Source organism: Magnolia sinica, chromosome 16 (assembly GCF_029962835.1).
Source record: "Magnolia sinica isolate HGM2019 chromosome 16, MsV1, whole genome shotgun sequence".
Taxonomy (NCBI): Eukaryota; Viridiplantae; Streptophyta; class Magnoliopsida; order Magnoliales; family Magnoliaceae; genus Magnolia; species Magnolia sinica.
The window spans coordinates 52694488-52766576 of NC_080588.1; the positions used below are offsets into that span (position 1 = coordinate 52694488).

The 72089-nt window shown below is 40.7% G+C and overlaps 1 protein-coding gene, 1 long non-coding RNA gene and 1 other non-coding gene across 8 annotated transcripts; all 3 read right to left on the reverse strand.

Annotated features, from left to right (window-relative positions):
* Nucleotides 1–27967: 27967 nt before the first annotated feature.
* LOC131229236 (uncharacterized) lies at nt 27968–29165 on the reverse strand. 6 transcript variants are annotated; one of them, XR_009163229.1, is made up of 3 exons: nt 28946–29165; nt 28465–28516; nt 27968–28313 (listed from the first exon to the last, which is right to left on the reverse strand). It is a non-coding gene; the product is annotated as an uncharacterized LOC131229236 (long non-coding RNA). The 6 variants fall into 6 exon arrangements; XR_009163230.1 differs by having other exon boundaries at nt 28459–28516; XR_009163226.1 differs by having other exon boundaries at nt 28447–28516.
* An 8150-nt stretch (nt 29166–37315) lies between these two features.
* On the reverse strand, nt 37316–37993 carry LOC131228843 (uncharacterized). Its single transcript, XM_058224694.1, has one exon. The coding sequence runs from the start codon at nt 37991–37993 to the stop codon at nt 37316–37318; it is 678 nt and encodes a 225-aa protein (XP_058080677.1).
* Nucleotides 37994–52416: 14423 nt separating this feature from the next.
* On the reverse strand, nt 52417–52523 carry LOC131230001 (small nucleolar RNA R71). The gene has a single exon (XR_009163732.1). It is a non-coding gene; the product is annotated as a small nucleolar RNA R71 (small nucleolar RNA).
* Between the last annotated feature and the right edge of the window lie 19566 nt (nt 52524–72089).

The following is a 72089-nucleotide window of genomic DNA, read 5'->3' on the forward strand; positions in this document are numbered from 1 at the left end:
CGCATCTTGGGACAAAACTCTTAGAATCTTCTTGGATTGTTGGTCAGAAGTATCCCTGACGAATTATCTTTTGTGTCAAGGCGTGGCCACTGGAGTGATTCCCGCAAATTCCTTCATGTATCTCTCGGATCACATATTCTGCTTCTTTGGGTTGGAGACATCTGAGGTACGGCTGGGAGTATCCTTTTTTGTACAAGGTGTAACACGGCATACTTTTAATACTCGGGAGTTATTGTTTAAATCATAGAAAGCATTTAGGCACGTGAGAAACACAGAATAAAATTATAAAACTATCAGCAAATAATTTATAAAGAAACCATCCTTGTAACCCATGAATCCTTCTAAAAGATCTTATTGGTCTACAACTCCCATTAAGTTAATTCTAAGGTCATTTAATGAGTCCATCGACATATAAGAAGGGTCCTACTCACCAATCACTGTATAAAATCGAAAATATAAGACAACCCAATAATCCCTTGTGTGCATCGGAAGGTATGTGAAGGCATTTTAGAAGGATCATCAGTTCGTGACATTTTAAAAGGATGTGTATACATGGATCAATGTATACACATATTAGATTGGTAAGTGAAGACATTTTATAAGGATCCAAACTGTCCATCTAGTGGACCATTAGGCCTTAAATCATCTTAAAGTTGGGACCAAATCATTATATCCACCGTTCTTTAAGCATAGATCCCTTAAGCTAACAATCCATAACTTGATTACTCACTCAAAATGGAGCCTAGGACATTTAGACAATTGATGTTCAAATTCGAAATGATCCAACCGCTAAATTGTCAATAGATGTTAACTAGATGCATTCCAATAGTCATAAGACTATGAAGTAGATATTTGAGTAGATCCCACCATCAGATTGTCAGTATCAATGACTGACTATCAAAAGTTACACTAGGTAGCCATTTCAAACATCCGATCCACAAATTATCGATTCATTACACTCAATTTAACGATCCACCACTCTATTATTGTGATTGGACCCTAAGATCATCAAACCTACTAAATATTTCCATATAAGCATGGCTCGAAGTACTAAGAATCATTAATGAACATATTAGGACATGATTCGCCGTTAGATCGTCAAGTATCACTAAAGGGAATGTAAAACCATTAGGTAAGGCCCACATGGGCTACGGATCTACCTCATGGTTAGATTAGTGGCCCATCTCAAGCTATTTGGGCTGATGGACCAGCTAGATTTCGTGCAAACAACTTGGTGGACCACTATCAATCCGTGTTGAGGCTATCCATCCATTAAAACTCACAATCGTATGTTCAATTTAGATATAGGATTAATGGATCATAGAAGTAAACGGATTTTTTCTCTAAAATGAACTACAAACCTTTGTAATCGCTGATGAACACATTTAAATGCAATCTAACCGTCAGATTGATGAAAACCTACCGTTAAGGACACCAAATCGTAAAGTATGACCCTAATTCGAGCCGAAAAAACAAATGAATAGAGTGGATTTGCCAGATTCATCACGGTGGACCCCACTTGAGACGATGCATGTGTACGAATCGTGCACAACCGAGGTGCACCGAAAGGGCCACACGGTCAAACTGCGTTTGACCCATCAGGAGAGGAATTTTCCTCTTTTTCTTTGTTTTCCCACTCGAGACAACTCAAATAGACAACGTCCGTTTGGCTTGGAGATGGCCCACCATCAGTGTCCCATTTGTAGATCCAAACCATTCATATCATGGAGGACCGTGAGCTGTGCAATCCACAAACACGGGCGTAAGTTGGTCATGTGCAACCACTTTCCAAAAATGGAAAGATCCATTCTTCTCTCCCTCCACACTGGCGAGCCGTGTGAGGAGAGAAATCCTCGAATCCTAGCCCTCCATTTGGACTCATCTCAACCACCCATTGCTGTTCACGTGAATTAGGGTTGTTAATGGAAAATCGACGTTGGTTTTGTTGCACCAACAGTTTCTCCCTACCACGGAATGAATCTGGGCCATTTAACTTTGCTCTAACGGATCTAGGAGAGTTATGGGAACACTTAAAATAGGAAGGATCGAGCAAAAAGTAGGTTTTACCCGTTGCTCATGACATTTTAATAGAAACTCCGTCGGTTCTTTCAGAGCTCGAACCCACTAGGAAAATCACCCCGAAGCTTGGAAACCTCCCTCCTGTAAGCTCCTTGGATTGATTCCTACCATCCCCATGCCTCAGATTGGAGAAAGCTCCATCAGATGACAATCCTCCATTGAAGCTCGAGCTTCTTCCCCAAAGCACTACTACATTTGTTGGATTCTAGGTAAGCTGAGACCGGGCCCTACCATTCCACTGTAAACTGCAGGCCATGTTGGTGGTATCAGACATGAAAAAATAAAGAAAGGAGAATGAAGCCGGAAGAATAGAGAGTAGGGTGGTGACGGGGTTGCATTGCTGCACTCGTCATGCCACCTAGTGGTGGAACTCGGTCTGTCCGAGCCTGAGTTTGTGTAGGCCGCCTTGAGCATCCATTCTTGCTACTGGAGCTTCAACAGTAGTAGAAAAAGAAGAAGAAGAAGAAGAAGAAGAAGAGAGAGAGAGAGAGAGAGAGAGAGAGAGAGAGAGAGAGAGCGGCTAACCATTGCACCACCTGACTCGAGTGAGTCGTGCTCGAGCCAGAATTCGTACAAGCATTATTGGATGTTCCAGCAATGAGAGAGAGAGAGAGAGAGAGGAGTTGAGTCAACTCGCTACTAAGTTGTGGTTGTCGAGTTGACTTGGTCCAGATTCTTGCTCGACATTCTAGCAATTAAAAAAAAGAAAAGAAAGAAACAGTAGAAGAAGAAGAGAGAAAGGAAGAAAGGAAAAGGGAGAAGAGAGAGATCAGGGTTGAGTTGGTTCAATGCGGGGTGGGCAAACTGAGTCGACTTAACTCAGTTTACTGAGGTATGCTTGATTCCTTCATTTTAGGGTTCTAATGATATTTTGAATTAAAATAATCTATTCTTAGATCTTCTTGTGGGATGTAGGGATTTTAGATTCTAAGCACTACTCTAGAATCTTATAATCGGGTCGAGTTGTGTTGGGGATCAACACGTTTGAGAGATTGGAACTTTCCTCTGAACATTTGGAATCTTGGAACCTCTACTCAGAGGTGAGGACTCACCCTTTGAGCTTCTCACTTAAATTTATTAATCTAATTATAGATGTTGCCTTAATCCCTTTCATTTAGTATCTCCTAAGTTACTCGATTGAGCTACTTAACTTATTATGTGAATATGTGAATATGTTAAAATGCTGCGCACTTGATTCCCATGTTAGATAATGAATACATCTCTTAAATTATAGCAAGCATAAATGATTGATGATAACATGCTATCTTTAGTTGTACATTGTTAATTAACTGTATGTTTGCCTTTTATGATTGAGTGATGTAATGAATGAAACTTGTTAAGAACTTACCATCTTGCGGTCCATATTTGACTTACACAACTTGGATCGCACATATGCCTTACATCGCTTGGACCGCATATTTGCCATACGTGGCTTGGATTATTAATTTGCCCTTCATGGCTTTGATGGAACATTGACACCATTATATGGCTTGTTGGTTATATTTGCATATTTTTTTGATTTTCGGGTCATTATGTGGAGTTCGTTATGATTTTCGGGTGGAGCTGAAGTTCGCTTGTCGATTTTCTAGTTATCTTGCGGAGTTCATACGATTTTCGAATAACACCGGAGTTCCTATGTTGATTCTCTCTTCATCTTACGATGTTTAGTCATATGATGATTTTTGGGTGGAGCTGAAGTTCGCTTATCTATTTTCTAGCCATCTTGCGATGTTCACATACGATATGATTTCCGGGTGAAGTAGATGTTTAAAGGTTGATTTTCTATCCACCTTATGGATTTTCAGTTGTACTATGATTTCTGGGTGGAGTTAAAGTTCACTTATTGATTTTCTATCCATCTTATAGAGTTTACGTATAATGTAATTTCAGGTGCAATAGAAAGTCGCATGATTGATTATTTGAATTATCTGGACATATTCCCTTATATTGCGATTGCTATTATATTTTGCTTATGATGAGATTCTATTGATTGACTTAATTTTTGAGTATATGAGTATGATTATGAAATGGTTTATTTAATATATCTAATTTCATGACTTGTGATCTATATTGGATTATGAATGATGAGTGAGCAATCTTAGAGGGTGCTCCTCACTGTGATAGCCATTGGCGCTATCACACCGTAACAGTTGATGCAGGGTAGAGCGAGTCGATGACGTTCATTGGGTCACTAGAGCAGATCGGGTAGCTGAGGAGCTAGTCGGGGTCCCTGCGGCCCATATTGAGCTCCACCACTAGTTGATAGATTCTTGTTTTTGCTTATATGAACTTTGCTATTTAAGGGTTGTATAAGTCCTGTATGGGCACTACATTTAAATTTTTATTATGGTTGGAATGTTTTTATATAATGCATGGTTTACTCTAGCTTCGTTGCTATTAACTCTGATTGATGATAAACGGTTCAAATTTGCATTGAATTTTATAGGCTAATACTTGGGTTTTTGGAGAATGAGTCATATACTCAGATTCCAAAAATTGCGGCGTTACACAAGGTGTCACCTATGATCGTGTACCGCGCTTCCTTGATTCTCAGATGCTGAGCTTCCAACTTATCATGGGGGACCTCGCCGCTCGTGAGGTATCTGACTATATGATCCATCAAGCTTGCAATTGTTCGCACCGGGTTAATGGTTTCTTGGTCAACTCGATCGATGCTCGTCGTATCTAGGAATTCCACAGGGACAATCCTCGGGATGCTCCCTTCAGTTGCCAAGGCCAGCTTTGCATGGGCATCGGTCCAGGAGTTTTCAGCTCTCGGTATTTGATTCACAATGCATTCCTTGAACTTCCCCATTATTTTTCGTGCCTTGCCTAAGTAGGCTATCATACTCACCTCCTTCACTTCGCACTCTATTGACACCTGGTTTACGAAGAGTTGGGAATTACACTGGACATCGATGAGCTGGACTCCTAGGTTGATAGCTAACTTGAGCCCAGCCAACAACGCTTCATATTCTGTCTCGTTGTTCGATGCCTTGAAACCGAAGCTGATCGCGTACTGAATGTTGATCACGTCGAGTGTGAGCAGGATGATCCCTGTTCCTCCTCATTTTAAGTTGGATTACCCGTCCACAAACAGGGTCCACTCATCAGACCTTACCTCTGCCCTGGTGTCCTTGGGGGGTGAAGGAATTGGGGGAACTACAGGGTTCATCACCGAGTTTGCTGGTACCTCTGAACCAATTCCTTCGAGCCTGCAGTTCGGAGTGGTAAATTCTGATATGAAGTCAGCAATTGCTTGGCCTTTGATTGCAGTCCTTGGTCAATACTGTATGTCAAACTCTCTGAGCTTAACAGCCCACTTGGTCAGGTGTCCGGATACTTCAGGTTTTTCGAGCACTTGTCGAAGTGATGAATTTGTATGATAATGATGGAATGTGCTTGGAAATATAGATGTAGCCTCCGTGCTGAGACAACCAGACTCAAGGCTAGCTTCTACGTACTCGGATACCTTGTCTATGTCGGAACCAGCTTCTTGCTGGTATAATAGACAGGGTGCTGCTTGCCCCCAGCTTCTCTGATAAGGGTCGAGCTAACGGCAGATGCAGAAACTACCAAGTAAAGGAGCAAGGGCTCTCCTTCCTCTAGTTTGGACAGTAATGGTGGTGACCCCAAGTATTGGTTCAGCTGCTGAAAGGCTTGTTCGCAATTCGGGGTCCACTTTACTTTCTTGTGATCTTTCAATTGTTGGAAGAAGGGGAGGCGCTTATCAGTGACTCTGGAGATGAAACGGTTGAGCGCAACAATCCTTCCAGTGAGGCACTAGATCTCCTTCATTGTCCGAAGCGAGCTCATGTTGAGGAGAGCTTTGATCTTATCAGGATTTGCTTTGATGCCTCTCTGACTGACTTAAAAGCCAAGAAATTTACCTAATCCCACACCAAAAGTGCACTTGGCCGGGTTTAGCTTCATACGATACCTCCACAGGATTGAGAAGGTCTCTCCAAGGTTTAATATATGGTCAGATGCTCTAATGCTCTTTACGAGCATGTCGTCGACATAGACCTCCATAGTTCGATCAATCTGTCATGCAAACATCTAATTTACTAGCCTTTGATATGTCGCACCAGCATTCTTCAGGCCAAAGGGCATGACCCGGTAATAGTAGAGCCCTTTGTCGATGATAAAGGTTGTCTTCTGTCTGTTCGGAGGGTGCATTTCTATTTGATTGTACCTAGAGTATGTGTCCATGAAAGTGAGGAGCTCATGTCCAGTCGTGCAATCGACCAATTGGTCGATCTGGGGGAGGGGGAAACTATCCTTGAGGCGCGCCTTGTTTAGATCCAAGTAATCTACGCAGACCCACCATTTCCCATTAGCCTTCTTCACGAGCACTATGTTTTCGATCAAATCTGGGTAATGAATTTCTTCGATGAAGCCAGCACCGAGGAGTTTAGAGACCTCGTCGACAATTTTAGCATACCTCTGGCTTATGCTCTAGTTCCACGTTTAGCTTGTGGACGATCACCTCAAGAGGGATACCTGACATATCGTGATGAGTCCAAGCGAAGACATCCCTATGCTCTTAAGAAAGTTAATCATCAGTGTTTGCTGGTTGTCAGATAGCAACAATCCAAGCTAAACTGTCATGGTTGGATCCGCGTCATCTAGAGGAAGGACCACAAGGTTCTCTATGGAAGAGCTCTCTGAAGCAACCTCTCTGGGGTCAAGCATGTCGACTGTAAGGGCTTGTTTTGCCACACCCTTCCTAACTGCCACAGACTAGCATCGCCGCGCCTCCCGTTGATTTCCTTGGAGGTATCCAATTCCCCCAACACAGGAAATTTCATCATTAAGTGGTATGTAGATACTACCGCCCTCATAGAGTTGGGGGAAGGTGGCTCAAGGATGAGATTGTACGCTGAGGGCGTGTTTACTACCAAGAAGTCGACCAACAGGGTGACCTGGTTCTAACCTTCTCCAGTTGTGGCTGGGAGATCGCTCCCTTTGAAATTAATTTATCAACCGTAAAGCTGTGAGATGGGGTCCGGATGGGTCGGAGGTGTGATTTGTTGATCCCCATCTTATCGAATACTTTGGAATACTAGATGTCGGCCGAGCTTCCAGTGTCGACCAGAATTTGATATACTTTTCAATTGGCTATGGTCATTGCGATTACTAACGCATCGTCATGGGGGTGTTGAATCCCTCACGTGTTGTCTTCCGTAAATGTCAAACTGCATGGCTTCATCTGAGGCTCCTTGCTCGACTTATCGATAAGATAAACGTAATGCTTGGGGTCAGTACTACGAGCGTGTGTCTTTCGAGCCTGGTTTAAATCCCGACCTCCTGATGGTCCCCCATATATCGTTCGGATCTTAACGGCATCGTCCGCTGCTCGGCTTAACGATTCATCCTTCCGAGGTTATTTCTCTTCTTTCACATACTACCGCAGATGCCCTTTACGAATAAGAGTTTCAATTTCTTCTTTCAAGTCAACACAATCGCTGGTGTTGTGCCCATAGTCGCGATGAAAGCGACAGTACCTACACTTGTCTCGTTGGCCTGCTTCTGTCTTTATATAGTTTGGCCAATGCAACAACCTCTTGTCCCGGATATCTAAAAAGATTTGCTCCGGATACATGTTGAGAGGGGTATACAAGTTGAATTTGCTTTATGGTCTTTTGCTTGGCCTCCGATCACGGGATGTATTGTCATCCGACCTGCTTTTGTTTGCTTGTGGTGGTGCTTCCTCCTTCCGTCTTTTTTCTTTGGATGAATGTTCTAAGCTTTAGTTGTTCTTCTAGGAGCTGAAGAACTCTTCAACGTTCGTATACTTTTGAGCCCGACTTATAAGCTCTCACTACTAGAAAACTGGGCAAAGGCTACGGATAAAAGCCGTAGCTAAAGACCTATGGCTACAGTTTTAGTTTGTAGCACGATCGTAGTCGTAGGTGCCGTAACAATAGGTCTAAAACCTATGGCTACAGATTAAATCCATAGCCATAGATTAAAATAGCTACAGATATAATCCGTAGCAACTATTTCTGTAGTGAAAAGTACATACAGCTACGAATAATATTGTAGCTAAAAGTAGTGCTGGATCCGTAGCAATATGCTAAATTTAATAACAACTACGGTTGTCAAATTACCAGCTACAGTCAATATCCGTAGCTATTTCCTACATTTCAAAAAAATATAATCTTTCATTCATTCAATTACTAGTAGCATAATCATCATTCATTCATTTAAATTACAATCATTTATTCATTCAATAATGAATCAATTACAATCATTCATTCATTCATTCATTCAATAATGAATCAATTACAATCCTTCATTCAATCGGCTTGCAACGTTGTGCATTGTGATGAGATAAATGCCTGCGACAGCTTCACTTTTTCTCATCAAACTTTACCAATTCATGGAACCTACAATGTAGTGAAATAACTACAATATCAACATCCTAGAAATAAATTAAATGGATTTAACTTTTGCAACATAAGTAAGTAAATCAAGCCACGAGTCAAACTGAAAAGAGTGCTCAACTAAGTTACAATTTGGGTGTGGCTGTAAGGATTTTTTTTTCTATTTCTTTTTATGTTTTATTTTTTATGGCATTGCTATGAGGGATTTACAAACTATTGCAGCAAATAAATGGAGATATGCTGTCTGTGACTCTACATGCACATTAACATTAGAATAACATATGAACAACATTTACAAGACAATTCATGAAGGTCTTGCAGGATACACTATTATAATATTATTACCAACTCAATGATATCAACATGCATGAAAAATAACATAAACTATCTCAACCAGAAACAAAATCACAATGCAATAACTTGCCAATCCATATATAAAGCATTGTTACGTGATTAATCCCGAGAACAGTAAGGAAGAAATTGTGAGGGACTAGCTGAATAAGGGCATTGTACCTGATGACATTGATGTTCATTGATCCCAAAGGAAAGTAGAAGGACAAGGCTACTAGGCTTGATGGCCCACCAGTAAGTTGATATCTATCAACAAGGACAACATGCTAAAATAACCTCAAAACTGCCAAAGGATCATATTTTTAAGCTTAATTTACTCAAATCAACTAAATAATGATAATATAGCATGTTACTCAATTTATTTTTTTAATACATAGCTTTGACACCACAAGAAATCCCACTTTTAGGGACGAAAATTTTCGTCGCTAAAAGACATTTTTTCGTAGCTAAATAGTTTTAGCGACGAAATTTTTCGTCGCTAGATTTGTCGCTAATACACTACCACAAAAGAGTTTCAGCGGTGAAAAAATTGAATCGTTGCTAAATAGATGCTTTTTAGCGACGAAATTTTCCGTCGCTAAAAAAACTGTACAGGACTTTTAGCAGCGAAAATTTTCGCTGCAAAAAATAATCATTCCACTTGTAGCAACGAAAATTTTTGTTGCTAAAAATTCTGTAGAAGACTTTTAGCAGCGAACATTTTCACTACTAAAAATATTCATTCAACTTTTCGCCACAACACTTTTCGTCGCTTAAAAAATACCACAAGACTATTGGCAGCGAAACTTTTAGCTGCTAAAAATATTCATTCAACTTTTTGCCACGACACGTTTCATCGCTAAAAAAATACTGCAAGACTATTAGCAGCGAAACATTTTGCTGCTAAAAATGTTCATTCAACTTTTCCCCACGACACGTTTCGTCGCTAAAAAATATTGCAAGACTATTAACAGCGAAACTTTTCGCTGTTAAAAATATATTTTCTAGTTTTAACATGAACAATTTCGCAGCGACGAAAATTTCGTCGCTATAAATATTTAGAAAACTATTAGCAACGAAAATTGTCATAGCTAAAAATAGCTACAAAACTTTTAGGGGGCGAAAACTTTCATCGTTATATATATTTTGAAAAGACCTTTAGCGGCGAAAATTTTCGTCGCTAAAAGTCTTTTTTTCAAAAAATGTCTAATACAAAATTTCATACAAAATACCTGATGCAATATATTTCATCATATTCATCCTGATATACCTGTTATATCATCATATTCATATTCACATCCTAATATACACCTGTTATGTATCATATTTTTCCTGATGTACACCTATTATATCATAATACACCTGTCAAATTTCATCATATTCACATTCAGATCCATCTAACCCAAACTAGTAAATCCATCTAAACATAAAGTACATACATCCAAACACAAACAATCTTATACGCATCACATTCATTCACGCATAAATACATATCAGTTTTACATCATAAATAAAAAAGAAAAAATCATAAAGATAAAGGCGAAGGTGGTGGGGCATCAGTGGAAGCGTGTAGCAAAAGCTTGAAACATCTCCATCATCCGTCGCTCATGCTCCACCCACATCTCCTCCATCTTCCTCTCCTGCTCCTCCCTCTGCCTCGCCAGCTCCTCCATCATCTTCCTCTCCTGCTCCTCCCTCTGCCTATCCAGCTGATCTCTAATGTCATCGACGGCAACCCACAGCTGCTGAACCTCTCTCTCTCTCTCTACGGTATCAGCTCAGCGTGCGACAATGTCGCCAACGACGATGGATCGGCTGGAGGCAGCTCTAGCGGGTGCAATGAGCTTGACACCATGGCTAAGCCAATGCACATATCCAGAATGGGTGCCAAGCACTTGACTCAGGATCTCTGGCTCACTTCGCTGAGTACCATCGGAGTGGGCTGACTGCGTAAGGTGTCCATCTCCTCCTGTAATGAAAATATATAAATTTTCATAATAAATGACATTATTATAATTTAATGCAATTAAATTTTATAATGTAAGGATTTTTACCCAAATCTCACTGGCTCTAGGATGTATCCAAGATTCACTCGCCTGCTGACAGTGAGTCCCTTTGTAGAAGTCTACTGGTCCGGGCTCCTGGCCAGTGACGGAATCTCGCTGCTTAATTGAAAGGAAAATAGAGTTAATATAAATGCATGGAAAGAATATATAAATTACCAGTTATTTCTTACCATGTCGTGACGAAGTCGTACAAATGACTTTGAACCAGCTACGTGGTTCACTTCTAACTTTCTCATGTTGTCGGAATTTATTTTGCTCCTCTTCTAAATACATTATACATAATGCATTGTTATTAATTGTGAATTTAATTATTATGTTAAGATATCATAAATATGTAAATATTATCTGAAAAGAATCAGACGAAAACCTATCGCAGAGTATCCGCCAGTCCTCATGGGTCACGTGAGGCGGTGCGGACTGTGCGGGCTCCTCGTGGCTCACGGACTGCTTGTACTACTAGTATAACGTACCGCGGTAAGCCTTGAACCACTCCTTCATCATGTCGTCGACGGCATAGGAGATGTGCGGAACACTCAAATCCAAGTGAAATTTATCCTGCAGTTTCATAAATAATAGATTAAGGCAATAAACTTATTAAGAAAATAACTTAGTCGTAAATGAACTTTTATAAAATAAATTAGAATTCATATGTATAGGTTTAGGTTTAGGTTAAGGTTAAGGTTAAGGTTAAGGTTTAGGTTTAGGTTAAGGTTAAGGTTAAGGTTTAGGTTTAGGATAAGGTTTAGGTTAAGGTTATGGTTTAGGTTTAGGTTATAGGTTATAGCTATAGGGAATTGAGAATAGGTTAAGGTTTTAGGTTTAGGTTAGAGAGTTGAGATTAGGATTTGGTGTAGGTTTAGGTTTAGGGATTTGAGAATAGGTTAAGGTTTAGGTTTAAGAAATTGGGATCGGGTTCGGGATCAGGTTTTGGCTTGGGTTTTCAAGTTTAGGTTTAGGTTTAGGTTAGGGAGTTGAGATTAGGTGTAGGTTTTGGTTTAGGGATTTGAGAATAAATTCAAGTTTTAGGTTTAAGTTTAGGTTATAGGTTATAAGTGTAGGTTATAGGTTTAGATTTAAGTTAGGTTATAGGTTAAGGTTTAGGGAATTGAGAATATGTTAAGGTTTAGGGTTAAGAAATCGGGTTTGGGTTCGGGATCACGTTTAGGTTTAGGTTTTCAAGTTTAGGTTTAGGTTTAGGATACGAAGTTGGGCTTAGGATTTGGTGTAGGTTTAGGTTTAGGGATTTGAGAATAGGTTAAGGTTTCGGTTTAGGAAATCGGGTTGAGGTTCGGGATCGGGTTTAGGCTTGGGTTTTCAAGTTTAGGTTTAGGTTAGGGAGTTGAGATTAGGGTTAGGTGTAGGTTTAGGTTTAGGAATTTGAGAATAGGTTAAGGTTTAGGTATAGGAGATCAGGGTTGAGTTCGGGATCGGGTTTAGGCTTGGGTTTTCACGTTTAGGTTTAGGTTAAGTAGTTGAGATTAGAACTAGGTGTAAGTTTAGGTTTAAGGATTTGAGAATACATTTAGGTTTTAGGTTTAGGTTAAGGTTATAGGTTTAGGTTAGGTTTAGGTTATAGGTTATAGGTTATAGGTTAGCTATAGGGAACTGAGAATAGGTTAAGGTTTAGGTTTAGGAAATTAGGTTCGGGTTCGAGATCGGGTTTAGGTTTGAGTTTTTAAGTTTAGGTTTAGGTTTAGGTTAGGGAGTTGAGATTAGGATTAGCTGTAGGTTTAGGTTTAGGGATTTGATAATACATTTAGGTTTTAGGTTTAGGTTTAGGTTTATGTTATAGGTTTAGGCTTAGGGTTTAGGTTATAGGTTTATGTTTAAGTTAGGTTATAGGTTTAGGTTTAGAGAATTGAGAATAGGTTCAGGTTTAGGTTTAGGAAATCCGGTTCTGGTTCGGGATTGCGTTTAGGTTTGAGTTTTCAAGTTTAGGTTTAGGTTTAGGCTATGGAGTTGAGCTTAGGATTTGGTGTAGGTTTAGGTTTAGGGATTTAAGAATACATTTAGGTTATAGGTTTAGGTTTAGGGTTTAGGTTATAGGTTTACGTTTAAGTTAGGTTATAGGTTTAGGTTTAGGGAATTGAGAATAGGTTAAGGTTTAGGTTTAGTTAATCGGGTTTGGGTTCGGGATCGCGTTTAGGTTTGGGTTTTCAAGTTTAGGTTTAGGTTTAGGCTAAGGAGTTGAGCTTAGGATTTGGTGTAGGTTTAGGTTTAGGGATTTGAGAATAGGTTAAGGTTTCGGTTTAGTAAATTGGGTTCGGGTTCGGGATTGGGATTAGGCTTGGGTTTTCAAGTTTAGGTTCAGGTTTAGGTTTAGGTTAGGTAGTTGAGATTAGGGTTAGGTGTAGGTTTAGGTTTAGGTATTTGAGAATAGGTTAAGGTTTATGTTTAGGAGATCAGGGTCGGGTTTAGGCTTGAGTTTTCATGTTTAGGTTTAGGTTAAGTAGTTGAGATTAAGACTAGGTGTAAGTTTAGGTTTAAGGATTTCAGAATACATTTAGGTTTTAGGTTTAGGTTTAGGTTTAGGTTTTAGGTATAGGTTATAGGTTTAGGTTATAGGTTATAGGTTAGCTTTAGGAAAATGAGAATAGGTTAAGGTTTAGGTTTAGGAAATCAGGTTCGGGTTCGAGATCGGGTTTAGGTTTGGGTTTTCAAGTTTAGGTTTAGGTTTAGGTTAGGGAGTTGAGATTAGGATTAGCTGTAGGTTTAGGTTTAGGGATTTGAGAATACATTTAGGTTTTAGGTTATAGGTTATAGTTTTAGGGAATTGAGAATAGGTTAAGGTTTAGGTTTAGGAAATCGGGTTCGGGTTTGGGATTGGGTTTAGGTTTGGGTTTTCAAGTTTAGTTTTAGGTTAAGTAGTTGAGATTAGGATTAGGTGTAGGTTTAGGTTTAGGAATTTGAGAATATATTTAGGTCCTAGGTTTAGGTTTATGTTTTGGTTTTGGTTTAGGTTATAGGTTATAGGTTTAGGATAAGGTTTAGGTTTAAGTTTAGGTTATAGGTTTTGGGATTTGGGAATACTTTTAGGTTATAAGTATAGGTTTATGTTAGGTTATAGGTTTTGGGACTTGATAATGGGTTCGGGTTTAGGTTATAGGTTTTGGTTTTGGTTTAGGTTATAGGTTTTGGTTTAGGTTATAGGTTATAAGTTTAGGATAAGGTTTAGGTTTAGGTTATAGGTTTTACGATTTAAAATGGGTTCGGGTTTAGGTTATATGTTTTGGTTTTGGTTTAGGTTATAGGTTTCAGGATTTGAGAATGGGTTCGAGTTTAGGTTATAGGTTTTGGTTTTGGTTTAGGTTATAGGTTTTGGTTAAGGTTATAGTTTATAGGTTTTGGTTTAGGTTTAGGTTAGGTTTAGGTTATAGGTTTTGGGATTTGGGAATAGTTTTAGGTTATAAGTATAGGCTTAGGTTAGGTTATATGTTAAGGTTTAGGGATATGTTATAGGTTTTGGGATTTGAGAATGGATTCGGGTTTAGGTTATAGGTTTTGGTTTTGGTTTAGGTTTTGGTTTAGGTTTAGGTTATAGGTTTTGGGTAAGGTTTAGGTTTAGGTTTAGGTTATAGGTTTTGGGATTTGGGAATAGTTTTAGGTTATAAGTATAGGTTTAGGTTAGGTTATAGGTTTTGAGATTTGATAATGGGTTCGGGTTTAGGTTATAGGTTTTGGTTTTGGTTTAGGTTATAGGTATTGGTTAAGGTTATAGGTTATAGGTTTAGGATAAGGTTTACGTTTAGGTTTAGGTTATAGGTTTTGGGATTTGAGAATGAGTTTAGGTTTAGGTTATAGGTTTTGGGATTTGGAAATAGTTTTAGGTTATAAGTATAAGCTTAGGTTAAGTTTTATGTTAAGGTTTAAGGATAGGTTATAGGTTTTGGGATTTGAGAATGGGTTTTGGTTTTGGTTTAGGTTATAGGTTTTGGTTTAGGTTATAGGTTATAGGTTATAGGTTTAGGATAAGGTTTAGGTTTAGGTTTAGGTTATAGGTTTTGGGATTTGGGAATAGTTTTAGGTTATAAATATAGGTTTAGATTTAGTTTTAGGTTTTGGGATTTGATAATGGGTTCGGGTTTAGGTTATAGGTTTTGGTTTTGGTTTAGGTTATAGGTTTTGGTTTAGGTTATAGGTTATAGGTTTAGGATAAGGTTTATGTTTAGGTTTAGGTTATAGGTTTTGGGATTTGAGAATGAGTTCGGATTTAGGTTATAGGTTTTGGTTTTGGTTTAGGTTATAGGTATTGGTTAAGGTTATAGGTTATAGGTTTAGGTTTAGGTTAAGGTTAGGTTTAGGTTATAGGTTTTGGGATTTGGGAATGGGTTCGGGTTTAGGTTATAGGTTTTGGTTTTAGTTTAGGTTATAGGTTTTGGTTAAGGTTATATGTTATAGGTTTAGGTTTAGGTTAAGGTTAGGTTTAAGTTATAGGTTTTGGGATTTGGGAATAGTTTTAGGTTATAAGTATAGGTTTAGGTTAGGTTATAGGTTTTGGGATTTGAGAATGGGTTCGAGTTTAGGTTATAGGTTTTGGTTTTGGTTTAGGTTATAGGTTTTGGTTTAGGTTATAGGCTATAGGTTTAGGTTTTGGTTAAGTTTAAGTTTAAGTTATAGGTTTTGGGATTTGGGAATAGTTTTAGGTTATAAGTATAGGTTTAGGTTAGGTTATAAGTTTTGGGATTTGAGAATGGGTTCGAGTTTAGGTTATAGGTTTTGGTTTTGGTTTAGGTTATAGGTTTTGGTTTAGGTTATAGGTTTAGGTTAAGGTTAAGGTTAGGTTTATGTTATAGGTTTTAGGATTTGAGAATGGGTTCGGGTTTAGGTTACAGGTTTTGGTTTTAGTTTAGGTTATCGGTTATAGGTTTAGGTTAAGGTTAGGGTTAGGTTTATGTTATAGGTTTTGGGATTTGAGAATGGGTTCGGGTTTAGGTTACAGGTTTTGGTTTTTGGTTTAGGTTATAGGTTTTTGGATTTGAGAATCGGTTCGGGTTTAGGTTAAGGGAGTGGTCCCTGCAAATACAGATATAAACACGGTCACCAGTGTAAATGGTCAGGCCCTTCCAATGCTGTCCATAGGAAATGGACAGCTTCATCATGGTCATAACAGTAGTTCCCACCTTCCAGGGACCCCCGCTCATCCAGATAGCTCCGATGCACATCCGCGTCTACTCCATTAATTTCGAGCAAATACATAAATACGGTCTGTCCAAATGGCCAGGCCCCTCCAATGCTATCCATAGGAAATGGATAGCTTCATCATGGTCATAACAACGGTTCCCACCTTCCAGGGACCCCCACTCATCGGGATAGCTCCGACGCACATACGGGTCTGCCCTATTAATTTCGAGCAAATACATAAACATGATCTGTCCAAATGGTCAGGCCCCTCCAATGCTGTCTATAGAAAATGGACAGTTTCATCATGGTCATAACAGCGGTTCCCACCTTTCAAGGACCCTCGCTCATCCGGATAGCTCCGACGCACATCCGGGTCTGCTCCATTAATTTTGAGCAAATACATAAACACGGTCTGTCCAAATGGCCAGGCCCCTCTAATATTGTCCATAAAAAATTGACAGCTTCATCATGGTCATAATAGCGGTTCCCACCTTCCAGGGACCCCCTCTCAACATCCGGATAGCTCCGACACACATTCGGGTCTACTCCATCAATTTCGAGCTATACATATATAAATAAAACACATAACATATAAATTTACCTGAAGGCGCTGACGGATGAGCTGCCGCACATCATCTGTCACGTCTACCCAACGGGAGGTGATGGCGGGGATCATAGATCGGCATAAGACACAGACCTCCGACGTAAACAATCTGGCATTATTCCCTACAGGTCTAATACAGTCCTGTGGGAACTCTACCGTCACCCTACCCTCACGTGTAAGTCGCTGTAAAAGCAACCCACGCGTGGGTCCACGTCCTCGTCGGCTGGTCGACGACGCTGCTGCAAAAGAAATATGTAAGTCTAAACATAAACAAAAGTTATTAAAAGAAATATATATCTAGACTTACATGCAGTGCCCGGTGTATGCGTGACTGAGGGATTCGAGGACTACGATGCAACATGTGGTGGTGATGCTGGCTCCGTCCCATCATGGGTAGAAGGAGTAGATCCAGTGCGCGAACGACGTACTCTCCCACCTAGTGCCATCACTGAATATATGCGAGCTACGAACTTATAAATTTAAACAATGTCAATACAAGTGAAATATACTAAAACATTATACAAGTAGTGTTCACGGTACAATGCATTTATGCTTATGCTTAGAGAGATGATTAAAATATGATTAGAACATTACACTATAATGCAAGCAGAATATATTAAAACTGTAAACTTTAATCTATAACCCTGTTAAATTCTATTACACATTGTCATTCTATATTAAATATACATATTCGAATTGAAAAATGACAACTTTTTACTTTCTTCTTCTTCTTCTTTTTCATAAACATACCATAACTTTTTACTTTACCATAAAATGTTCAGGAAAATATAGACTTCATAGGAAAAATAAAAGCAACTAGAAAGGAATAAATAACTATCACGTTATTCTTGAATAAAAGAAAAGAAAGAAGGAAAGAAAAGAATGTGTCTCATGACTCGGTATAGAGAAGATCATGAATAATGGTTGTTTCTTTTTTCTTTCTTTCTCTTTAATCAAAGAACCAGCTAACAATCCTCTACTAAGGGAAAATGCTATTTTGCTTTGCTTGGAGCTAGCATCCCTAAAAGTGTTTCCACATGTATTACTGCATATACCAAGAGAAAATATTGTAAATGTATCCTAGACATGGTTCTTGTTGAACTGAAGAGAAGGCTTTAGTAAGTCTCTGTTTTTCATGACAATGAGAAACAAGTCAATGAGCTGCAAAGAGTAATCTAACCTAGCTGCTCAATTTCAACACATACTATATAATATGTTTTCAAATTAGTTTATCATGAATGTTCGAACCATTGTTCTTTGTAAGCAGATTGTTTGGGTCATGCGAGCTGTATCCTAAGAAGTTCCTTGGCAGTTTGTTGAGAATAACGGTTTTTTTTTTTTTTTTTGTTGGAAGGTAATAATCTCATGAAGTAGAGATGGTGTAGTGTGTGTGAGTGATCTAGGGTTCAATCCCTGGTAGTGTTACCTTTTAAAAACAATCAATATACATTCATTCTTGGTTATTGAAACAAAACGAAATGAGCAACCTACATCAGAATGTATTGAAATAAAATGGTTTTGTTCTCTATGTTTTGTTGGTGTGGCCCATCTGAGTTCAGAGATCTGAGATCCAGATATGTGGGCCCACCAGTACATTTACCACCCAAACAGAAAACACTACTCAGTTCCATCAGCTCGTCTCATATTTTCATACAAAATTCAGCATTTTCTACGCACGTTTTAGATTTTTCCCTCAAAACAAATGAAATCTAAAATAGAAAATCCAAATCCCAAGCCTCCTATAAACTTCCCCCCTATCTTAATCCAAAAATTGCACCAATTCAACCAAAACAACACAGATCAAAATCTAAAAATTACCAACAAATGCTCGAAAATTTGAATCCATAAATCAACAAGAAATGCTAGGAAATCCAATACGATCGAAAATCAGACAGAAACGAGGAGAAATCTACCTCAAATCAAAGAGATCTGCTTTGCCTTGTCCGAGGAGATGCAAGAATTTCAGAGCGTCTATTAGAGAGAGAGAGAGAGAGAGAGAGAGAGATTACGGATAGGGTTAGGGAAAGGAGCGCGCACGTGAGAGAGAGAGAGAGAGAGAGAGAGAGAGAGAGAGAGAGAGAGAGAGAGATTAGGGATAGGGTTAGGGAAAGGAGTGCGCGTGAGAGAGAGAGAGAGAGAGAGAGAGAGAGAGAGAGAGAGTGATTGACCACATTTGGGGGTTTTTTTGGGTGGGCCTCTCTTTTGAGAGTGCGCCCAGATTTTGGGCGGGCCTCCCTGATTTTCTGGTATGGCTTTGTGGGCCCCACCATGATGCGTGTCAAAAATCTACCCCATCAGTCAGATGCATCATCCCATGGTGGGCCCAAGGATTAAAAATCAATTCAATCTATGACTTGTGTGGGCCACACCACAAACAAAAGTTGAGAGGAGTTATCCTCCATTAAAACATGAGTTTTGTTTTTTGGGCCCACAGAGTCGCGGTCCCCAAATCCAGCCCATCCATTATATGTGTGCCAATTGGATGAGGGGTCATACCAAGTTTCAGACGCATCCAAATTTCAGGTGGGGCCCACCAAATACTTTTATATGTTTTAGGCGTGTCTTCACGTAATTTTAGATGGTATGGCCCAACGGAGTTCCGTATACGGCTGATTTTTGAGATATCCCATAATTTAAAGGAGACTCATCAAATGCATGGTGTTGATGTTTGACACACATCATTGGGATTTAAAAATGGAATTAAGACTAATAATATCAAATATTCTTAGGAATTTGGAGGATCTTGTAAGGTCTGGACATATCACATGGCAATACAAATATTAGGTGGACCACACCATTAAAAACTTCCTACGGTCCAATGTAAGGTTTATTTGCCACCATTAATGAATGGATCAAACTGGTTTTTGTTTTTTCTCATCATTTGGGCCTGTATGACCAAATCAATAGATTGGATGTCAAATAAAAAGTACAGTGGGCCTTAGAAGGGTTTTAATGGTGGATATGAATCATGTGTAATTTTTGGATATGAATCATTTTTCGGATATGAATCATTTTTCGGAGAATTCTCTAAAATGATCTCGAAAAATGGATGAACAATGTGGGTTGATCCCGATTTTTTTTTTAAATCTCCACATCTGGAGACCTGCCACACACTCGACTTGGTACCTGTGACTGGGTTGGACTCAATCTGGATTAGTCCAGGCCAGACCTAAACTCAGATCGGGCCAGGCATACTGGACTTGGTACCGAGTTGGGTCGAGTTCAGACAAGGTCAATTTCAAAACTAGGTCGAGTCAAGTCAACCCTAACTTGGTCTGACTCGACTCGTTGCTCTGTTCAACACGCTGTGTATCAGGGCAGGTTTTTTGTTTTTAATTATCGCATCTTAATATTCCTAAAATTTTAACCCTCAATTTCTTTCTTTCACTAGTAAGCGTACGCCTGTCCATTCGTTCTTTTTTTCTTTCTTTCTTTCTTTCTTTGGAAGCTTGATCCTACTCTTATAGGCATATGCTTATGACGCTTAACGACCGAGTTCAATTCCCTCCATGTGGATTTTTTGATGCATGTGGTTTTCATGCATCTGCAGGGAATGGTCTCGCCTTAAAGGGACGGGGACACCCTGTTATTATATATATATATAAAAACTTTCCAAAACCCGTCACGAGTTTAGGTGAATAGCTTTGGTCGTGGGTTTGCTCCCTATAGACAAGAGTGTGATTCCCCTCCCTGTGGATTACCTATCATGAGTTGGGACGAACGACTTTTGTCGTGGGTTTGCTCCTCACAGACACAAGTTTAATTCCCCTCCCCGTGGATTACATGAAGGGGCAGGAGGAAATGGTAATGCACTGGAGGGTATGTTACTCCATGGATTCACAGTAAAGGGCCGTCATCATCTTCTGATGAAGGATTCCAAGTGGATTCGGTGGGCCACCATCTGCCATGCAAGGAGCCCGGTTTACATACAGATGGGGGTGCAGGAGATGTTAATGAACGAGAGAGTGCATCATTCAATACATCAAATGGGAAAGGATCCCAACCGTTGCCCAGTATAGGAAGTAAAGTCGACAAGGTGGGTCATCATCTGCAGATCGAAGAACTTAGGTCACAAGGAGAAACCACAAACGGTGTGGTAGCACAACCAAGGAAATGTTCCCAATCTAGCCAACAAAGGCATTGGATGAAAGGGGGTAGTCGATCCCGAAACTCGATTTGTTTCAAGTGTGGGAAGGTTGGACACTCGAAGAAAGACTGCACCAACTAGACAAATAGAGACTTTCACATACATCCCCATAAGTAAAAAGTGGGCCACCTATGAAAATCACCTGTGGCAAATCAGGTTGGTCCCCTCAATGGATGGGCCGCATCGTTGAAATCAATCGAAAGCCAATGGTCCTACTCAATGCAGGTGTGTTACTCACCTAGTGAGTCAATGGACCAAATTTTGATGACATGAAATGATCATGGTGTGACCCATATTTTGTGCGGCTAGGATGTCTTACCAGCATGATGTATTGGCATGAAAGGTGGTGGGCCCTTATGTGATCTTTTCTCATGTTTATGGTCTATATCTATGTATGAAAGATGACTAAGTATGCTGTTAGTTTATTTACATGTATGTGTATAGATCAATAGGCATTTTACCTGTTCTAAAAAAATTAAAAAAAAGAAGCTCCAAACCCAAAAAAAAAAGGAAAGTTCAAAGAGAAAAATGGCACATATGCAGTTTCTAAAACATGAAAATCATGCCCAAATGTTAGACAGAAGAAAGAGCTCAAGTTTTTAGTTCATAATTTATGATTGATTTAACAAGGAATCAAGACATGGTTTATTAGTCAAAATGCTCCTTATACAAAAGTGTTGCTTTTAACCAGAGATGCAGCCAGATCATAAATAGGCTTTAAGCTACCATGACGAAAGAAACTAAGTAAAGAATTTTCATATCTAAAATATGAATTGGCACCAAATTATTTGAACATGTTAATGAGAACTACCAACTTGAAAATATCTGTGCTAAGCTCAAAATGAAGAAAATCTAGAGGATCCATGGAATGCTTACCCTTGAAAACTTCTAAAGGATGCCAAATAAACAGTACAGCCTTACGTCTACTTCATTTAGTAGGATTGGATTCCAAATAAACGGTACAGCCTTATGAGGATTTTAATGATGGATATCTAATCACTATTGTTTTCATGTGGTGTGGTCCACCTGATATTTTATATACTCTCATTTTTGGGCCCCACCATGATGTATGTTTTATATCCACACCTTCCATCCATTTGTAGAGATCATTTTAGGGCAATATCCAAAGAATGAGTTAAATCCAAAGCTCTAGTGGGCCCCAACACAAAAAACAATGGGACAGTGACGCCCACCATTAAAAACTTTTAAAGGCAACAAAAGTTTTATATCAAGATGATATTTGTGTTTTACCTTATTTAAGGTATTTTTTAATGTTTGAATAGGTTTGATTTCAAATAAACATCACGATGGGCCTTAACATAGTTTCAACGGTGGGAATCACTCTCCCTACTGTTTTCTGTGGTGGGGTCCACTACAGATTTTTATCTGCCCTAGGTTTAGGCTCCTGACTTAAAATGATATCTCAAAATGGATGGACGGTGTGGATATAACAAATACATTATAGTGGGGCCCACAGAACTTGGGGACATAAGTCAAAGTAGGGCGTTCAAGAGACGCCCTACACCCAAACGACATAACCTCTCTCTGTCTCTCTCTCTCTCTCGCTACTCTCTCTTCGTCCAGCGTTCTTTCCCTCCTCTCCCTCTTCTCTCTCGTTGACTCTCTCTTCCTCTCTCTCTCTGATCCCTCCTCCTTGTCCCCTCTTTGTTTCTCTCGCATCCTCTACCTCCTCTGTCTCTCTATATCCCTCTTCCTCTCTCTCGCGGACCGTTGCTAGACGCCCTACCCATGCACGCCCGGACTTCCTCTCTCTCTCTCTAAAGCTCGGTTGACCGTGAGGTATCTCTCTCTCTCTCTATCAATCTCTCTCAATCTCAATACTGATTTAGGGATTTGGGGATTTAGGGATTTAGGGATTTGGGGATTTAGGGATTTGGGGATTTGGGGATTTAGGGTTGGATGGCAAATGAACCTTACATTGGACCCTAGGAAGTTTTTAATGGTGTTCATGGACCCCACGACTATCAATGGAATGGGCCACGGTGGGGCCAATACATGTATATGCTGTGGGGTCCACTATCCCACGTGACCGTGGCCCACTATAGAGTTTATTTGCCATCCAACCCATTATTAGTCTAAAATATGATGTTTGGTGGGATTTTTTTCCTGTTTATGACACTGGAGTAGAAGCTCAAACTGGTGAAAAGGGTGGGCTGCACTAGGAAGGTCAACAGGATGGAAAATTGGAACAAGCATAGCATTAAACAAGCACAGCAGGTAATGGTTATTAACTATACTGATGTTTAGTCTTAAAGATTATGTAAGTGTATTTAACTGAACAAACATTTTTTTTTTCTGATGCAGTCGTTGCCATTCTATCTTTTCCATAACCATTTATATAGAAGAATCAAATATAGGAGATAAGGAGCTCATAAAATGTGGGAAACTAAATCTTGTAGATTTGGCAGGCTCAGAGAATATTTCATCAATATATTTTGTTGCTGAAGTTGTTAACCTACCTCTATATTTTATTACATGAACAACAAAGCAATTTGGACTTTTGGAGTCCGATTCGTATTCAACTTTAAAGGAATGTAACTGTAACTTGAGGCTTTTCCTCAGTATGAATACTAGGAATGAGATGTGCACAATTCAATCTACGTGGTCATCCTAAAGCAGCTTGGTAAACTCATCCTTGGTTCTAGCTGTATTATAAATGTCTCCCGTATTTAAAACTCCCATCTCCATCGCTCTCCCTCTCTCTCTCTCTTTCATCCTTGCTATGAATTATCTATTGAGGATTCTTGAAGCTGTCCGAGAATTAGAGTCCTTCGGTGAATGGGAGTTCTGACTTGCTCCTCACAGACAAAGATTTGCTGCTACATCATCATCATTACAACCTTGTCCCAGCTATTTGGGATTGGCTTCATTCTCATGGTAGTTGAGCAAAAAATTCAAGATCAGCTTGGGACCAGCATTTGCAAATACTACCATTAGGTGCAGTTGCTACTAGGCAGAATAAAAGATTTGCTGTGATAGATGGATCCAGGTCAGACTTGTATGTTGGTTTTGCACCATTTGAAAAATGGTGGTGACTCATCCTCACGTGCTGCACTGATGTACAACTATCCGACCCATCCAAACTGTGGTCGCACTGTGGATGGAGCAAGTAACAAAAAATATACTGATCGAGTAAAACTAAGCATCCAATTAATGGCTATCAAATCCATGGTTAAAAGTAAAATAGTGAGTGTTCCCATTTGGGGGGAAAGATCAGATGGTTAATATTATTTTCTCAGTGCAACTTTTCAGTTTTTCTCCATCCATGGTTGGGTCAGTAATTTGGACAGTCTGATTGCCGTACTACTATGCCATGTGTATGTTTGAAGAGTCACCACCATTTTTTAAATGGTCCAAAACTAACATAGGAATCTAGCCATGGTGATGGGCACATGACAAGGTGTTGGATACTGTGACTTTAAGATGCCCAGCATACTAATCCATCCATATTTTAAAATAAACTCAAAGAATAATGAAAACACAAAAGATCTAAAATACACACACACAACACACAGACACACACACAACACACGCATTAAAAACCCAGATTCTGTTGGGCACTGTGTCCTTGAATCTCAGAGACAGTTGTGATCTCTTGGACATGGATACAAGGATGTAGGATAAAGGGACTTCTGGATCCAGGCCAACACATTTTGAAAATAATATCAAGGAGTACCCTGGAAGAAGGAAAAATGTTTTATGCAGCAAATTAGTAAATGATTAATTTAAAGATGGTGTTCAACACTGTCAACATTCAAGAGCACAGATGATGCTCATGCAATGGGAACATGGATATTTACATGGTTAATTTTGTCCTACTGTACCTACATGAATCTGAGTTAAAAATGTGGCCGGAATATTATGTAACATGCCTTAGTTGTTTGGTTGCATGGATTTTCTATAGCCCATTTGGCCAAGTTCTTCCTCAAAGGAAGGAATGTGGTTGAATTCATTTCAATATGTTTTTAAATAGCTCATTTGATGAATCATCATTGTTGTTGGATGCTGTAATCTCAAAAGCTCATGTTTTTTTAAATAGCTCATTTGAGAAACATCATTGTTGTTGGATACTGTATGTCAAAAGCTTAGGCAAAGCCTTTTCTTTGTTTAGTATGCATAAATAGTGTCCATGATGTCGGTGTTGGGTAGTATGTTTCTGTCAGTAAACATTTTTATTTAGTTTCATGTGTATAGATATGATTCTGATAGGAATTGCATTGCAATGCTTTCAGAGCTGCCCCTGCCGGGCATTTATGTTTCTCAATTGAAACCATCCAGATAAATAAGGCCCATTCTAAGTCAGTGGCAACTTGAAAATCATACCAACTGAATGATCCTAGGTGTCAAACTGTGGAAATCAAAAGGAATGGTAAATGAAAAAGAATAAGTGGTCTAAATTAGACAAACAAATGTCCACTATTGGTGAGTATCTGAAGAGATGGTGAGTATCTGCCATCCAAAATGAGGATTGCTATGGTAAGGAGGGGGCACCATGATGTTTGTGAGAAATCAACGTATTGGGTTAAGACATGGATTAAAAAATGATGCCTTATTTTTTTTTTCCTTATCTTGTTTCTTTATGACCTATATGAATTTAGTTTGATGGTTGTTATAGTCTGTGTGGCTGTTTGGCTAGGGGTAGATCTTCTTTATGGGTTTTACTTCCCCTATGTGCTAGTTCAAGATCACCATCATGGGCCCACATGTACAGATGATCCAAAGATTGGAACCATTCATCATATGTGTAACTACCATATATGAGCTAATAGTGCAATGACAACACCCCAGGACTGACCCTGACATTTGATTTTGTCGAGTTAATGTGATCCATTGAAATTTAGCTTCACCAATCTCACATACGTATGTCTTAGCATGTGTGTCCATATATAGTCAGGACATGTTCTTGTATAAATGATAGTACACAACTTCACATTATCCACAAATACACAATCCACAAATACTACACAAGGAATATATATATATATATATATATATATATATATATATATATATATATATATATATATCTTACTACATATAGATTGTCACACCATTTTAATCCTTGGTTTTCAATGACAGGTGGGGTCCATGGTCCAATAATCCAAACCCATGCATGTTTGTCCCAACAGCAGATGGACTACGCCCAAGAATCTCCTCGATAGGACAATCCCAACCTATCAATTTCTGGCTTCTATATAAAAGGTTACGTTGTCTTCTCTCACTCATGTACTATTTCATGTTATAAAATTTTCAAGTAAATTGTACGAGGTTTACAGTAATCTTGGAGATTAGAAAATTTCCAAGTATGTGCATTTCAGTCTGAGTTATTTGTCTAATGACAATAGCCTTAGGAGGGTTGATACGAGGGATGGGTTGATTGTAAGAGGCCGATTAAAACTATATTGGGTTATCTTGCTAGTCCTGAAATGATTATGTCCGGCAAAATAACCTAATATAGTTTTAATCAGGCCTCTTGCAATTAACCCATCCCTCATATCAACCCTCCCAAGGCTATCGTGATTAGAGAAATAACTCAGACTGAAATGCACATACTTGGAAATTTTCTGCACTCTAAGATTATTATAAACCTCATACAATTTACTTGAAATTTTCATCAGCTGTAGGTCATATGGTATAAAGAGCTTGTCCGTCTCTACTAACCAAACATAAAACACGGAACTCAATGGCAATTTTTCAGCCTATGAATCTTGTGTATGTGCAGAAAAGCAACAGAAGTGGTTAATGCTTTTAATCATTCAATGTCCAACTATTATCCATTGTAGGGACTCCCTGATGAATAGTCTTCAAGATTGGTTTTCATCCATAAAAAAATAGATGCCTAACTTGTTTTTAAATGTATTTGCTCGAAATTGATGGAGCAGACCCGGATGTGCGTCGAATTTATCTGGATGTTGAGTGGGGGTCCCTGGAAGGTGGGAACCACTGTTATGACCATGATGAAGCTGTCTATTTCCTATGGAGAGCATTAGAGGGGCCTGACCATTTGGACATGCCGTGTTTATTTATTTGCTTGAAATTAATGGAGCAGACCCAGATGTGCATCGGATCTATCCGGATGAGCGGGGGTCCTTGGAAGGTGGGAATCGCTGTTATGACCATGATGAAGCTGTCTATTTCCTATGGACAACATTGGAGGCACTTGACTATTTGCGCTGGTGGCCGTATTTATATCTGTATTTGCAGGGACCACACCCTTAACCAAAACTACACCCTAAACCTATAATTATAACCTATAACCTGAATCTATAACCTAAACTTTAACCCATAACCTATAACTTATAACCTATAACCTAAACTCAATTCCCTAAACCTTAACCTATAACTTAACCTAAACATATACTTATAACCTAAACCTATTCTTAAATCCCTAACCTAAACCCGAACCTAAACCCGACCCCGAACCCGAACCTAAACCCGATCCCGAAACAAAACCTAAACCCGATCCCGAACCCGAACCCGATTTCCTAAACCTAAACCTTAACCTATTCTCAATTCCCAAAGCTATAACCTATAACCTATAACCTAAACCTAAACCTAACCTAAACCTATAACCTTAACCTATAACCTAAACCTATAATCTTAACCTAAACCTTATCCTAAACCAAACCTATAACCTTAACCTAAACCTTAACCTATAACCTATAGCCTAAACTTATAACCTTAACCTAAACCTAAACCTAAAACCAATACCTAAACCTATAACCTAAACCTATAAGCTAAAACCTAAACCTAAACCTAAACCTAAAACCTAAATGTATTCTTAAATCCCTAAACCTAAACCTACACCTAATCCCAATCTCAACTCCCTAACCTAAACCTAAACCAAAACTTGAAAACCCAAGCCTAAACCCGATACTGAACCCGAACCCGATTTCCTAAACCTAAACCTTAACCTATTCTCAATTTCCAAAGCTATAACCTATAACCTAAACCTAAACCTAACCTAAACCTATAACCTTAACCTATAACCAAAACCTATAACCAAAACCTACACCCAAAACCTAAACCAAAACCTATAACCTTAACCTAAACCAAAACCTATAACCTATAACCTAAACTTATAACCTAAACCTAAAACCAAAACCTAAACCTATAACCTAAACCTAAAACCAAAACCTAAACCTATAACTTGAACCTATAAGCTAAAACCTAAACCTAAAATGTATTCTCAAATCCCTAAACCTAAACTTACACCTAATCCCAATTTCAACTCCCTAACATAAACCTAAACCGAAACTTGAAAACCCAAGCCTAAACCCGATCCCGAACCCAAACCCGATTTCCTAAACCTAAGCCTTAACATATTCTCAAATCCCTAAACCTAAACCTACACCAAATCCCAATCTCAACTCCCTAACCTAATCCTAAACCTAAACTTGAAAACCCAAGCCTAAACCCGATCCCGAACCCGATTTCCTAAACCTAAACCTTAACCAATCCTCAAATCCCTAAACCTAAACCTACACCAAATCCTAATCTCAACTCCCTAACCTAAACCTAAACCTAAACTTGAAAACCCAAGCCTAAACCCGATCCTGAACTTGAACCCGAATTCCTAAACCTAAACCTTAACATATTCTCAAATCCCTAAACCTAAACTTACACTAAATTCTAATCTCAAAACCCTAACCTAAAACTAAACCTAAACTTGAAAACTCAAACCTAAACCTGATCCCGAACCTGAACCCGAACCCGATTTCCTAAACCTAAACCTTAACCTATTCTCAAATCCCTAAACCTAAACCTACACTAAATCCCATTCTCAACTCCCTAACCTAAACCTAAAACTAAACTTGGAAACCCAAGCCTAAACACAATCTCGAACCCGAACCCGATTTCCTAAACCTAAACCGTAACCAAATCTCAAATCCCTAAACCTAAACCTACACCAAATCCTAATCTCAACTCCCTAACCTAAACCTAAACCTAAACTTGAAAACCCAAGACTAAGCCCGATCTCGAACCCGAACTCGAACCCGATTTCCTAAACCTAAACCTTAACATATTCTCAAATCCTTAAACCTAAACTTACACCTAATCCTAATCTCAACTCCCTAACCTAAAACTAAACCTAAACTTGGAAACTTAAACCTAAACCCGATCCCGAACTTGAACCCGAACCCGATTTCCTAAACCTAAACCTTAACATATTCTCAAATCCCTAAACCTAAACCTACACCAAATCCCAATCTCAACTCCCTAACCTAAACCTAAAACTAAACGTGAAAACCCAAGCCTAAACATGATCTCGAACCCAAACCCGATTTCCTAAACCTAAACCTTAACCTATTCTCAAATCCCTAAACCTAAACCTACACCAAATCCCAATCTCAACTCCTTAACCTAAACCTAAATCTAAACTTGAAAACCCAAGCCTAAACCCGATCCCGAACCCAACCCGAATTCCTAAACCTAAACCTTAACATACTCTCAAATTCTAAAGCTATAACCTATAACCTAAACTTAACCTAAACCTATAACCTTAACCTATAACTTAAACCTGTAACCTTAACCTAAACCCAAAACCTAAACCTTAACCTAAACCAAAACCTATAACCTTAACCTAAACCAAAACCTATAACCTAGGTTAAGGTTGTTTTTCTTTTCATTTGTCTGGATCATCTCTCATATGTTCTTTCTCTTTTCATTTGTTTTTTTTCCATAGAATTGTTTGTGTTTGGATGGATGCAATTTATGTTTGGATGAATGTAGTTTATGTCTGAATGGATGCAGTTTGTGTTTGGATGAATGTAGTTTATGTCTGGATGGATGCAGTTTATGTTTGGATGAATGTAGCTTATGTCTGGATGGATTTACGTAGTTTCGGTTTAGATGGATGTGAATATGAATATGATAAAATATTTTATATAACAGGTGTATATCAGGAAAAATATGATGAAAGGAAATTTGAGATGATTTTTTTTTTTTTTTAAAAAGACTTTAGCGACGAAAATTTTCGTCACTAAAAGTCCCAGCGACGTTTTTTTAGCTACGAAAATGTTCGTAGCTAAAAGCAAACCTTTGGAATTTATTTGAGGAATTGTTCACACATTTAGCGATGACATTTTCATCACTAAAAGCTTCAGTCCCGTTTTTTAGCTACGAAAATTTTCGTAGCTAAAAGTAAACCTTTGGATTTTACACATTTAGCGCCGATAATTTTCGTTGCTAAAAGTCGCCGCCACCTTTTTCAGCTATGAAAAGTTTCGTAGCTAAAAGTAAAGCTTTGGATTTTATTTAAAAACTGTTCACACATTTAGCGACGAAATGTTTCGTCACTAAAAGTCCCAGACACTTTTTTAGTTACGAAACGTTTCGTAGTTAAAAGTAAAGCTTTGGATTTTATTTCAAAAACTGTTCACACATTTAGGGACAAAAATGTTCCTCGCTACAAGTCTCAACCACGTTTTTTAGCTATGAAAATATGCGTAGCTAAAAGTAAACCTTTGGATAAAGTGTTCACACATTTAAAAAATGTTCACAACATTTAGCGACAAAAATTTTCATTGCTAAAAGTGACTTTTAGCTACGAATTTACAATTTCACCGCTAAAAGTAAACTTTTAGCAACGAAAGTTTTGTTCGTCGCTAAAAGTCTCTTTTAGCGATGAAAAACATTTCATTGCTAAAAAACCCCTTTTCTTGTAGTGTGACTAGAGTTCAAATGATTCTTCTGTAACAAATGACAGAATTACTGCTGAAATTACAATTCTGTGAGCGTCATATATTATGGCAAGGATTCCAATCCACTAGAGATAATTAGTCTTAGATGAATAGAAGATCAATAGCCCTTGTGTAACTAGCATCAGTATCAAGAAATGAACATGTCTACACTATGATAGCAATGGCCCTTTGAAATGGAAAATGGGAAAAACAGAAAAATGGAACTGCATCCAGCCTACAAAAGATAGTGGCCATAAATGGCATCATGATCCATAACATAATGCCCTTATCCTATGAAACACAACTCTAATCCATGTATGTATGAATCACAGGATCCTTCTAAGTAGGTGTTGCTCCTGCTTTGAATTGCACTAATTTAGATCCTTGCACCTCCTTCCTAAGCATTTATACTTATTTAGATTTTGAAACAGATGCTTCCCAGCTACCACACTCAAATCTGTTCCCGCTTATTTTCCTACTTCATGCAACTATATGCATGATCACTACTGAAACTAAAAGAAAAGATCAATGCTATTGTGCAGGTCATCACAGTGGAATTGATCAATTATGACATTTATAGTTTTACTTCCCATAAATAATAAGATTGTTGTTTCCAATTGTTGTTTCCAAACTGTGTTAGATTTAGGACTTCTAAAGATCTTACCTTTCTATTCTTAAAAAGGAATTTAACATGATATACCCAACTATACTAAGAGGAGTTATATGATCCTCAGTTTGAGTTGCAAGTGGGACCCATGTTTAGAAAAAACTGTTAAACCTGATATGCATCAACATAGATGTTTTCCTTCTCAATTGAGAAAAAACTAATGAAACAAAGGAAATGGTGAAGTATCCAGATCTTCAATTAATTTATTAATTATTGCAAAAAACAAAAGAAAAAATTTCAAGAAAGAAAAGGAAAAAAAAGGAAAATTCCCTCATAGCCAATAACATTTGTTTTGCAAACTCTGGCCCACATGACCAATGGATTAGCCTATTACTTTGGCTACGACATTGATATGACATTGATACAGCGGCGCCATTCTGATGGATGGATTGTAAAGATCTAATAAAATTAGGCTATGTCAGGATCAACAGTAGGTACCTTGTACAATATGAAATATGTTTTACAATATGATCAGGACATTTTAAAACTAAATTATTTTTAAATGGGTTGAAGAAAGATTAAATAGCTACATAAGTATGATGCTTACATGCACTACAAATACCTAGATCATTGAACCATGGTCCCCACTTAGAATTGGAAAGCTAGATCACTGGATCACTACAAACAAACTGAAGAACTAAGAAGCATAAAAAATCAGAGTCAATCGCTTAATACCTGACAATCTGGAAACAAAAACAAATACGAACCAGTTAACTCAGATTGCAAACAGATTCACATTCCATTAGAAAGAAAAATAGATTGGTAAATTTTAAAAATAATAATCAATTTAAGAAAATTGTGGTACCCAATAATTTGAAATATGAAATCTTCATAAAAAGCAACTTATAGATGAATATCATTGAAGAACACACTATACATTCATTGTAAGTTAATGAAATTAGGACCTCACATCCAAGATTTAAAAACTCAAAACTTGACTTAGACAAGATGCTTGAGTACTCAATCTAGTATTTTGGATTTTATAAAGTTGGTTAGCACCTGCTATGGACATCAGTCAATATTGAGTCAAGTTGATTCAGCAAGTTCTTTTGAGTACTCAATGTAACACTAGCACCAGCATGCCACAAAAGCACGACATTTTGTTAATGTACATCACACCATTCAGTCTCTAACTATAGAAACTGCAGAACAGAACTTTTAGCAAATGCATAACAATATGTAGCTAAAACATTAGAAAAGAAAGTGTGGCAGAAAAATTAGTTTGAAAAGCTCAAAGATATTTTGATATGTAACAACCACCATATACAGGCATATGATTGTGAACAGAAATTTAGAGGACTCCAGGCTCAGTAAAATGGACCATCTTTAGCACAGTGCTAGCTTCTACACACAACAACTACATGGGTAATCAGTCACTAACCATTAGTGTGACTCACACTAAGAGCAAGAAGCCCTTCCAAGTATATTGGGTCTGCTTCATGTGCTCGCATCATTGATGCAATAGCCTGCAATACAAACAGATTTCTTAAGATAAATGCTTCTAAAACGATATCCTTGCTGAATGACAACAACATCAAAACTTCTTTTTTAATTTTTCGTTTTATGAGAAGATAATAAAGAATGGAGAATACAAATGTCTCGAAGGATTTCATTTCATCATTCCTATAAAGATGACCATGAATAATACATGCAACTATGAACAACTTTATGAATCTATAACCTATTTCATGACAGGAGGGCTTACAACTGCAAAAGACAAAAGGAGCATCTCAATAGATAATAGTTTCTCTTTTACTAAAATTCCTGTAATTCTAGGACCACTGATAGTCTAAGAAAAACAACAACACAAGGGAAGGCAAAATAGGTCGACAAAAAATGCACCCATTAGCAACTTTGAAGAATCAGAGGCTAGTTTGGTTCAATAAATTTGTGTCCAAGAATCAGAAGCTAGTTTGGTCCATGTAGCTAGAGAATCAAATAACTCAGCTTTTTTTACAAATCGATCCCAAATGGCAATGATGCCCAAAACGGATCTTCTTCTTCTTCTTTTTTTTCCTTCTTTCTTTACCTTTTATTTATTTATATATTTTTATTGGTAGTATAAGCATCTCATTAGCACCAAACGAAAAGGAATTACACCACAAAGTATAACAAGAAAGGGATGCCCCTTCTTGAAATTTATAAACAACACAACTTGACCCCAATCTAGGAATTGAAAGTTAACCAGAAAATACAAAGGCAGACCACATTCAGTTGAAAAGAATCCAAAGTGTTAGTTGGGATCCTCCAATCTCAGAGGATCTCTAAATTTGTGCTAGCTAACTGTTTAATTTTTCTTTCTGCCTTAGCCTATGCTAATTTTCCCTTCTAGACCTTATTAATTAAGACCTTTGTATTCATACCTTCTGTCTCGGAAATTGAAATTACATAGCACAGTAAACCATACAATGTTTGATATGAACAACGAGTATCCAATCAAGTTTCAAGCCAACTAGGAGCAATCCCCTTATCAGTTTTAAATTGGGGTTTAACCATAATCCTTCGTGAACTAAATGAACATAGTTGGATAAATGGTATGAAGATGACTGAAATAGTAAAACTTTTTGCTTTTTTTTTTTTTAAAAAAAAAATCCTGTAAATATGCCGACTAAAAAGAACACTGACCTTCATTCTAGATCCATTTTCACTTGAAGGTGGGGTCATTTCTACACTTGTTCCATTAACAATACTTTTTGATGATTGACTGGCAATAAGGGAATTGATGAGTGTGGAGCTGTGGCAATGAAAGGGGGAAAGTTTGTCATATTTCAATAAATGTGCATTCACACACCATGGACACAATAAGTATTTATTTAGAGATTAACAATGCACTTGGATGCAATACCAAATTGAATTGCATTTATTAGTTCAATAAATCAGAAATGACTTTCTAATTGTTAGTGACTGGATCGTCGAGCAAAATGTAATTGAAATTTGAAGGAGCTACAATACCTTCTGTTGTAAGAAATCTGTGAAAGAACAATACCTTCTATTTACTTTATAAATATAAAATGCAATCCACATCCATAAACAATATAACCCTAGCAGTAGTTCTTTAAAGGAAAATCAAACTAGCCAACAATAGCAAATATGTGAAAGGAAAATCAAATAGTTCTCCTCTTGGATGCGTTCCCACAGAGCATCAGAGTTCGACTTTAGAGCTTTCTCCATGCTCTGGCTGAAGGCCACCTCTACTATGCTACCTTCTTTATTAACAGGAACAGCCACCAGGGCCGTCATTTGCTTTTGTATTTCCTTTTGAATTTTTGTAGATATTTCTTTGTAGTATATCAAAAGATTTCATATTATTATTTTTTTTTAAAAAAAAAACCTAGAGCAGATTTCCATATGCTTCACAATAGAAAACTTGCTTTTAACCATCTCAGAAATGAATCACTCATTCAGACCAAGAGAAATGGACAAAATTTACAAATCCTCACAAGATCATGAAAAGAGAGCACATAAATTCAGCAAAAACCTCATAAGATCAGAGAAGAATCATAAGTGGAATTTAGAATCAGATCCTAGAATTCAAAATTCAAAAAACCAAAAAAAAGAAAAGAAAAAAGAATGAATGAAAAGTAGATGTTCAAACTCACAATTCCCTTGCTCTCATAGTAATTGTTCAACACCCATTGATACTTGGATTGATTCAAACCGAACCAGTTAACCAAATACTCATCCACACTCGAATGCATTGCCGAAACCACATTAGAGCAAAGTTAAAACCCTAGAAACCTCCTTTGCCTAAAAACAGAACTAGCTATTATGCGGCTGGTGGAGGAGCTGAGGCGGTGACGAGGGTAGGATGAAAGGGGTTTTGAAAACCCTATCACAGGGTGTGATCACAAATTAATAACGAGTTTGCAGCGAAAGGGGGTTTTGAAAACCCTAGAGAGAGAGAGAGAGAGAGGTTAGGAAACAAAGGGGCCTTGGGTTTTAGGAGAGGTGCAGGCATGGGAGAGAGAGGGTTTGGGTTTTGGGAGAGGCGCGGACGTGAGAAAGAGAGGGTTTGGGTTTTGGGAGAGGGGTGGGCGTGCGAGAGAGATTTGAGAGATTTGGGTTGTGGGAGATGGGTGCGCGCGGGATTGTTTTGGGGGGAGGGGGGTGACGGACGGCACTTTTATGTACGTAGTTTTAGGTCTTGTGGGGCCTACCGTGATGTATGTTACTTATCTATTCCGTCCATTCATTTTAAAAGATCGTTTTAAGGGTTGATCTAAAAAATGAGTCAGATCGAAGCTATAAGAGGACCATATAAAATATTAACAATAGAAATTTATTTTTTATTATTTCTTATGATGTGGTCCAATTAGACCTTCAATCTACCTACTTTTTAGGCTCATCCACTGAAATTATATATTAGAATTTATGGGTAGCTTAGATAAAACATATATATTCCAATGGGCCCCATGGAGTCCCTTAAGCACCATCAATCTCTAATAAGATCCTGGTGGAACACAGGCTTTAGCTATAGATCAAATAGGTTTTATCTACGGATTAAATCTGTAGCATAATAGCTACGGTTTATATCCATAGCTAAAAACTTCCAAAGTCCGTAACCTTTGCTCGATTTTTTGGTAGTGTCTCCAAGTGTAGTCGGTGGATTCTTCCCTATCAAGAAGAGGAACCTCCCATCTTTGAGCCTGTTGATCATCATAGTCAGAGCCATTTTGTCGGAGTAGTCGTCGACCTGTAGAGCCTCCTCGATAAAATGAGAGATGTAATATTTCAATGATTCTCCACTTTTTTCTTGAGGGTGAGTTGGTGAGTCGACGGCTTACGACTCTTCTTTTTGACGATGAACTACGTCAGGAATGCCCTACTGAGCTCGGCGAATGTGTTGATTGAGCTCAGCTTAAGTTGTCGGTACCAACTTCTCGCGGTCCTTATGAGGGTTATGGAGAATGCTCTGCACATCATTGCCTCTAACGTGGACTGGATTTGCATCTAAGAGCGGTAGGATCCCATGTGTTCTGTCGGGTCCCCAGAACCCAAGTATTGAATAATGGGGGGCATTCTGAATCTCGTAGGCATTGCCATGCCCATAATGTCACTGGTAAATGGAGGCTCGGTCTCTTCCATCATTGCCTCTACTGCAGTTGGAGTCAGTGCCTGGTGATCCCTTTGTAAACTTTTGATCTGGCTTCGGAGTTCATCAAGCTGGGCTTCCCATGGATCTCTGTTCTCAGCCACGGTTTCATGAGGAGCTTCGACCTCGGGTGTTTTGCCCCTTCTCCTCCTTTCTAGCTCATGGTGGAGGTCATTCGGGGTTAACGCCGAAGTCTCAGACACGTAAGTTGGCACTTGAGTTACTGCATTTCGCACGGGATACGGAGCCCGAGCTAACATACTCTAGGACGCTCCTGCTCATGAACTTATAAGAACAGGTTGCTCTGCTGCCACTAGGGCGACCTCTCCCTGATCAAGAGGTGGCTGCTGCCCTGTCCTCTACTGCTGCTTCATTTGGTTTATCTCATTGACCAGTGCCTACACCTGATTTTGCAATGCACGGTACTTCCCTCCTCGGCTCCGAGTCTGTTGAGACAGTTCTGTTGGAGCTGATTCAGCATGAAGTATCGAAGACGATCGTCGTTGCCTAGTAGGCTTGGGTTCCACCATTGCTATTGGAGGCGCTTTCTTCTTTCCCCTAACCATTTCTGGTAAAGTTACTAAGACTTTTCATCATACTTCCCACAGACGGCGCCAAAATGTTGATGATAAAATTTGATTCACCCTTCGCTGAGCTCTGAGCACTTAAACCGAACCCTGTTAGCATGCACAAGAGAAGGACAAAGGAGACCCTGGCTAGAGCAAAGGACCCTCCGATGTCAAAGTCAGGCTAGGAATCTGGGTCTAAGTAGTGTTGCTAGGGCTTAGGGTGTGAGATCTTACGTACCTGTTCCTGTAGCTATGTCTCTTATTCATACATTTTGATCGAAGTAACTGTGCCCGTCATTCTCCGTACGATCTCTGACAATAGGAGGGAGCGACACACACGCTGATGTTGGCAGTTATCTAGAGATCGTGCGCAGGATCTTACTCCACGCGTGCGTTATTGGAGCTGATCTCTGAGCATGACTATAGGCTCCATTTCCATCCGAGCCTACCCTATAGTCTGGGTCCGTCTTCTAATGGTTCGAACCCATACGCATGTCAAGCTTGGCAGTTGGTCGGCAAGGATCGGGTCTATCAAGAACGCATGGTGTCAATTCCCATAGTGGGCCTTGTAATCATTCCAAAGCTGATCGACTGTCTTGCCGAGCAGCTTCATGAAGATGTTTTCACCGTAACTAGTCCTCAAGCTGCCGTTGAGATCGGCCACGAAGCCATCTTTGAGAGTGTTGCAGTAGTCAAGGAATCGAGCCGTCACGTCATATCCCTGGTCCCATTTATCTCCCTCACCAGGTTTCACCCAATGAGCAGGAATGTACCCAACTTTCAGACTCACGTAATCTGCTATCCCTTCGATCAAAACAGATGGGGCCCGCTCACCCTCGTTCCACTGACATACATGCACAGCCTCATGGTAGAGGACCCCATCAAGATCCGTCCGCACATCGCCTGTGATATTCCCGATGTAATTAGCCCCCACATGGATCTCATTGTTGATTTCGTAAGCTATAATACCGCTGATGTCCTCGATGAACATGGTCACCTTCTTCACGTCCTCCCGATCGGCCTCACCTTGCCGGAAGGTCTGCCAGATGAACGGGGCTGCATTTTCAAGTACTTGCCAGGTGTATGCAACCCCGATCTCGTTCTCGAACCGGGCCCCACCGGGTGTGCCGGTCGCATTGTTGATGATATCGTATTGGACGGCTTGGATCGTTTCTAAAGCGGCCGTGGCATAGAGAAAAATGAGGAAGAACTTCAAAGGATCCATCTGTCCGTTCTTGGTTCTTGGCTTGATGATGTAGCATGAAATTCATGTGTCTATGTATATATAAACTGGCATTCATCCCACTCGCTTTCAAATTAATGAATGTTAGGATTTGAAAAGTATTAAGACGGTCTTGATCTTGACCTTGACTTTTCCATTGATTGATCTTTTGTCCATTTCAATTGAAGCAGCGGACTGCATGTGGCACCCACCAGAGAGATATCCCTCTGCATGGCACGACGTGCCCCAAGCTCTGTGGGGCGAACCGTGGTTAGTGTGTTTTATCCGCGCCGTCCATCAGTTTTGGCGGATCATCTTAGGGCATGAACCCAAAGATGATGCAGATTCAAAACTCTTGTGGACCACACCACAGAAAACAGTGGGGATTGAATCGGGGGCCATAAGGTCACACAGACCTGGATGATGGGAAAACATAAATATCAGCTTGATCCAAAACTTCTGTGGCCCCAAACAAATTTTCAACGGTAGGCGATCAATCTCCACTTTTTTCTGTGGTGCGGTCGACTTGAGCTTTGGATCTGTATCATTTTTGGGCTCATGACTTCTTCTTTTCCACATGCACACACCCCACGCACTCACGCTGAAGTGGGATTTCACCACCTATGAGCTTATGACTTAAAGTGAGCTGGAAATTACGGATGGACAGGGTTGATAAAACACATACATCACGGTTGGCCCTACAGAGCTAGGGCTACGTCGTGCCACAGGGAATCCGCTCTCATCCCAAGTCTTTAAATATAAGATGCGTCTGGACTTTGTCATTTGAATTGGAGTCAATTCTAATGATCCCAACCGTTAACATGATGGCCTTGGTTTTTATGGTAGATTTAGGTATTGTAAAAGTCATTAAATTGGATTATTTCAACCCTCAATAATTTGGCCATTTTGCCGTCAATACAGACGATTCTGCGGCCATTATCGACTATATACAATCTAAGGGCTGAAATTGTTGCTATTCAGTTAGGACATGTTGGCCACATGTGTAATGAATGGTTCAATTTGGATTAAATATGTGCAAGTATATATATTTAGTGACAAACAGGTTGGATTAATATTCGACTCAAATTGAACCAAACATTTTATGACCCAAGCGCTGAGATAAACCGTGACCAGATTTGTGAAGATTAGCCATCTATAAAGCTACTAATTGATAAGGTGATTAAACGAGCCTTAGAAGCAAAGACTTTTATTATAACAATGATAGTTAATTAGGTCGCATTTCTCAACAAATTTTTTTTTATTTTTATTTTTATTTTTATTTATTTATTTATTTTTTTTAAGATAGAAAAACTTAAAAAGAATATTGGGTGCCAATTTTATTATATATATAAATAGATGAAGTGCAATCGGCATATAAAGAAAGTAAAAAAAAGATTATTAACTGTGTTTTAAGTTGGCGGCAATGGTTTTGATATTCTTTCAAACTTGATGGTTGTGAGATGGTCATGAGAAAAACTAGATGGTCATAGTGATTGGTCAGCAGGTCGTGACTGAAAAATTGCACTAAGGACTTAGGGATGATACGATCATGGATATTTAAACTAAATTAACTGACTTACTATGGTGGTGTGTCGAAAAAAAAAAACCTATGCTAAAGACTCCAAGCTCGTTGTAGGATGGTGCTAGCAAAACCTCGTTGTAGGATGGTGCTAGCAAAAGTTGAGGGATTGAAACTAAACTAATTGAGATATGTGCTCATGAGGGCTGAAAGATAGGCAGCGTTGAGTTGAAAAGGTTGTGTAAATTATATTGGTGTGAGTCCTGGAGTTCTTTTTGTGCTGATTTTAAAGACTAAGAAATGCAGTGTTTGTGAGATCTCATGCAACTCTCCTTGATCCTCCATGTACGTGTAGCCTATCATAATCAATCACGTGTACAAGAGAGATCGCGTTTCCAACAAATACATGATCTTGTATGCTCTTCTTTTATTATTTCGGCCTTACAAATGGGAAGCTTTGCTAGAGACTCTTCACGTTATTTGACTTCTTACTTGGATGGAGAGTTTCTTTTGTGAGACTCTTGCTTTTAATGGTTTCGAATATAAACACACGTCTAGCCTTTTGGCTTTGACAATCATCTTCACTACGTTTTAAATAAGGCCCCACGTGACATCTTCTTGGTTGTCTAATCTACCTTATTAGGCTAGGTATAACCAATGCCCCCATGTCTCTTTGCATTTGGAGAATATGAAGAGACGCTAAATGATTCTTAACAGTTCCTTGTTAAATTGGTCGGTGTTCATTTTCTTGTTGCTCCTTGGGATTCCTATTATAAATTAAGGACACCCTGGTCAAATTGGCCATTGGGATGATCATTTTGGTAATTAAATTGGACATTTCAATCATTAATTGATCATTTTAATCAAATTGCCTGTTGGGATGGAGGCATGCTTTTGTGAGACTTGCTTTTAATGCTTTTGAACATAAACTCACATTTAGAATTTTGGATTTGACAATCATGTTCACCACGTAGTATATAAGGCTCCACGTAACATCTTTTTGGCTGTATTAGGTTGGGTGTAAACAATGCCCCCATGTTTCTTTGCATTTGGAGAATGTGAATTAAGAAACGCTAAATGACTCTTAACAATTCCTTGTTAAATTGGTTGATGATCATTTTCTTTATTGATCCTTGGGATTCTTATTGTAAAGGACACCCTGGTCAAATTGGCTATTGGGATGATCATTTTGTTTGTTAAATCGGACATTTCAGTCATTAATTTGGTCATTTTGATAGAATCAGTTGCTGTTGACTTCTTTTTTTTTTTTTTAATCGTCCAAAGTAGCCGTGTGGTGTTTTTGTATTTGGCCATGATAACCTTGATGTTCTTCATATATGAGGCGTAGGTGATGTGGCAAATTTGCATTGTGGTTTGTTTGGAGTAGTAAGATATTAGTAGGACGCGTAGGCCTGACAAAACCTGGGGAGATAAAATCTGGAACGTCAAAATCCCTCCGAAGATTTCTCTGTTGATTTGGAGGATTCTCAAGAGTGCCCTTCCGGTTGATGCGAGTGTTCAATCTCGTGGCATCCATCTCGCATCCCGCTGCTGCTGTTGCATTGACGATACTTGTCAGATGCTAAGACCTACGGTTGAGACTTCTGTCCACCTTTTCTTACAGAGCAATCACGCGAGAGATATCTGGTCCCATTTCTCCATCATTTTCAACGTTCAGATGGCCCCTTTTCCCTCAGTGGAAGGCTGGCTGTCCCACTGGTGGAGATCCCGCTCAGCTAATGGGCCATCGGCACCTTTCAAGAAGATTTTGCCTTGTGTTATTCTTTGGGAGCTTTGGAAGAGTAGGAATGTAGCGCGCTACGAAGGGGTGTTGATGAAAGTGGGTGTGATCATCTCCCGCATCAGCGGTTAAGTTCGTTTCTTTGTCAACAGATGGGGCATTCTGCATTCTCGACTAGGCTCGTCTAGCGGGGCTCTAGCAGCCATGGGTATTTTAGTGCCTCCTCAGCCAAGAAGTTCATCCCAGGTGGTGATTTGGAGGAAACCCCCGCCGGGCTGGTTTAAATTGAACGTAGATGGTTCTTCCAGAGGTAACCCAGGCGCGGCAGGGGGAGGGGGATTTTGTAGAGGGGAGAAAGGGGAGTTCTACTTCGATTTTTATGCTGGCGATGGTGTCACCTCCAACACAGGAGTGGAACTATGGGTCATTCATGATGGTCTTCAGCATTGTCTCCAACTAGGATACTCCAACATTTTAGTGGAATCTGACTCTCTTCTAGTGGTGAATTTCCTTTCTGGTCGATCTGTTTCGGGTTGGAAATGGAAGTGTTGGATCAATAGAATCAATAACCTCAGCATAACTAGTAACGTTCAATTTGTTCATATCCTTAGAGAAGGGAACAGGTCGACGGATGCTTTGGCCCATATGGAAAGCGAAAACCAAAGGTCGGCTCTATTCTTGGGCCATGCCGATCTCCCGCCTATCCCCAGGGGCCTCCTCTTCCTCGACAGGATGAGTTTAGGCACAGTTAGAAGGGGGATCTAGCCTTCTTTTCCCCTTCTTTTCGGGGTCAAGCCGGCCCCACCCTTGTTTCTTTTTTGTTCCTTACCTTTCCTTTCCTTTTTTGTCAGGGAAAGCCCGAATCTTGGGTGATGCAATTCTCCTTCTGTAAATCCTATTTTTTATGAAATGAAAGCCCCTTTTCCTTATTAAAATAATAATAAAAAAAGTTAGTCGGTTACATAGACCTTTTGGCAGCATCATTCAAATAACACATGAGTAGGTGGCACGCCTTTTGGTGGGGTATGACACGCTTTTTCCCTTAGTCTCCAAGTGTTTCTGGTTTCGACTTGTCCATTTTACTTTGTCATTTCTTCGGAAGTTGTCTTCTAGATGTTGATTTATTATTCGTTGGTCATTCTAATTTTTATGTATTGGTCATGATAACACATGAGTAGGTGGCACGCCTTTTGGTGGGGTATGTCATGCTTTTTTCCTTGTTCCCCAAGTGTTTCTAGTTTCGACTTGTTCATTTTACTTCGTTAGTTCTTCGGAAGTTGTCTTCTAGATGTTGATTTATTATTCATTGGTCATTCTTTTTTTTCTTTTTTTTTTTGGCCATGATAACATGCGTGTCCATTGAATGTTTAATAACCCTATGATTATGACATTGGCGAGTTACCTTTTGCGTCGAATTAATTGGATATTTATAATAACCTAATTGTCGTGATTATGCTATTAGTAGCGATCTTTGAGTCGTGGGATTAACTGTCATGCCCCAAAATTCGACATCTAAGTTTATGGACTATGGTTCTGAATTCAATGGTACAAAATATATAATGAACGAAAGCTTAACATTATACATTACTTTCACATATAATTTCACATTCGCATTCACATCCAGAATCACATTCATATTCACATTCGTATTCATTAATTACTTATATTATGAAATCAATTTATATTAATCATCATCCACATAATTAATCAAGTTTAAATCATCAATACCATTCACTAATTTACCAATCAAGTCTTTAATAATCAAGTCTATTAGTTTATTATAAAGACCTTATTACATCAATTATTCAAATAAAAGATAATTACGAATTGAATCTCTAACACCCTTCCTCCTCCTAGAAGTTCTCCTCTAGGTCATCACCTTTTTAAAAAAAAAAAAACACCCATGCACACACACCCCACACACTCACGCCTAGTGGGTTTTCACCACGTATGGATACTCGACCCTTGACTGGGTGTTGAAACTCCCGAGAGTCTACCACCCGATCAAGAGTAAGGATCCATCCCCTAGGTCATCACCTGAAACTGATTATTAACAATGAAAGAGTGAGCTACAAAAGACCAGTGAGATAGCCTTGCACAATTTATCACATGTAATTAGAGTTCAACATAAATAAAGAGATTTTCATATAAGATGAGTACTCAAGAGTATTTAAATCCAAAAGAATATTATAAACCATGCATGCAATGCAGGATATGCAAATATGCATAAACTGTCACAGTATGGTAATTAGTAGAATATTTAAGGCTTATCTAAGGCCAGTTTAATTCAATCGGCCTACACTGTTAATCAAATCTTTGTTGGTCTGCGTAGTGGTTCCTTACACCTGGGTGCTCACCCAATTGGCCAACACCAATCTTGTTAATCTGCACAGCGGTCTCTTGCAGTGCTCACCAACCAGCTATTATCAATGAAATATCCACCGGCCCTGATAGCAGTATCTTTCACGGTGCTCACCCAACCGGCCATGACTGATAGAGTACATATGGCCTATTACGCTCACTTGGGCGCTCAAATAAAGAAGTTCATAGAGACTGTAGTACCATGCACTTAGGTGCTCATCCAAAGGCATTCACTGGAGTTGTCATTTATGGAATACATGGATCATAAAATCCTTTTCCAAAGCATCTCAAAAGTAAGCACTCATGTTTCCATCCTTTCTGTGGCACTAAAACACAATAAAATCTCAAGATATGCATGACTTCTCAATACAATAGGTCACCAAATTTACTGAAATCAATCCGAAAATATAATCTTCAGTAAAAGTTTTTGAAATATGATAATTACAACATGAGTTTCTAGCAATTCACCAAGGTTAAACATAAAACGATTTTCATGCAACACGAGCTGCAATCACATACGTCAAAAATTCAAAATTTTCATAAAATTAAGAACCGGTATAGTAAAACTGAAATTAAATAAATTACAAAGTGAAAACAATGTAAAACAACTCACTCATTACTGTCTGACTCAAACCAGATCAAAATTTAAATCAACTCAGTTTTACTCATTGTGACTCAATTTCAACACGGTGCGAACTTAGTGCTCAATTCCTCCAACTGAATTCTTAGCCCACCGGGGAGTTTTCAATACTGCTAGACTTGAACTTGAGTTGACTCGATGCTGAAGTCTATAAGACTTGGTACACACCTCAATATATGCATTGTATATACACGACATCCATTCATTTTGATAGCTTATTTTAAGTAATGGTCCAAAAATAAAGCAGGTTCAAATCTTAGGTGGATCGCACAGTAGGGATTGAATTCCCACAATTAAAAGCTTGGGGTTATAAGAGTTTTGGATCAAGATGATATTTTTATTTTTGACCTTATCAATAGGTTAGTTGACAAATAAATATTACGTTGGACTCTAGTTAGTTTTTAACGGTAGGTTTCCAGAGCTAAAATTGTGTTGGGGTAAATGAGGTAAACCCAAGACTCAAGTGGACTACACCATAGGGGATTACACAACAGGAAGCTAGCAGTTTGATAATGACACCCACTGTTGAAACTTTCCAGGGTCATTGTGATGGTTAATTGCCATCCAACCTGATCGTATGGTCACATAAACCTATATCAAGGGAAGATAAAATTAACATCTGATCCAAAACCTTGGTAGCCCTAAAAAAGTTTTCAACAATAGGTTTTTAATCCCTAATGTGGTTGACTTGAGCCTTGGAACTGCCTCATTTTTTTTGGCATCTACCCTAAAATGATATTGCAAAATGGATGGACGGTGTGGATAAACCCATACATCAGGGTGCCCTCTCAGAGCTCCTATGTGTTCTAGCTAGAGACGGGCAGGGGTAGTACCCAATCTGCATCCATCATCGCGACCGTCTTGCCAAAAATAACTCCCGCCTGCAGATGTATTGAGCAACAAGCTAAAGCATTTTGAGTAACTCTATCAATCCCACCATTGATGAATGTGCCTTATCCATGCCATCTATCCATTTTACCATATCATTTTAATAGATAAGCAAAAAATTTAAGCATATATATATCCAAAGCTCAAGTGGACCACACCATAGGAAATAGTGGGATAATGATGTCCATCACCCAGAGATGTTTATTTATCATCCAATCTGTTCATAAGGTCACACAGACATGGATGAAGGAAAAAAGCAAATATAAGCTTGATCGAAAAAATTCGTGGCACCCCAAAAGTATTCAACGGTAGGGTTTTCAATTCTTATCATTTCCTGTGGTGTGGTCCACTTAAGCTTTGGATATGCTTCAAGTTTAGGTTCATGCCCTAAAATGTTTTGAGGAAATGGGTGAATGGCATTGATAAAACAAATACATTAAGGTGGGCCTCACAGAGTTTGCTCAGTACACACGAGTATCTAGGTTGAAAATGTTACTGTTATGGGACACTAGTTTTGATTTGATAGGGCCCATGGTCCACTCCCACCATTAGCTCTTGACTTCCATATTAGGCCACGCCACGCCAAAGCAAATAGTTGGGAGAGAGACATCCAACCTTATTTTTTACAGGGCCCACCATAAAATTTATATAAAATCCACTCCAACCATTGGATTGCATACAATCATTTAGGGCAGTGGCCAAAAAAATCACACCCATATTTTATTTACTTAGGCCACATTAATGGAATGGAGGGTGAGTGTTGTCCCCATACACTTTTTTCAATCATATAGTCCACCCGAGTTATATATATTGTTGATTTTTGTGCCCTTGACCTAACATGGGTTAAGAACCTAGTGATCAAAATTAATTTTAAATAAACATCATACTTGTCACGCCCGAAATTCGGATTTAGAATGTGTACCCTTCGAACCCAGATACGACACATTATTTATACACAGGGATGTACTTAAATAATATATTCATATTGGTTTCCAGATGCTTAAAAAGTACATTAATTTCACAATCACAAATATCCAGCAAGATATCTTTCATTTAATCATTCCCATCATACACACATATATCCACCACCAAGGTAATTTAAAGGCATTCATTCCACATATTAATAACATTACCAAAAGCTAATCATGGTACCACAACCCATCCATTTGGGACTTTATTAAATTATTTACTAACAAATACTTTAACGATTCATAATTTTCAGCTACTCAATTTAAAATTTGTTCAAAAACATAAGATAGGGCTATTGCCCATGTGAATCGTCCACTGATTCACCTTCTTGCCCTAAAACTTGAGCAGTTGTTTTATCGTCGCTAAATCTATATGGTTTTTTCATCAATATAAGTCAATTGGCTAGGCCCGGTGAGTGAACCCATCATCGTTCATACACATCATAATTAAAATAGGGATGCATGAATGTCATTAGATGCATAGATGTGTGAATGCATCAAGTGTATTGATCAGTCCACTTACTTTAGTTGGATTCCATCAAACCTGCATCTCTCCTTCTAGGGTAGGCTTCCACTATATTGGTAGGCTTCCATATATTGTGGGAATCCATGGATGGTCTCCTAGGTCATCCAGTACTGTAAGTACCTACAGGTCATCCAAGGAGTGCCCCTAGGTATTCAATCACTACTAGAAAACTGGGCAAAAGCTACGGATAAAAACCATAGCTAAAGGCCTATGTCTATGGTTAGAGTCCGTAGCACGGCCGTAGCCATTGGTACCGTAGCCATAGGTCTTAGAGCTATGGCTACAGATTTAATTCGTAGACATATAAACAATAGGTACAAATTAAATCTGTAGTCATAGCCTCCGTAGCTCTAAAGTATATACAGCTACGGATTATATCTGTAGCTAAAAGTAGAGCGAGAACCATAGCAAAAGGCTGAAATTAGCAATAGCTACGGTTTCTAAATAAAGGGCTACGGTTAATAGTCGTAGCTACTGCCTATTTTTTAAAATAAAATTAAAGAAAATATAATAATGGCATCTATTACCATTGTAGTACATGCCCTAATAGATCACTCATATAAGCTAATATAGATAAATATTTTATGGCTAAATCATTCATTCATTCAATCAAGCACAATTATTCATTCATTCAATCAAATACAATCATTCATTCATTCAATCAAATACAATCATTCATTTTAATCCGTTTACAAAAATCCAATGCCAACATAATAGTTATATGTCTATTTAAAGTTCTCATTGGCAGCAAGATCCAATGCCTTCCGCAGCCAAATAACTTCTCAACAATCGCAAGCGAGAACTCCATAGATGTGCCTATACTAGTTATTAATTTGCCATCAACAAACACCCTATTCTCAGCTTCGCTTTGATCCGAAAGCTTACTATTGAGGGTCAAATATTGCATATTAGACCCCACTTATTAGATGGATTTACGAGCATGATACTATTTAACGCCTTATTTTAATCATGTTGTGATGCAAGGTGAATCTACGAGTGTGGACTGGAAAGGACGCTAAAAACATGGATTTAACACTCTGGCATCACCAAGGCATTGGATGGGACTTCATAGGACCAAGATCAAGGATTTACACACTAGAGATCAGAGAAATTCCAGCCACTCACTCCAAACAGGCCTGAAAAACGTCCAAAATATAAGATCATAGGGTTTTCACCATCTGATCGGCTCGAAACTTCATACAAGGCCTGAGGAACATAAATTAACCGTACACATAAATTTGAGCCCTTGGATCTATGTGGAAATGGCCCAACGGATAGATCATCCCATAAAATCATGATTTGGGGCCCGCCTGAAATCTGGATATACCTCATTTTTTGACTGAACGTGTTAAATGAGGTGACGAAACAGATGGTTAGATTGGATACTTCATAAACAGCACAAGTGGACTCAACTGGCATTTCCAGTGCACACAACACAAGTGCACTCGCCAAACACCGAAGCACCAAGTCGGGCGCTGACCCGGCTTCTCTTATTAAAAATGAAAATTTTCATTTTTCACGGCAAGAGAGACTTGCGGTTGGGTGTAGTGGGCCACCATCTTGATTCAACGGTCCAATCCGGACCGTTCATTGGAATCTCGTAGGCCCTCTTACTAAGGCCTAGGTGACAAAATTTGAAGAAACAGTGATGATAGGTTTCCAGCCATTCAAACACAGAATGTAAGACTTGTATCCTAGTCCGTACCATTCCGTTGGCTTCCGCGGTCCTTCCGGTCGAATTCCGACAACCTTCGCACCGTATTCGACGTTTGCGTGCGATCTTAAGCCAAGTCCCGCTTACCGAAGTCAGCTCGAACCGAAACCCATACCTTGGCAACCGCGCAGTCACCGAGGTTCCAACGCTGCGACTCGCGCACCGAACCGATACCCAGGTTAGAAGATTTAGGCCTGCGTTCAATTCGAAGAAAACATGACGCATTGTGAATATTGAGGGAATCTTTACAATATGTCCCATCAATCAATCAATCAATCTCATCAATCAAGTACACATCACACATCAAGTCAAGTACAAGCAACCCATACCCTATCCCTACCTCTCTTTTACACAAGCTACCTAAAGTCAATCCTCACATCACTTCATCCATCACTCAACCCATCTCTCCATCACCTCTTATCAATCCCATCACCTCACTCTCTCTCTCTCTCTCTCTCTCTCTCATTTCTCAATCTCCCAAGCAACCCAAACTCCATACGTCCAAGCTCTCTCCCTCCCAAATGCCAAGTGTGGCCCACTTTCTCTACTCTCTCATCTCCCATCTCAACCGTTGATCCATCATCTACTGTTGAGGGTCGAATATTGCATATCAGATCCCAGTTATTGCCAGGATTTACAAACATAGTATTGTTTAACGGCCTAATGTAATCATGTTTGTGATGCAGGGGGTATTCACGAGCTTGGACTGGAAAAGGGTACTAAAAGTATGGATTTAACAGTCTGAAGTCACCAAGGCAAGCGACGGACCCTAGGAGACCAAGATCGACAGATTTACACGCCAGGGATCCAAGAAAATCGAGGAATTGAAGCTCAAGCGGCCTGAAAAGTGTCCAAAATGCAAGATCATAGGGTTCCCACCATCCAATCAGTTCGAAACTCCATACGTGGCCTGAAGACCATAAATGAACCGTACATGTAAAATTTCATCCATTGGATCGCTGTGGAATTGGCCCAACGGACATATCAGCCCATAAAACCATTGATTTTGGGCCCGCCTGCTATCCAGATGTGCTTGAAAATTGGTCTCAACGCGTTAAATGAGCTGACAATACGGATGGACGGAGCGGATTTCTCACGAACATCTTTGTAGGACCGCATGTGCATCACGTGTGCACGGTACACAAGTGCACCAACCGTGCACTGTATTCCTCAAAATCGGTCAGCGCACGCTGACTGACGTCTCCCTCTCCAACTCAAAGTCATTCCTGCGGAAGAAACAGAGGTTGCGGGTGAGTGTTGTGGGCCACCACCGTGATGCAATGGACTGATCCGGACTGTCCATCAGAAGCCCTTGCCCCCCATCATCCTCGCCTAGATGGAAGAATTTCAAGAAACATCGGAGACCGGTTGTTGATCGTCCAAACAGCAGACGGACGGTGGAATGAAATCGTTCATGGCCACGAATAAGCTGATCTAAAAATGGTCATGTCCGACCTATTTTTCGCGACTAAGCTAATGGACGAGTTGGATTTCTCAAATAACGACGATCAGGGGCCCCACCATTCGAACAGCGCAGGTGCGTTACGCGTCCTGTTTACACGGTCCGGAGGAATTTAGAAATTCCGGACAGCTGTGGCCCATCATCCTTGATCGGATGAACGATCTGAACCATTCATGTGGAGCCCACGCTAGCCGAGACCCCAGCCATGAGGAAAGTTCAAAGCCAAGCCTGTATAGCCATCCCGAAAATCATCAAACGCAAGGTGTTTTGGAGTTGTTAAACTGCGTAGAACAGAAGCCGTGGGGACAAACTCCAGCAGCGGGAGGAGTGCACCTAAAGACGTCTATAAAGGAGGAGGTTTTGGGACAGGAGAGGGATGGGTTTTGGGGGTTTTAGGCAGAGGAAGAGCCGGGGGAGATTCTTTGGAAGAGGAAGCTTGGACGTGGAGGCTGAAAACGTGAAGCAGCAGGTGGGTTTTTCTACTGGAACGTGGAGGCTGAAACAGACTAAGTAGTTTTTCTTTTTTCTTTTTTCATTTTCTTTTCCTTTATATTTGTTTTGAGTTCAAGCCATTTATGTGTGGCTAAACCTCTTAGCTGGGGCTAAGAGGTGAAGCCTGTAGTGAGATGGGAGATTATATTTTGTTTCTGTAATTTCAAATTCATAAACTGAACGTGATTCTAGTTGATTATTCAAGAAATATTTTTCTTAGTCTTTAATGGTCTGTTGTGACTGAAATTACAATGGGTTTGCAATGGCTTTGAATATTTCTTTCCCCTTTTTATATTTATGAAGTCAGGAAGCCCTGTTATTCATCATTGTCCCATGGGCATGGTAGGATGACAGTACCCTTCCTGATCTTCATACATTGTTGATTGGTTGGTAATTAGTTTAATCCTGTTGTTTGCTTTGTCTCCTGGGCACGGTTAGATGATGGAATCCATTCTAATTCATATAACTTTCATCTCTTGAAAACCAGATCAAGTAAGTTCAGTTTGAATTCCATAATCCTTGATGCAGGCATAAGACCTCCCTGATCCCTACAAGTGGATCCTCTGAATCCCTAGTTTCCTTCCTCTAAATTCCTTAAGTTTTACATTCATCTCTCACCATTATTCATTAATTTATATTTGATTTAGATTGCATCTTAGGCTAGTTCTATTTCTATCTAGTTTCAAGAAACGTACAAGTTTCAGTCCCTGTGGATTCGACCTCGGTCTTACCGAGTTTATTACTACATCACAACCCTATACTTGGGGTGTGAACAAGTTTTTGGCGCCGTTGCGGGGGACTGACGGTTGCGATTTTCTGAAATTAATTAGGTTTAGAATTAATTTAAGATTAAAATTTGACTAACTTTAGTTGTAGACTCTTATTTGATTTCTAGAACTAACTTGTTTTCCTATTTTGTAGGATCTTGACATAAGTTTCTAAATTGGTAATTCCTTCCTAATCTCTCTACTTTTTCTACCTTTTAGAATTAGGGTTTAAATTTTGAAAATTTTAATTCTAGTATTTTTTCTATTTTAGGAAGCAGTTTATTTTTAGAAACTAGGTTAGTTATTTTCCTTTCTAGAAAAATCCTCTAATTTTAGAAACTTTTCTCTTTTGTTTTTCACTTTCTAATTTTAACTCTTTTAGAATCTAATTTTGTTTTCCTAATTTATTTTTAGAATTTTTGTTTAGAAACTAACCTTCCTATTTTGTAGGCCTTTAAGATAGAAATTTCTAATTCGGTAAGCTCCTTCTCTACTTTCTATTTTTCAGTTCTCTTTTAGTAATTTACTTTCTAGTAGAGGATTTTTCTAATTTATTTTAGAAGTTTCCACTTTCTTTTAGAAATCAGTTTACTGCTACCTTTCTTTTAAAAGGATTGTTCCTCTTCTTTTTTTTAAAAAAATCTAACTTATTTTGTTTTATTTTGCAGGTCCTTAACTTAGAAGCTTCAATTTGGTAATTCCTTTCCAACTCTCCCTCTCTTTCTTTTTAGATTTTCTTTTCCTTTCTTAGGATTAGGCTTTGAATTTGATTGAGGGCTGCGAGTGTTTCATGCCCAAGTGGGCCCGTGATAACACTCGATGTCTCTTGACTGAAGGAGGATTGGTTGAGGGGTTGACTATCCATCGCAGGACTAGACACCGCTCGAAATCCCCTGAGTTAAGTGAAGTTATGGCTGAAGACCAACCTCCTCTACTTCCACCCAGGGTGGAGGATACCCAAGATGAAAATGAGGTGCAACAGGCACCCCCGCCTCGTACTTTACGAGATTATCTACAACCGGCAGGAGTGAGTACGCCCTCATGTATGATTTTTCCTGAAAACACAGGACAAATGGACATCAAGCCAGGAGTTATCCAACTCCTTCCCAAATTCCATAGACTTGAATCAGAAAGCCCATATTTACATTTGAAAGAGTTCGATGAGATTATAGCTACATTATGTTTTTCTAATGTATCTGAGGATACAATTAGGCTGAAACTCTTTCCTTTTTCCTTAAAAGAAAAAGCTAAGACATGGTTACATTCACTGCGTCCTAGATCCATTGGCACATGGAACGACATGCAGAGGGAATTCATAAAAAAATTCTTCCCACATCATAAAACGATTACCCTCAAAAAAGCGATCATGAACTTTGCCCAAAAGGAAGATGAAACATTCTTCCAATGTTGGGAAATGTTCAAAGATTTGGTCAGTTCATGCCCACAACACGGATTTGAAACGTGGCACATTACAAATTTTTTCTACGATAGACTGACATCTTCCATGCGCCAAATGGTCGAGACAATGTGTAATGGAGAGTTCATTAATAAAGATGTCGACGAGGTATGGGACTACCTCGACAGTCTGGCTGAAAAAATACAATCTTGGGACTATTACCTAAAGTCGAACACCACGTCTAGGCCGACTCAATTAAAGGAGAAAGGTGGATTATATCTCTTGAAAGAAGAGGATGATCTCAAGTGTAAAGTGACTACGCTCATAAGGAAAGTTGAGGCCATGGAAGGAAAGAAGGATAAGGTCAATGAAATTGTTTATGGCATCTATGATTGCAACATTCACACAACTGAAAACTGTCCTACAATACCCGCCTTTCGAGGAGTGTTGAATGAACAAGCCAATGCCATAAACAACTATCAAAGACCTTTTACTGGACCTAACTCCAATACATACAATCCTGGCTGGAAAAATCATCCAAATTTTAGTTGGAGGAATGGACAAATGGCGACTCCTCCAGGTTGCTTCAATCAAAATCCAAATAAAGTGAAACCTCAAGAGGAACCGGTTCAAAATCCCACACAAGAGCTGGCTCAGGCAATGCGGGGAATTACAGATTTTATGCAAAAGATAGATTCTCGTATGACGGTTATAGAAAATGGGATGCTTCCTGCACAACCTCTCCCCAATCCTAAACTGCAGTACGAGATTAATGATCCCAGCTCTTCAAATCAGATGGGGCATGCTAAATCCATCACCACTCTTAGGAGTGGGAAGATCATTGATAAAACTCTTCCGGTTAAACCCAAAAAACCTCAAGAACCAGAAGAGGACAACAATGATGGAGCTAGTGATGCCCCACAAAAATTAGAACCGGAACTTCTAGAGAAGCCAGTTGCTCCATTCCCCCAACGGTTGGTTTCACCAAAACCTCTCTCTAACTCTCAGGATATCCTAGAGGTGTTGAAACAAGTGAAAGTCAACATTCCTCTACTTGATGTCGTTAAACAGATACCTTCATATGCCAAATTCCTGAAAGACTTATGCACGACCAAACGACGGAAAATTATTCAAAAGAAAATCTTCTTGACTGAGAAAGTGAGTGCCATCTTGAAGCAAGACGTGCCGCAGAAATTCAAGGATCCCGGTAACCCAACCATATCATGTGTAATCGGGAACCATCGAATTGATCACGCACTTCTTGACTTAGGAGCGAGCGTCAATCTGATTCCCTACTCGGTATACAAACAGTTAGGTTTGGGTGAATTAAAACTCACCCTAACCACACTACAACTTGCTGATTGCTCTGTTCGTGTACCAAGAGGGATAATTGAGGATGTGTTAGTCCAGGTCGATAGATTTTACTACCCTGTAGATTTTATCATCCTGGACACCGAACCCATCAATAACATGAGCACTCAGATTCCCGTAATTCTTAGTCGCCCATTCCTTGCCACGTCAAATGCAATTATCAATTGCAGGAATGGTGTCATGACTATGTCTTTTGAAAATTTGACATTAGAGTCAAACATTTTTTCAATAACGGCAGCAACTCAGAGGATGATGACGATTTCCACGACATTAACATGATTGACTCTTTTGTGGAAGATACGACACCGCTGACCTTATCCTCCGACCATCTAGAGACGTGCCTGGCCCACTCCCATGATTTTGATGATGACATGATTAGGGAGACGTGCGCCTTGCTTGATACTGCACCGGTACTTGAAGTTAACCGGTGGAGGCCACAATTTGAAGAATTGCCACAAACCGATGTAGTGCCTCTACCGTCTAACCTCAAGCTGCCGAAGCTTGACCTAAAACCTTTGCCCTCTAATTTGAAATATGCCTATTTAGGTCAAGATGAGACATACCCGGTGGTGATCTCTGCCCACCTAGAGAAAGAACAGGAGAGTATGCTCATATCTACTCTCATTGAGCAAAAAGGAGCCCTGGGATGGACGATAACGGACTTCAAGGGAATCGATTCCTCGATTTGTACTCACCACATATATCTTGAGGATAATGCAAAAACTGCTCGGCAACCACAACGTAGACTAAATCCAAACATAAAGGAAGTGGTTAAGGCCGAAGTTCTTAAACTATTGGACGTGGGTATTATATACCCTATATCTGATAGTCAATGGGTGAGTCCAACTCAAGTGGTCCCTAGGAAGTCTGGAATCACCATCGTAGCCAATGCCAATAATGAACTCGTGCCGACTAGAGTCACTACTGGTTGGAGAATGTGCATTGACTAAAGGAAGTTGAATACCGTCACGAGGAAAGACCACTTTCCCTTACCATTCATTGATCAGATCCTGAAAAGGTTAGCTGGTCATTCCTATTACAGTTTTCTTGACGGGTATTCGGGCTACAACCAGATAGAGATAGCCCCTGAAGACTAGGAAAAGACCACATTTACATGTCCCTACGACACCTTTGCCTATCGAAGGATGCCATTCGGACTATGTAATGCCCCTGCCACCTTTCAGCGATGTATGCTTAGTATCTTTTCTGATATGGTGGGGCAATATCTAGAGGTCTTCATGGATGATTTCTCTGTTTATGGTCCATCTTTCAGCAAGTGCTTGGAAAGTCTTAAATGTGTGCTGAAAAGATGTGAAGAAAAGAACTTGGTACTTAATTGGGAGAAGTGTTATTTCATGGTTCAGAAGGGAATTGTCCTTGGGCATATCATCTCGTCTAAGGGAATCGAGGTAGATAAGGCAAAAATCGATCTTATCTTTAACTTACCTCCACCCAAGAACATCAAAGACGTGCGATCCTTCTTAGGACATGTAGGATTTTACAGGCGATTCATAAAGGACTTTAGTCTCCTCTCTCGTCCTTTATGTAATCTTCTTCAAAAGGATGCTCCATACGAGTGGACTGAGCAATGCCGGGAAGCTTTCACCAAGCTTAAGGGCACGTTAACCACTGCACCTATCATGCAGCCACCCGACTGGAGCCTTCCTTTTGAGCTTATGTGCGATGCTTCTGATTATGTTCTTGGGGCGGTCCTAGGCCAGAGAAAAGATAAGAGGCCTTACGCCATTCATTACGCAAGTAAGACTCTAAATCCTACCCAAGTGAACTACTTGACTATGGAAAAGGAACTCTTAGCCGTAGTGTTCGCCTTAGATAAATTTAAGTCCTACCTGATCGGATCCAAGATCATTGTCTATACAGATCATGCGGCACTGAAGTATCTTCTTTCTAAGAATGATTCTAAGCCCCGCTTGATACGATGGATTCTTCTACTTCAAGAATTTGATTTGAAAATTAAAGATAAAAAGGGAGTAGAAAACGTTGTGGCCGATCACCTTTCTCGCCTTAATACCTCTGATCCCCTTGAGACGACCCATATCAACGACATGTTCCCTGATGAACAACTGTTCCGAGTCTCCCATTCACCTTGGTTTGCTGATATTGCTAATAACTTGCTACAGGTGCCATACCGCCACAGTGGACTGCCCAAGATAAGAAGAAACTTTTCACTGAGGTGCGTAACTTTTTCTGGGATGATCCTTATTTATTTAAATATTGCCCATACCAAATTCTAAGGAGATATGTACCAGACAATGAGCATCAGAGCGTCATCTCCTTCTGTCACTCACAGGCCTGTGGTGGTCACTTTTCTGCTAAAAAGACCACGGCCAAGATTCTGCAGTGTGGCTTCTACTGGCCCACTATGTTTAGGGACACTCATGAGTTTTACAAAGCTTGTGAGCGTTACCAGAAATTGGGAGCATTGTCCCGTCGAAATATGATGCCTTTGAATCCCATCCTTATTATTGAAGCATTTGATTGCTGGGGCATCGATTTCATGGGACCATTCCCCCAATCATTTGAAAATTTGTATATTTTGCTCGCCGTGGACTATGTCACTAAATGGGTTGAAGCGATTCCGTGTCAAACTAATGACCATCGCACGGTCATTAAATTCCTAAAAGAAAACATCATTTCTCAATTCAGAACGCCTCGAGCCATCATTAGTGATGGGGGCTCACACTTTTGTAATAGACCATTCGAGAGCTTAATGAAGAAATACGGTATCTCTCATAAGGTGAGCACCCCGTACCACCCACAGACAAGTGGGCAAGCTGAGATTTCTAATAGGGAAATTAAACACATCTTAGAGAAGATGGTGAACCCTGATCGTAAGGATTGGTCAATTCGATTGACCGATGCCTTATGGGCATACCGTACTGCATTTAAAACCCCTATTGGGATGTCTCCCTTCAGACTTGTCTATGAGAAGGCTTGTCACTTGCCTGTGGAGTTGGAACATAAAGCGTACTGGGCGATCAAAAATCTTAATTTCAATCTAGACAACGCGGGCTCGTTACGTAAACTTCAATTGAATGAACTGGAGGAAATCCGGAATGATGCATATGATAATTCAAGAATTTACAAGGACAAGATGAAAGCATTTCATAACCAACACATTTTACGAAAATCATTCACGCCTGGTCAGAAGGTCCTTTTGTACAATTCTCGATTACATCTCTTTTCGGGTAAGCTTCAATCTCGTTGGACCGGCCCTTACATTGTTGTCACTGTTTTTCCGCATGGGGCCGTTGAGATAAGAGATCCCGACAATGGCAAGGAGTTTAAAGTCAATGGACATCGATTGAAACCATTTGTCGAGAAATTTGATTCAGAGGACATGTCCATGCCTCTGACTGATCCTGTTTACCAGGATTGATCTCCTAGTCTGATGGAGGTATAGGTAAGTTTCCCGCTTTCATAGGACTAGGGTAGCTGCTTTATTTGTCTGGCTGAAGACGGTAAACTTAGCGCTCCTGGGAGGCAACCCAGTTCTTCATTTCACTTCTTTTTTTATCATTAGTTAGTTCAATGTTTGTGGGTAACATTACTGCAAACCCTCACGAAACTACAACTCGTCCACTAGGGGCAACCTAGGGGTTTAAAGGCTTGTTGCATATGCTAAATGCAATCGAGAGCACCTACGAAAGTGGTATAGGTAGGATTTTATTTTTGTTATTTTATTTTACTTCTGTTGGTTTCTCTCTTGTGCTGACCCGCTTTTATAGATATCTTTGGAAAGCCTCTTGATTCTTTCATCCAGGTATTATCTTTCCATCACTTCTCATTTACTTATTTTGTCCCATATGCATCGCATGCTTATTTCTTTTACATTGAGGACAACGTAGATTTTAGGTTGGGGGTGGGAGATTAGGTTTCCTAATCAGTGTTTTCTTGGTCTTGAGCAAAAGTTGTAAAAAATTTTAATTTTTCAGGCTTTCTGATGAATTCGAAGTGATTTTGACGGCCATCTAGGGCACTTAGAATTTCAAGATGCGTGATGTTGGTACTTTATGACTCCTAGATTCAGTTATCTATTAAATTTCACAGCTAAGTTTGAATCGTTAATTCATTACTAGAATTTGTAAACATTGATTGAGACATGAATTCGCAGGACACATCTCGCGTGCATATTAAGGTTTCAGTTCGATATTGAAGGATTAACTTGGTAATCACTAAACATGAAAGGAACCAACTTGAAAAATTGAATGGATTGGGCGAACAATCTTTACCATAGGTTTGCTCCTTATAGGTGAGGATTCGATTCCCCATGGATGATATTTGAAAAAGAGTTGGGTGTACAGTCTTTACCTTAGGTTTGCTCCCTATAGGTGAGGATTTGATCCCTCTTCTTGGCATTACTTCTAATGAAAAAGTCAAAAATTAAAAGAATAAAAAGATAATATGTGAGGCAAGTTCTGGTTATCGTGAATTCTCTTATTGGTTACCAATGATAACCTTAAATAGAGAAGTGAATTTTAATGTTGATAATTCAAGATTAGACTATGCATCCATGGAATTTAATGTTTAGAATTGTTCTAATAGATGGACTAATATTTTGAACTTAATTATGAAGTTACCGTATGCTTAAGTCTAGGAGGGAAAGTAATGCCAACATTCATGAAACTTAGAATTCGAGTATCTGAACTATTTTCCATAAATCTCTTGAGTTTGTAGAAATTGTCCTGTAATTCTCAATTTATTTTTCGCATACCTTGCTCGGGACTAGCAAGATGCTGGTTGGGGGTTGTGTTGAGGGTCGAATATTGCATATCAGACCCCAGTTATTGCCAGGATTTAGAAACATAGTATTATTTAACGGCCTAATGTAATCATGTTTATGATGCAGGGGGTATTCACGAGCTTGGACTGGAAAATGGTACTAAAAGCATGGATTTAACAGTCTGAAGTCACCAAGGCAAGCGACGGACCCTAGGAGACCAAGATCGATAGATTTGCACGCCAGGGATCCAAGAAAATCGAGGAATTGAAGCTCAAGCGGCCTGAAAAGTGTCCAGAATGCAAGATCATAGGGTTCCCACCATCCAATCAGTTCGAAACTCCATACGTGGCCTGAAGACCATAAATGAACCGTACACGTAAAATTTCATCCATTGGATTGCTGTGGAATTGGCCCAACAGACATATCAGCTCATAAAACCATTGATTTTGGGCCCGCCTGCTATCCAGATGTGCTTGAAAATTGGTCTCAACGCGTTAAATGAGCTGACAATACGGATGGACGGAGCGGATTTCTCACGAACATCTCCGTAGGACCGCATGTGCATCACGTGTGCACGGTACACAAGTGCACCAGCCGTGCACTGTATTCCTCAAAGTCGGTTAGCGCACGCTGACCGACGTCTCCCTCTCCAACTCGAAGTCGTTCCTGCGGAAGAAACAGAGGTTGCGGGTGAGTCTTGTGGGCCACCACCTTGATGCAATGGACTGATCCGGACCGTCCATCAGAAGCCCTTGCCCCCTATCATCCTCGCCTAGATGGAAGAATTTCAAGAAACATCGGAGACCGGTTGTTGATCGTCCAAACGGCAGACGGACGGTGGAATGAAATCGTTCATGGCCACGAATAAGCTGATCCAAAAATGGTCATGTCCGACCTATTTTTCGTGACTAAGCTAATGGATGAGTTGGATTTCTCAAATAACGACGATCAGGGGCCCCACCATCCGAACAGCGCAGGTGCATTACGCGTCCTGTTTACGCAGTCCGGAGGAATCCGAAAATTCTGGACAGCTGTGGCCCATCATCCTTGATCGGATGAACGATCTGAACCATTCATGTGGAGCCCACGCTAGCCGAGACCCCAGCCATTAGGAAAGTTCAAAGCCAAGCCTGTACAGCCATCCCGAAAATCATCAAACGCAAGGTGTTTTGGAGTTATTAAACTGCGTAGAACAGAAGCCGTGGGGACGAACTCCAGCAGTGGGAGGAGTGCACCTAAAGACGTCTATAAAGGAGGAGGTTTTGGGACGGGAGAGGGATGGGTTTTGGGGGTTTTACGTAGAGGAAGAGCCGGGGGAGATTCTTTGGAAGAGGAAGCTTGGAATGGAGGCTGAAAACGTGAAGCAGCAGGTGGGTTTTTCTGCTGGAACGTGGAGGCTGAAACAGACTAAGTAGTTTTTCTTTTTTTTTTTTCATTTTCTTTTCCTTTATATTTGTTTTGAGTTCAAGCCATTTATGTGTGGCTAAACCTCTTAGCTGGGGCTAAGAGGTGAAGCCTGTAGTGAGACGGGAGATTATATTTTGTTTCCGTAATTTCAAATTCATAAACTGAACGTGATTCTAGTTGATTATTCAAGGAATATTTTTCTTAGTCTTTAATGGTCTATTGTGACTGAAATTACAATGGGTTTGCAATGGCTTTGAATATTTCTTTCCCCTTTTTTATGTTTATGAAGTCAGGAAGCCCTGTTATTCATCATTGTCCCATGGGCATGGTAGGATGACAGTACCCTTCCTGATCTTCATACATTGTTGATTGGTTGGTAATTAGTTTAATCCTGTTGTTTGCTTTGTCTCCTGGGCATGGTTAGATGATGGAATCCATTCTAATTCATATACCTTTCATCTCTTGAAAACCAGATCAAGTAAGTTCAGTTTGAATTCCATAATCCTTGATGCAGGCATAAGACCTCCCTGATCCCTACAAGTGGATCCTCTAAATCCCTAGTTTCCTTCCTCTAAATTCCTTAAGTTTTACATTCATCTCTCACCATTATTCATCAATTTATATTTGATTTAGATTGCATCTTAGGCTAGTTCTATTTCTATCTAGTTTCAGGAAACGTACAAGTTTCAGTCCCTGTGGATTCGACCTCGGTCTTACCGAGTTTATTACTACATCACAACCCTATACTTGGGGTGTGAACATCTACCACCATTAAGAGTGAAGGCAAGGAGCATAGAAGGCTAAGGGAGCAAGGAGGAGGCCTAGAGGTGAGTGATCTTTGAGTTCTACCATTGATTTCATGATTTGAGGGCCCACTTGTTGGTGGGACCCATTTCGATTATGTGATATATCAATGGAGGGCCCATAGTGGCGGGGTCCCTCCTCTCTATCACCGTCCTTCCTCTCTCTCTCTCTCTTTTTGAATGGTGATGATGATGAAGGGGTGAGTGTGGCCCACCATGAATCATATTTTCATGTGGGACCCATCGGATGAATGTGTTGGATATACCCTATTCAGCCCATTAACGGGCCCAGATGGAAGGAAAACATAAATATTAGATTGATCTAGGTCAAGTGGGCCACGTTTATGTGGGACCCACCTTGATTAGAATGATGGGCCACATCCATGTGGGACCCACCACAATGCATGTGTTTATCCATACCGTCCGGCGTCCCTGGACGCTGGACGGGTGTGGCTAACGTGGAGTATGTGCACTGACATGGGTGTGTACTTACAAGCTAAAAAAAAGGAGAGAAGGAAATGGTGGGCTATTCATGTAAGCTCCACCTTGATGTATGTGCTCAATCCAAGCCGTCCATCCTTCGCCCCCCGCTCATTTTAGGCGTTGAGCCAAAATTTGAGGGCAATCCGATTCTCGGGTGGGCCATACCTTAAGAAACAGTATTATTACCGTCCAAAACCTGCATTGTCGTTTTACTCGCCCAATCCTAATGGATATTGGACCCTGTATGATGGTATCGAACCGGGGAATACAATGGGCGAGGTACATTTAATTGATGTGGGCCCCACCTGTGAAAAACCACAGGAAAACAGATTTAAAAAAAAAAAGAAAAGAAAAGAGAAGGAGGCAGCGCTGACGCTGCTGCTACTGCTGCAGAACGCGTAGGCAGCGCCTGCACCTGATAGACGGGTGGCTAGGTAGGGATCACGGTCCCATGTGTGGGCCCCACTTTGATGTGTCTCAATCATCCACACCGTGCATTTACTGGGTACCCTCTGGGGAGTGTGTCACGCCCCGAACTTGGAAACCGGGCTCACAAAATTCCCGATCGCCGAATCCGGCGCCGACAGCCTCCGTAGAACCCCATTTTCAGATCCCGGCACCCATTCACCAGGTTCCGATCCTGGGATACTACAAGGAGGATTTCAAGTCATCAGTCTGATTCATAATGAGCATAACAAAAGCATAACCCACAAACAATAACCACAAGAACACCACCACAAAATCCACTATGATCAAAAACTTTTGAGTACAATGCGACTGGAAGGGGAAAATACAATGTAATAAAATAAACAAAACTCCAGAAGCTCGGCTGCACGCTCCAACTACGGCGAGACTATGGCTGCGACTGCGTCCTGGCGTCACCTGCACACATCAATCATGCATAAGCTTATAAAAAGCTTAGAGGGTGGTGTAAGTGTGTGCGCAATATAAACGTGCTCTAAATGCAAGGTCAGAGTGATGCGGAATCATGGTGATGAGCACGTGAATGAAATCAGCCGTACCAAGGCTATGCAGTGCAAGATATGAATGCTATCGGCCATAACACAGCCATGCGATGCGAGATGCAACTCAAGCATGTCAATCCTCATCATGTATCAGTACAGTTCTCATTCTGGATAATCACCGGGGTTCAATACACTCCAAATGGCACTGTCGCTCTCCTAGCCGCACAGTCCAAGTGAGCGTAAGAAACCTCACTATCCGCCTGGCCAATAGTCTGCCAATACCTATCCGGCACGTCGATAGCGGACCCATTTGCGAGCTAGTCAAACTCAGCCTAGTATTGCCCCCTACCCTCGGGCGAGTAAGGCCACACCCCTTTCCAACCGACCACGACACAGTGGGAGACGCGGCCTCCTGGTATTCGGCCCTCGTGCGCTCATATTTTCACTCGGTCTCGACATTGGAGTCATCCTCTGGTACCATCGGGTTTAGGGATTTTCACCCAGGGACGTCTATGGCGCCCGTATGCTAGAACCAAATATTTCTGGTATCCAACTCAGCCATCCACGATGTGTCTATGGAGGCTATGGACCTGATGTCGCAAGGGCATACAGTAATTACAATCACACAAATGCAAATGCATGAGTCACACTATCAGTCATGCAACAGTCCTGTATATACCATGCACTTATATGAGGCAACTCCACCTATCAGGGAGCCCATAAATGGTCTATCCAAAGGTATATGCTATGATCGGTCACTCCTCACATCAGGCATACATATGGTGCGAATGATCATGAATCATGCATCTATACTAAACATGTAATAAGAGATGGGTTCTAGGTATAATGGAGATGGGCCTAGACGGCCTACTTACCACAAGTTTGGGCCTATCAGTGGGCCTTAGGGAGAACTATAATGCGGACATTTAACCAACATTATCAATGTGGACGTCAAACCAGCATTACTCCCAAGGCGTGGCCCGTTACAAAATCAACACATATACCATGGCGGAATTACACTGCAAGCATGGGCCTATCAGTGGGCCTTATGTATGTCCTATTGGGCCTTGACCTATGGGCCTCCAACATATCAAATGGGCCCCATACATAGGTCTCATATAAACATATCAAGGTGGGCCTCAATGACGGGCTACACATGCATCAACATGGGCCTAGTCACATGGGCCTTGCGTACATTACAATGAGCCTCATAATATGGGCCTTATACAAATCAAGGTGGGCCTCAACAAGGATCACCAGTACATGAAGATGGGCCTCCACAATGGGCCTTAAAATATCTCAAAAATGGTTGGATAGTCGAATGAAACACATGCATCCTGATGGAGCCCACACCAATGGAGGGTGTGGTTTACAATACTTACATAAGTGGGGCCCACCATGATGCTTATTTTTCACCCAGCCTAAGGCCCAATATAATGTTTATTTTCCACCCAACTTAAGGCCCAACATAATGTTTATTTTCCACCCAATTGTTCATAAAGCTACTTGAACCAAGGTAGGGCCCACTGGGGGGGCCCCTGGAATGTTTATTTTCCACCCAAACTATTCATAAGGTCACACTGACCGTGGGTAGGGCCCACCGTTATTAATATTTTTTTTTTTCCTGAGTTAACTCTGTGGAGCCCACCGTTATTTATTTTATTTTTATTTTATTTTATTTTATTTTACACATGGATAGGGAGCCCACCGTGATGTGGTCCACAATCCAGCCCACTCATTATGTGTGTCCCACTTGGCTGAGGGTACAGACCAAGTTTCAGTCGCATCCAAATTTCAAGTAGGCCCCACCAACGATTTTATATATTTTAGGCATGACTACACATGATTTTAAATGATGTGGCCCACCAGAGTTCCATATACAGCTGACTTTTGGCGTGGACGGATGAACTGTGGGGACCCATCAAATGCTCGGTGTTGATGATCGAAATTCATCACCGTGGGGGCCCACAGCTGGAGCCGTGAGGCCCCAGCGTCCATCCGCTCGTCACTGCAGCAGCAGCAGCGCTGCTGCTTTAAAAATTATTATTATTATATATATATTTTTTTGTTTTGGGGCCCACCGAGATGTGATTCACAAATCCAGCCCATCCAATATGTGAGTCCCACCTAACTGACAGTCCATGCCAAGTTTCAGCGACATCCAAAACTCAGGTAGGCCCCACCACGCGATTTTATATGATTTAGGCAGGTCTTCACATGATTTTAGATGGTATGGCCCACATGAGTTCTGAATGAGGCAGATTTTTGGGATGTACGGTCAGTCCATGGGGAGCCATCAAATTCACGGATTGGATGGTCGAAAGGCATCAAGGTGGGGCCCACAACTGGGGCCGTGACCCCCAGCCCACTTCTTCTTTCTTTTCTTTTTTTTTTTGAAAAAAAGGATTTTTTTGTGGTTTTCCACAAACGGGGCCCACATCAGTAAGATCCATACCATTCATTGGCCCCTGAGGCTCGATACAAGTCTATTGACACCAATATTGAATGGTTTTCTGATGTACAGCAACACCGGGGTGTATTTCAATGGTAGGAAACTTACTCACTATACTATGGCCCACCATAAGCTCATATTGAGATCATTTTTATGCTCAACGCCTAAAATGATCTGTGGAAGGGGATGGACGGCTTGGATTGCATAAAAGCATTAAAGTGGGGCCTTTATGAGTGGCCAAAAAAAAAAAAAAATTTATTTTATTATTACATCTTCTGCCCCTTTTTTTTTTTAAAGCTAGCCGTGAACTAGCACTTCTTTTTACCATTCCACATAGTCCAGCGTCCGCTGGACTGTCCGCATTCAATACAAGCATTGTGGTGGGTCCCACTTGGACGTGGCCCACCTATGTATATATATTCTATATTATATATATACAATACATATATATTATATATATCATATATATATATATATTATATGAAATATAATACACAGAAAAGGGAATGTATTGGGTCCATCCAAACAGTGGATGGTGTGGATCATCACCTACAATATGACGGGCCACGCCGACTGATGTAGATGAACGAGTAGATATAACACATATTGGTGGGATCCACACCATCACAAGAAAGAGAGAGAGAGAGAGAGAGAGAGAGAGAGAGAGAGAGAGAGAGAGAGATATACGGTGAGATAGAGGAACCCCGCCACTATGGGCCCTCTTGATTAAATCACATACATCCAAATGGGTCCCACCAACAAGTGGGTCCTAAAATTTAAATTAATGACAAATCACCCACCTTATCTTCCTTTTCCTTGCTCCCTTGGACTCCTTAGCTCCTTACCTTCACTTTTAATGGAGATTGATGAAAGATGAATAGTTGAGATTGGAGATGAGAGGGTGGGCCACACTTGAAGTTGAGAGAGTGTGTTGGATGAGTGAAATTTCTCATGGGATTTGGAAAAATTGCTAGAGAATGAGAGGGAGAGATGGAAATAATGGATGGAGGGATGGGTGGAGTGATGGTTGTAAGAAAGGAGTGATGAGAGGTATGGTTTAGTTTGAAATTGGTGGAGAAGAGAGATGGTTGTAGTTGAAAATGAGAAAAAGAGGAATGGTGAGGTGGAAAGATGGTGGACTTTTGGAAAAAGAGAGAATGGGTATAGTACTTTGAGGTATGGTTGCATTTATGGTTAATTAGTGGGACTAATTGTGTAGAGATTCCCTCGAAATCCGCAACGCGCGGTGTTTCTTCGGAATAAACGCTGATCGGCATCTTCCTACTTGGGTATCGGTTCGGTGCGCAAGTTATGGCATTGGAACCGCGGCGACGACGCGGTCGCTATGATACAACTTTTGGATCAAGCCGACGTCGGTGCGCGGGACCTGGCCTAGGATCGTGCGCAAACACCGGATATGGTGCGAAGGTTGTCGAAATTTGACCGGAAGGACCGCGGAAGCCAACGGAACAGTACGGATTAGGACACGAGTCTTACAGAGTGGGCCACCCCAAAAATGAGCCGTAAACAACACTTAGGTGGCGCATGTCACAGGAAATAGTAGGATTGAATGTTTACCGCTGCAACCCTTCTAGGTGGCCGAGGAGTTTTGGATTAATACAAAATTTGTTTTTCCTGTTCATTCCGGTCTGCGTGACCTTATGAACGGATTGGATGGCTTATAAACATTATGGTGGGCCCCACATGGAGCCCACAGTCACGTAACTGTTTTATTCACACCATCAGAGCCCACCCAGATGTACGTGTTTTATCTATGCACTCTAGCCATTTTACGTGGCTGATGGACAGGTAGGGGGACCCCACCATGAGTTATATGTTTCATCCATGCCGTCCATCTATATGGGACCAAACCCCCCGTGTGGGGCTGCACCTCGTGTATGTGCATGCGTATATATACATTATATTGTGTATATTATATATATTATATATATACATTATATTGTATATATTGTATATTATATATATATACACCCACACATATATATGATGGTGGGCTTTTTTGGGACCCACCATGATGCATGTGTTTCATCCAAACCGTCCAATTATTTTGGAAATTATTTCAAGGCCATGTGTTGAGGCCCATCTTGGTGTATTTGTGGGTTGTCCATTGAGGCCCACCTTGATATGTATATACGAGGCCCATATTATGGGCCCATTGTAATGTATGCAAGGCCCATGTGACTAGGCCCATCTCGATGCATTTGTGGCCCGTCTTTGAGGCCCACTTTGATATGTATATATGAGACCTATGTATGAGGCCCATTTGATGTACTGGAGGCCCATGGGTCAAGGCCCTATAGGACGTACGTAAGACCCATTGTAGTATGATTCCACCATGGTATATGTGTTGATTTTATAGCGGGCTACACCTTGGGAGTAATGATGGTTTGTTGTCCACATTGTAAGGATGATGTTGGTTAAATGTCCGCATTGTCACTCTCTCTCCCTAGGGCGCATTAATAGGCCCATACCTGTAATGTGTAGGCCGTTTAGGCCCATAGTCATTTTGATCATAACCTATCACCACATAACATGCTTAGTATAGATTCATGATTCATGATCATACGCATCATATGTATGCCTGATGTGAGGATTGACTGATCATTGCACATGCCTTCGGGTAGATGGTTTATGGACTCCCTGATAGGAGGAGTTGCCCTACATGAGAGTGTGGTACGCGCAGGATTGTTGCATGTCTGATGGTATGATTCATGCACTTGCATTAGTGTGATTGTGATTTCTGTATGCCCTAGTGACATCAGGGCCATAGCCTCCACAGACACATCGTGGGTGGCTGGATTGGATACCGAAAATATTGTTACTAAGCATCGGGGCGCCATAGATGTCCCTGGGTGAAAATCCCTAAACTCGATGGTACCAGAGGATGATTCCAACGTCGAGACTGAGTGGATATATGAGCGCACGAGGGCCGAATACCAGGAGACCGTGTCTCCCACTGTGTCATGGTCGGTTGGAAAGGGGTGTGGCCTTACTCGCCTGAGGGTATGGGCAATACTAGGCTGAGTTTGACCAGCTCGTGAATGGGTTCGCTATCGACATGCCGGATAGGTATTGACAGACTATTGGCCAGGCGAATAGTGAGGTTTCTTATGCTCACTTAGACTGTACGGCTAGGAGAGTGGCAGTGCCACTTGGAGTGTACTAAACAACGGTGATTATATAGAACGAGAACTGTATTGATATATGATGAGGATTGGCATGCTTGAGTTGTATCTCGCATCGCATGGCTGTGTTATGGCCGATAACATTCATATCTTGCACCGCATAGCCTTGGTACGGCTGATTGCATTCATGTACTTATCACCATGATTTCGCATTACTCTGACCTTGCATTCTGAGCACGCTTATATTGCGCACACACTTACACCACCCTCTAAGTTTTCTATAAGCTTATGCATGATTGATGCGTGCAGGTGACGCCAAGACGCAGCCGTAGCATAGTAGCAGCAGGAGCGTGTAGACGAGCTTTTAGAGTTTTGTTGCTTTTGTTATATTGTATTTCCCTTTCATACGCACTGTATCCAAAAGTTTTTGATCATAGTGGATTTTGTGATGGTGTTCTTGTGGTTATTGTTCGTTGGTTATGCTTTTGGCTATGCTCATTATGAATTAAATTGATATTAGAAATCCTCATTGTAGGATTCTAGTATTAGAACCTGATAAATGGGTGCCGAGAGCTGAGAATGGGGTTCTACAGAGGCTGTCGGCGCTTAATTCAGTGATCAGAAATTTTGTGAGCCCAGTTTTCGAGTTCGGGGCGTGACAGAAGTTGGTATCAGAGCATAACTCGAGAATAACCGAGAACAACATCACATATTTACTATGAGTTTAGGACAATTAAGTTCCGAGTGCGTAACCTTCCGGTTGAATTTCCTAACGTGCGATTCTCAAGGTTGATCGGTGTCCTTATTCTTCTTATAGGACATGCTGCGTGGGCGAGTGACCCGATCGACTCCCGCTCCACCACCTGAGGCTCTAGCTTTACCACCTGCCCTCCCGTTCCACCGCCAGAGATCCCTGCTCCACAGCTTGAGGATGTCGTTCCTCCACCTGAGGCCGATGCGGATCCGACCGTGCCTATGAGTGCCTCACAGTTACAGCAGATGTTGCAAGCTGTGACTGCTGCGCTTCAGGGGTAGGACAGGCACCCAGTTGTTTCTTCAGCCCAGGCCGAGGAGGAGCCCATGAGTGCCCTTCTTTGAGAGTTTAGACAGCTTGATCCTCCGCGTTTCCAGAGCGAGCCAGATCTGACTGTAGTTGAGAGGTGGCGCTCCGATGTGGAGAAGATCTTCGATACCATGTCATATGCAACCGAGCATCGAGTCCGGTTAGCAGTGTTTCTTTTCCAAGGCGAGGCCGAGCACTGGTGGACCTCCGTTACCCGCGTCACAGGACCTGACTATGTCTGGACATGGGAGGACTTTATCAACCGATTCGAGAAGCAGTACTTCCCTGACCACATTCGACGCCAGAGAACACTGGAGTTCGAGACTCTGGTGCAGGGGGACATGACCATGGCACAGTACGCGGATCGTTTCATGACGCTATCGAGGTTTACGCCATATATGCTTGATGATGAGGGGCGGAAGGCCCGCCGTTTCGAGAACGGCTTACGTTACGGTCTTCGAGGCCGTGTTATTGGACATGAGCTTCCGACTTTCCTTGCAGTAGTGCGGAGGGCTCAGATTTACGAGATTGAGTGAGCTGGCTCGCAGAGCGACCAAGATCGGAGGCGGGATCAGAATCAGAAGAGATAGGCCCTCTCCAGTAGCTCCCAGCAGCATCGATGGCCACAGAGGTATAAGAGCCACCCACTTGCTAGGACACTAGCAGCACCTCCAGTGCCACCCCAGCAGTCGTTTACAGAGGCTTGTTTTGGATGCGGTGGGATAGGGCACCACTTGTCTGAGTGCCCTTGCCCTTATCTATAGTCATCGAGAGAACCACAACAGCCATCACAGCAACAGCCGAGAGCACTACAGCAGCCCCCACAACAGCAGCGACCCTATCAGCAGCAACCGCAGCCACCTTAGCCGCCAAGACCCCAGCATCAAAGACAGCATAGTATAGGCCGCTGCAGTGGTAGCAGCAGCACCAGGGACCTCAGAGGGGACATGCACCTCCCCATCCAGCTCAAGCTAGGTTCTACGCGGCTCAGTAGGATCCGCAGTCATCTGGAGGAGTCATTGAGCTTTTCGTCTCTTCTTGTATTGCACGTGTACTGTTTGATTTCGGTGCATCGCATTCATTCATGTCCAAGGATTTTTGTCATTCGACTGGATTGCTAATAGAGTCTGCTCGCGAGGGGTTGACCATGTCGACGCCCTTGGGGAAGACCACAGTATTGGGCCACTTTTGTTCATCTTGCCTGGTTCTGGTCAGTGATATCTTTTTGCCCGTCAATCTATTTGTGTTGCCGATGTCAGACTTCGACGTTATCTTGGGCATGGATTGGCTTGCCGAGTACCATGTCGTGTTGGATGTTCCGCGAGGACGGTCACATTCTTTATACCCGGCTTGCCACAGTTTCAGTTCATCGCCGAGCCTAGAGGAGAGCCGTTGTCATGCTTAATGTCTTGTGCCGTCGAGGAGCCTACTATCATTTGTATTGATCAGTGACCGGTTGTTTACGATTTCCTCGACGTATTCTAGGAGATTCCGGGATCGCCGCCGCGTCGTCATACCGTATGGTACCGATGGAGTTGCGTGAGCTATAGCGACAGTTGGACGAGTTGCGTGAGTTGGGATTCATTCGTCCGAGCAGTTCACCTTGGAGAGCGCCGGTACTCTTCGTTAGGAAGAAGGATGGCTCGTTGAGGCTCTACATGGACTACCGCGAGCTCAACCGGGTCACGATCAAGAACAAGTACCCGCTCCCGGGGATAGATGATTTGTTTGATCAGCTATAGGGTGCACAGTTCTTTTCGAAGATTGACCTGTATTCCAGTTATCATCAGATTCGAGTCTGAGAGGAGGACATCCTAAAGACGGCCTTCAGGACGCGTTATGGTCATTTTGAGTTTCAGGTCATGTCCTTCGAATTAACCAATGCACCCGCAGTCTTTATACAGTTGATGAATGAGGTCTTCCGTCCATATCTCGATCAGTTTGTTGTAGTCTTCATCGACGACATTCTGATATATTCGGGGACCCGTGAGGACCATATGCAGTATCTGGAGATCGCTTTGCAGACCCTCTGTACCCACCAGCTATATGCGAAGCTGGAGAAGTGCGAGTTCTGGCAGAATGAGGTGAGATTCCTCGGTCACGTGGTGACGAGAGAGGGTGTCACAGTAGATCCCTTGAAGGTTGAGGCAGTACATCAGTGGGGTCAGCCCACGACTACGTCTGAGATCCGCAGTTTCCTTGGTTTAGCGGGATACTATCGGCATTTCATTGAGGGCTTCTCCCGTATCACAACCCCATTGACCAGGTTGACTCAAAAGGGCACAAAGTTTATTTGGAGTGATGCCTGTGAGCGAGCATTTGTGGAGCTGAAGGACCGTCTGACGTCCGCTCCTGTCTTCACTCTTCTCTCTAGGAGTGATGAATTTGTTGTATTTACCGATGCTTCACGTATTGGGTTAGGTGTTGTCCTGATGCAGCACGACAGGCCTGTAGCCTTCGCGTCTCGTCAGCTCAAGGTCCATGAGCTAAATTACTCCACGGATGATTTGGAGCTGGCCGCAGTCGTCTTTGCACTGCAGGTGTGGAGGCACTATCTCTATGGGGTTAGGTTTGAGCTCTTCTCCGACCACAAGAGCTTGAAGTATCTATTCTCTCAGTCCGAGCTGAACATGAGGCAGAGACGCTGGATGGAGCTTCTGAAGGACTATGATTTTGACCTCCAGTACCACCCATGCAAGGCGAATGTGGTGGCGGATGCCCTCAGCCGTCAGCTATGAGGCCTGGTGGCACATATGATGATTCAGGAGTGGAGGATGCTCGAGGACATAGCAGAGTTCAACTTCGATTTTGGTCTGTAGTCTTCTATCGCACAACTATCGAGCCTGTCGATTCAACCCTCTCTTGTCGCAAGGGTAATCGAGGCTTAGTAGATAGATGAGTCGTTATAGGATTATCGAGCAGAGGCAGCATCTGAGAGTCAGACAGATTGACAGATTGGTTCTGATGGTGGACTTCGCTTCAGAGGCCGATTAGGTGACCCAGATATTTCTGAGTTGTGCAGAGATCTTATGACCGAGGTACATCGATCGTGATTTTCTATCCATCTTGACTCGACGAAGATGTATCATGATATGAGGCGATGGTATTTTTGAGCGGAGATGAAGCGTCGATTGCTAGTTTTGTGGCCGAGTGTGACACATGCCAGTGTGTTAAGGCCGATCATCAGAGAC

Bases quoted from the DNA above. Each gene is read 5' to 3' on its own strand.
- LOC131228843 (XM_058224694.1), bottom strand. From the start codon at position 37,993: ATGGATCCTTTGAAGTTCTTCCTCATTTTTCTCTATGCCACGGCCGCT.